Source organism: Megalops cyprinoides, chromosome 5, assembly GCF_013368585.1.
Source record: "Megalops cyprinoides isolate fMegCyp1 chromosome 5, fMegCyp1.pri, whole genome shotgun sequence".
Taxonomy (NCBI): Eukaryota; Metazoa; Chordata; class Actinopteri; order Elopiformes; family Megalopidae; genus Megalops; species Megalops cyprinoides.
The window spans coordinates 40,665,666-40,736,417 of record NC_050587.1 but is presented as its reverse complement, the minus strand read 5'-3'; the positions used below and the strand labels follow the sequence as shown (position 1 = coordinate 40,736,417).

General features: G+C 45.1%; 4 protein-coding genes across 11 annotated transcripts in view; 1 reads left to right on the top strand and 3 right to left on the bottom strand.

The window, feature by feature from the left end:
- Nucleotides 1–17,841: 17,841 nt before the first annotated feature.
- On the bottom strand, nt 17,842–22,972 carry LOC118778012 (matrix metalloproteinase-9-like). Of its 3 annotated transcripts, none has more exons than XR_005004980.1 (6): nt 21,380–22,972; nt 20,753–21,132; nt 20,276–20,290; nt 19,465–19,605; nt 19,101–19,163; nt 17,842–18,813 (listed from the first exon to the last, which is right to left on the bottom strand). XR_005004980.1 is itself a non-coding variant. In XM_036529313.1 (6 exons), the coding sequence occupies exons 1-6, from the start codon at nt 21,594–21,596 to the stop codon at nt 19,265–19,267; spliced, it is 642 nt and encodes a 213-aa protein (XP_036385206.1). In that variant the 5' UTR covers nt 21,597–22,972; the 3' UTR covers nt 19,220–19,264. The 3 variants fall into 3 exon arrangements, 2 of the variants coding, with proteins under 2 accessions (XP_036385206.1, XP_036385207.1); XM_036529313.1 differs by lacking the exons at nt 17,842–18,813; nt 19,101–19,163 and adding an exon at nt 19,220–19,299 and having other exon boundaries at nt 19,423–19,605; nt 20,753–20,920; nt 21,109–21,132; XM_036529314.1 differs by lacking the exons at nt 17,842–18,813; nt 19,101–19,163 and having other exon boundaries at nt 19,291–19,605; nt 20,753–20,920; nt 21,109–21,132; nt 21,380–21,472; nt 22,149–22,972.
- A 2,089-nt stretch (nt 22,973–25,061) lies between these two features.
- LOC118777737 (dematin-like) lies at nt 25,062–44,791 on the bottom strand. Of its 2 annotated transcripts, XM_036528867.1 has the most exons (17): nt 44,354–44,791; nt 35,598–35,654; nt 35,063–35,125; nt 34,391–34,468; nt 34,087–34,242; nt 33,816–33,860; nt 32,162–32,291; nt 31,756–31,800; nt 31,475–31,624; nt 29,706–29,818; nt 29,041–29,146; nt 28,582–28,646; nt 27,643–27,691; nt 27,518–27,525; nt 27,151–27,216; nt 26,774–26,854; nt 25,062–26,296 (listed from the first exon to the last, which is right to left on the bottom strand). In XM_036528867.1, the coding sequence occupies exons 3-17, from the start codon at nt 35,069–35,071 to the stop codon at nt 26,183–26,185; spliced, it is 1,215 nt and encodes a 404-aa protein (XP_036384760.1). In that variant the 5' UTR covers nt 35,072–35,125; nt 35,598–35,654; nt 44,354–44,791; the 3' UTR covers nt 25,062–26,182. The 2 variants fall into 2 exon arrangements, with proteins under 2 accessions (XP_036384760.1, XP_036384761.1); XM_036528868.1 differs by lacking the exon at nt 34,391–34,468.
- Nucleotides 44,792–48,742: 3,951 nt separating this feature from the next.
- Nucleotides 48,743–51,103, top strand: pbdc1 (polysaccharide biosynthesis domain containing 1). The gene is made up of 6 exons (XM_036529752.1): nt 48,743–48,799; nt 49,299–49,364; nt 49,587–49,646; nt 49,822–49,962; nt 50,098–50,209; nt 50,377–51,103. The coding sequence occupies exons 1-6, from the start codon at nt 48,752–48,754 to the stop codon at nt 50,481–50,483; spliced, it is 534 nt and encodes a 177-aa protein (XP_036385645.1). The 5' UTR covers nt 48,743–48,751; the 3' UTR covers nt 50,484–51,103.
- Nucleotides 51,104–53,568: 2,465 nt separating this feature from the next.
- LOC118777527 (exportin-7-like) overlaps nt 53,569–70,752 on the bottom strand; it is a 21,734-nt gene continuing 4,550 nt past the window's right edge. The window contains exons 3-28 of one of the 5 annotated variants that reach the window (XM_036528550.1): nt 70,143–70,236; nt 69,237–69,403; nt 68,862–68,954; nt 66,994–67,098; nt 66,667–66,832; nt 66,388–66,461; nt 65,613–65,732; nt 64,775–64,921; nt 62,580–62,752; nt 62,149–62,342; nt 61,659–61,764; nt 61,019–61,154; nt 60,170–60,243; nt 59,545–59,625; nt 59,059–59,122; nt 58,808–58,916; nt 58,561–58,667; nt 57,638–57,726; nt 57,194–57,301; nt 56,854–56,936; nt 55,995–56,209; nt 55,719–55,857; nt 55,206–55,366; nt 54,934–55,032; nt 54,516–54,643; nt 53,569–53,824 (exon numbers count right to left, since the gene is read on the bottom strand). In XM_036528550.1, the coding sequence (XP_036384443.1) occupies nt 53,731–53,824; nt 54,516–54,643; nt 54,934–55,032; nt 55,206–55,366; nt 55,719–55,857; nt 55,995–56,209; nt 56,854–56,936; nt 57,194–57,301; nt 57,638–57,726; nt 58,561–58,667; nt 58,808–58,916; nt 59,059–59,122; nt 59,545–59,625; nt 60,170–60,243; nt 61,019–61,154; nt 61,659–61,764; nt 62,149–62,342; nt 62,580–62,752; nt 64,775–64,921; nt 65,613–65,732; nt 66,388–66,461; nt 66,667–66,832; nt 66,994–67,098; nt 68,862–68,954; nt 69,237–69,403; nt 70,143–70,236 (3,126 nt within the window). In that variant the 3' untranslated portion in view covers nt 53,569–53,730. The remainder of the gene's footprint in view (nt 53,825–54,515; nt 54,644–54,933; nt 55,033–55,205; nt 55,367–55,718; nt 55,858–55,994; nt 56,210–56,853; nt 56,937–57,193; nt 57,302–57,637; nt 57,727–58,560; nt 58,668–58,807; nt 58,917–59,058; nt 59,123–59,544; nt 59,626–60,169; nt 60,244–61,018; nt 61,155–61,658; nt 61,765–62,148; nt 62,343–62,579; nt 62,753–64,774; nt 64,922–65,612; nt 65,733–66,387; nt 66,462–66,666; nt 66,833–66,993; nt 67,099–68,861; nt 68,955–69,236; nt 69,404–70,142; nt 70,237–70,752) is intronic. The other 4 variants (XM_036528552.1, XM_036528551.1, XM_036528553.1 and 1 more) reach the window with 4 other exon arrangements.

The following is a 70,752-nucleotide window of genomic DNA, read 5'->3' as shown; positions in this document are numbered from 1 at the left end:
GCCTAATTTAAGTATGTCATATATAAGTACTGTAAACTGTCAAAACACTTTTGAAATCTAAACTCAGGATAAGTGTTTGTTTTGACACATGCAGCACCTAAGAAGAAGGCTGATGAAAAGTGTATAACACTTGCCCAACTAAACAATTTCTCATGATTTATACATTTGACTGATCCATTCCCAGTGAGCTATCATATTACATGTGATGAAAATATTTACCTGAGATTTCATCTTTGGTACAATAACGTGCTTTATAATCCTTGTCGTAGTCACTGGTTAGAGCGCACCATGGTGCATCTGAGTCCACTTTAGTACATGAATCATACGCATTGCCTTTGTACTTGAAGGGGAACACACATTTATTTGCAGGGTTGGTAGTTCCTGCAGAAAGAAAACAAAGCAGTCAGTGTGTGTCCCACACTGTCTGTTGCATTGCTGACCAAAGACATTTGCTCTAACAAACTTTAACTTGAATTCTGAATGACCAAAACAGCAACTAAAAGAATGTGTTTAAGTTTCAAGATTTACAGACAACCTGATAAGACGAACTAATTTAAAGGAATCATTGATCATTGTCTGAATATCAGATGCCTTATTGAAGTATTTCATATATAAGTAATGTAAACTGACAAAACAGTTGACAACTGAACTCAGGATAGCTGTTTGGTTTGCCATATGCAGCACCCAAGTAGAATTCTGATGAAAAGAGTAAAACGTATGTCTAACCAAACACTTTCATTCAATATACAAATTTTACAGATCCACTCTCAGTGTAATATCATATTATGTGTGATGAACACTTTTACCTGAGATTTCATCTTTGGTACAGTAACGCCATTTATGATCACTGTCATAGTCACTGGTTAAAGCGCACCATGATGCACCTGAGTCCACTTTAGCACATGAATGATACACATTGCCGTTGTACTTGAAGGGGAACACACAGTTATTAGCAGGGTTGGTAGTTCCTGAAGAAAGAAAACAAATCAGTCAGTGTCTGTCCCACACTGTGTGTTGCATCGCTGACCAAAGACATTTGCTTTCACTCTCACTAAATTTGACTCAATTTCTGAGTGATCAGCCAACAACTAAGAAAGTAGTTTAAAGTTTTCAGATTCATAGACAACCTGATGAAACCAGCTACCTTAAGGGGATCATGGGTCATTTTTTGAATATCATGTGTGTACTTTTAGTCATTTATATTTACATATATATATATATATATATATATATATATATATATATATATATATAAAAAATATATGTATGCATTTGAAAACTAAACTCAGGATAAGTGTTTGGCTGGACATATGCAGCAGCTAAGTAGCAGGTTGATGAAATCAGTATGAGGTATGTCCAACAAAACACTTTCTGTGATTTCATGTACTTGACAGACCCATTCCCAGTATACTATCATATTATATGTGATGAACACATTTACCTGAGATTTCATCTTTGGTACAGTAACGCCATTTAGCATCTCTGCTATAGTCACTGGTTAAAGCGCACCATGGTGCATCTGAGTTCACTGTAATACATGAATCATACACGTTGCCATTGTACTTGAAGGGAAACACACATTTATTTGGCGTGATGGTAGTTCCTGCAGAAAGAAAAGAAATCAGTCAGTGCCTGCTCCACTGTATTTGTTCCATAGGTGGCCGAAGGAATTGGCCGTCACTCTCACTTATTGTAACATGAATTATGAATGATGAGACAGGAACTAAAACAACAGGATAAAGTTTTGAGATTTATAGACAACCTGATAAAAGACACTTCTTTAAAGAAAATATGGCTCATTTTCTGAATATCAGGTGCAGAATTTTACTACTTTATACATATGTACATAAAACGTCAATACACATTTGACAACTGAATTCAGGATAAGTGTTGGGTTGGACGTACGGAGCACCGAAGTAGAAGGTTAATGAAAGGAGTATAACATATGTCCAAGCAAACACTTTCTGTCAATTTACATATTTGACTGATCCATTCCCAGTGAGCTATCATATTACATGTGATGAAAATATTTACCTGAGATTTCATCCTTGGTACAATAACGTGCTTTGTAGTCCTTGTCATAGTCACTGGTTAGAGCGCACCATGGTCTATCTGAGTCCACTTTAGTACATGAATCATACACATTTCCTTTGTACTTGAAGGGGAACACACAGTTATTTGCAGCGCTGGTAGCTCCTGCAGAAAGAAAGCAAATCAAATATTGTCTGTCCCGCATTTTCAATTCCTTAGGTGACCACAGACAGGCGCTTTCACTTTCAATAAATTTAAATTGAAATGTGAATGATAAGGGAGGAACTAAAGAAGTAGGTTAAAGTTTTCAGATTCATACACAAACTGAGGACAGGAGCTACCTTAAAGAAAACATGGCTCATTTTCTGAACATCAAATACTTAATTTGAGTTTTTCATACATATGTCATGCGAACTGTCAACATACTTTTGAAAACTAAACTCAGGATAAGTGTTTGTTTGGATGTATGCAGCACCTAAGTAGAAGGGTGATGAAAAGTGTATAACACTTGCCCAACTAAACACTTTCTGCTGATTTATATATCTGACAGATGCATTCCCAGTGTACTATCATGTTATATGTCATGAACATATTTACCTGAGATTTCATCTTTGGTACAGTAACGCGCTTTGTAGTCCTTGTCATAGTCACTGGTTAGAGCGCACCATGGTGCATCTGAGTCCACTTTAGTACATGAATCATATGCATTGCCTTTGTACTTGAAGGGGAACACACAGTTATTTGCAGGGTTGGTAGTTCCTGCAGAAAGAAAACAAATCAATCAGTGTGTGTCCCACACTGTCTGTTGCATTGCTGACCAAAGATATTCACTTTCACTCTCAATATATTTAACTCAAATTTTGATTAAGACAAAAAATAAAAAAGTAGGTTAAAGTTTTCAGATTTATACATAAACTGAGGACAGGAACTACCTTAAAGAAATCATGGCTCATTTTCTGAATATCAAATACCTAATCTAAGTTTTTCATACATATGTCATGCGAACTGTCAAAATACTTTTGAAAACTAAACTCAGGATAAGTGTTTGTTTGGATGTATGCAGCACCTAAGTAGAATGCGGATGAAAAGGGTGTAACACTTGTGCAACTTGCCCCGCTTTCTGCTGATTTATATATCTGACAGATGCATTCCCAGTGTACTATAATGTTATATGTCATGAACATATTTACCTGAGATTTCATCTTTGGTACAGTAACGCGCTTTGTAGTCCTTGTCGTAGTCACTGGTTACAGCGCACCACGGTGCATCTGAGTCCACTTTGGTACATGAATCATACACATTGCCTTTGTACTTGAAGGGGAACACACAGTTATTTGCAGGAATGGTAGTTCCTGTAGAAAGAAATCAAACCAATCAGTGTGTGTCCCCCAAATTTTATTCCATAACCCAGAGGTTTTCAGCTTTTTCGGGGTTAAGGCACATCAAAGGTGAAACCAGAACATCAAGGCACACCAACTTAAAGTTGGTTATCGATTATGAAGAATGTCACACACAATATGATAGGCTATAATGTCATTAGCGAGATTTGACCCATATTGCACTACAGCAGACTGTCAAATAATTATCAAACAGATAGCTAAATCAGACAGGCAATCGTATAATTTATTAAAAATGCATTGAGGCGCATCGGAGTAAGATCTTGAACGACATTGTGCAGCATCATGAATAGCAACATACTAAAATAAAATAAAACAAAACAATACTCCATTAACCCTTTCGCACGTACGGTCACACTGATGTGATTTGCCGTTTAGCGCCTGTGCTGAAACCGGTAAGATTAGTACTGGATTGGAAAAATTCTAGCTAATTTTATATTTGAGGAAACAGCGATTTAACTCAAAAAAATATAGCAAATGCTAATTGAAAACTATGAGAAGCTTAATAACGCTAATGAAAACCACGTAGCGTAACACGCGGGCTACACAGTATGAACATAATTTACGTGCGAAATGGTTAATAGCACAATATAAAACATTTGGTCCAAAGTACCATTTTTTTCAGTGTGATTAAGCTCCACTGCTTTAACAATGTTAGCGCTATTGAAAACATAACGAACCATGTAACGAAACACGCGCATAAAAATAAGTTACGTGCGAAAGGGTTAATAGCACAATTTAAAACATCAGTCTGTCCACGGAGTAGAAATACACACACCTATATAAAAACGCATCGGGTTCTTCAAAATTCCACGACACACTTCACTTTGCCACATGGCACACCGGTTGAGAACCACTGCCATAACCAAACAAAGACTTTCGCTTTCACTCTCACTAAATTTAACTCGAATTTTGACTGATAAGACAAGAGCTAAAAAAGTAGCTTAAATTTTTCAGATTCATACACAACCGGATGACAAGAACTACCTTAAAGAAATCATGGGTCATTTTCTGAATATCAGATGCCTAATTTAAGTATTTCATATATAAGTACTGTAAACTGTCAAAACACTTTTGAAATCTAAACTCAGGATAAATGTTTGTTTTGACGCATGCAGCACCTAAGTAGAAGGGTGATGAAAAGTGTATAACACTTGCCCAACTAAACACTTTCTGTTGTTTTATATATCTGACAGTTCCACTCTCAGTGTAATATAATACTGCATGTGATGAACACTTTTACCTGAGATTTCATCTTTGGTACAGTAACGCGCTTTGTAGTCCTTGTCATAGTCACTGGTTAGAGCGCACCATGGTGCATCTGAGTCCACTTTAGTACATGAATCATACGCTTTGCCTTTGTACTTGAAGGGGAACACACATTTATTTGCAGGGTTGGTAGTTCCTGCAGAAAGAAAACAAATCAGTCAGTGTGTGTCCCACACTGTCTGTTGCATTGCTGACCAAAGACATTTGCTCTAACAAACTTTATCTTGAATTCTGAATGATCAAGACAGCAACTAAAAGAATGTGTTTAAGTTTTCAGATTTACAGACAACCTGATAAGATGAACTAATTTAAAGGAATAATTGGCCATTTTCTGAATATCAAATGCCTAATTTCAGTATTTCATAAATATGTATAGTGAACTGTCAATATACTTTTGAAAAATAAACTCAGGATAGCTGTTTGTTTGGACGTATGCGGTACCTAAGAAGACGGTTGATGAAAAGAGTAAAACGTATGTCTAACCAAACACTTTCATTCAATATATAAATTTGACAGATCCACTTCCAGTGTAATGTCATATTATGTGTGATGAACATATTTACCTGAGATTTCATCTTTGGTACAGTAACGCCATTTATGGTCACTGTCATAGTCACTGGTTAAAGCGCACCATGATGCACCTGAGCCTCCATTAGCACATGAATGATACACATTGCCGTTGTACTTGAAGGGGAACACACAGTTATTAGCAGGGTTGGTAGTTCCTGCAGAATGAAAACAAATCAGTCAGTGTCTGTCCCACACTGTCTGTTGCATCGCTGACCAAAGACATTTGCTTTCACTCTCACTAAATTTGACTCGATTTCTGAGTGATCAGCCAACAACTAAGAAAGTAGTTTAAAGTTTTCAGATTCATAAACAACCTGATGAAACCAGCTTCCTTAAGGGAATCATGGGTCATTATTTTAGTCATTTATATTTATATATATATATATATATATATATATAATATATGTATGCATTTGAAAACTAAACTCAGGATAAGTGTTTGGCTGGACATATGCAGCAGCTAAGTAGCAGGTTGATGAAATCAGTATGAGGTATGTCCAACAAAACACTTTCTGTGATTTCATGTACTTGACAGACCCATTCCCAGTATACTATCATATTACACGTGATGAACACATTTACCTGTGATTTCATCTTTGGTACAGTAACGCCATTTAGTATCTCTGCTATAGTCACTGGTTAAAGTGCACCATGGTGCATCTGAGTCCACTGTAGTACATGAATCATACACGTTGCCATTGTACTTTAAGGGGAACACACATTTATTTGGCGTGATGGTAGTTCCTGCAGAAAGAAAAGAAATCAGTCAGTGCCTGCTCCACTGTATTTGTTCCATAGGTGGCCGAAGGAATTGGCCGTCACTCTCACTTATTGTAACATGAATTATGAATGATGAGACAGGAACTAAAACAACAGGATAAAGTTTTGAGATTTATAGACAACCTGATAAAAGACACTTCTTTAAAGAAAATATGGCTCATTTTCTGAATATCAGGTGCAGAATTTTACTACTTTATACATATGTACATAAAACGTCAATACACATTTGACAACTGAATTCAGGATAAGTGTTGGGTTGGACGTACGGAGCACCGAAGTAGAAGGTTAATGAAAGGAGTATAACATATGTCCAAGCAAACACTTTCTGTCAATTTACATATTTGACTGATCCATTCCCAGTGAGCTATCATATTACATGTGATGAAAATATTTACCTGAGATTTCATCCTTGGTACAATAACGTGCTTTGTAGTCCTTGTCGTAGTCACTGGTTAGAGCGCACCATGGTCTATCTGAGTCCACTTTAGTACATGAATCATACACATTTTCTTTGTACTTGAAGGGGAACACACAGTTATTTGCAGCGCTGGTAGCTCCTGCAGAAAGAAAACAAATCAAATATTGTCTGTCCCGCATTTTCAATTCCTTAGGTGACCACAGACAGGCGCTTTCACTTTCAATAAATTTAAATTGAAATGTGAATGATAAGGGAGGAACTAAAGAAGTAGGTTAAAGTTTTCAGATTCATACACAAACTGAGGACAGGAGCTACCTTAAAGAAAACATGGCTCATTTTCTGAACATCAAATACCTAATCTAAGTTTTTCATACATATGTCATGCAAACTATCAAAATACTTTTGAAAACTAAACTCAGGATAAGTGTTTGTTTGGATGTATGCAGCACCTAAGTAGAATGCGGATGAAAAGGGTGTAACACTTGTGCAACTTGCCCCGCTTTCTGCTGATTTATATATCTGACAGATGCATTCCCAGTGTACTATCATGTTATATGTCATGAACATATTTACCTGAGATTTCATCTTTGGTACAGTAACGCGCTTTGTAGTCCTTGTCGTAGTCACTGGTTACAGCGCACCACGGTGCATCTGAGTCCACTTTAGTACATGAATCATACACATTGCCTTTGTACTTGAAGGGGAACACACAGTTATTTGCAGGAATGGTAGTTCCTGTAGAAAGAAATCAAACCAATCAGCGTGTGTCCCCCAAATTTTATTCCATAACCCAGAGGTTTTCAGCTTTTTTCGGGGTTAAGGCACATCAAAGGTGAAACCAGAACATCAAGGCACACCAACTTAAAGTTGGTTATCGATTATGAAGAATGTCACACACATTACTATAATGTCATTAGCGAGATTTGACCCATATTGCACTACAGCAGACTATCAAATAATTATCAAACAGATAGTTAAATCAGACAGGCAATCGTATAATTTATTAAAAATGCATTGAGGCGCATCGGAGTAAGATCTTGAACGACATTATGCGGCATCATGAATAGCAACATACTAAAATAAAATAAAAAACAAAACATTACTCCATTAACCCTTTCGCACGTACGGTCACACTGGTGTGATTTGCCGTTTAGCGCCTGTGCTGAAACCGGTAAGATTAGTACTGGATTGGAAAAATTCTAGCTAATTTTAAGTTTGAGGAAACAGCGATTTAACGCTAAAAAATATAGCAAATGCTAAATGAAAACTATGAGAAGCTTAATAACGCTAATGAAAACCACGTAGCGTAACACGCGGGCTACACAGTATGAACATAATTTACGTGCGAAATGGTTAATAGCACAATATAAAACATTTGGTCCAAAGTACCATTTTTTTCAGTGTGATTAAGCTCCACTGCTTTAACAATGTTAGCGCTATTGAAAACATAACGAACCATGTAACGAAACACGCGCATAAAAATAAGTTACGTGCGAAAGGGTTAATAGCACAATTTAAAACATCAGTCTGTCCACGGAGTAGAAATACACACACCTATATAAAAACGCATCGGGTTCCTCAAAATTCCACGACACACTTCACTTTGCCACATGGCACACCGGTTGAGAACCACTGCCATAACCAAACAAAGACTTTCGCTTTCACTCTCACTAAATTTAACTCGAATTTTGACTGATAAGACAAGAGCTAAAAAAGTAGCTTAAATTTTTCAGATTCATACACAACCGGATGACAAGAACTACCTTAAAGAAATCATGGGTCATTTTCTGAATATCAGATGCCTAATTTAAGTATTTCATATATAAGTACTGTAAACTGTCAAAACACTTTTGAAATCTAAACTCAGGATAAATGTTTGTTTTGACACATGCAGCACCTAAGAAGAAGGCTGATGAAAAGTGTATAACACTTGCCCAACTAAACAATTTCTCATGATTTATACATTTGACTGATCCATTCCCAGTGAGCTATCATATTACATGTGATGAAAATATTTACCTGAGATTTCATCTTTGGTACAATAACGTGCTTTATAATCCTTGTCGTAGTCACTGGTTAGAGCGCACCATGGTGCATCTGAGTCCACTTTAGTACATGAATCATACGCATTGCCTTTGTACTTGAAGGGGAACACACATTTATTTGCAGGGTTGGTAGTTCCTGCAGAAAGAAAACAAATCAATCAGTGTGTGTCCCACACTGTCTGTTGCATTGCTGACCAAAGACATTTGCTCTAACAAACTTTAACTTGAATTCTGAATGATCAAGACAGCAACTAAAAGAATGTGTTTAAGTTTCAAGATTTACAGACAACCTGATAAGACGAACTAATTTAAAGGAATCATTGATCATTGTCTGAATATCAGATGCCTTATTGAAGTATTTCATATATAAGTAATGTAAACTGACAAAACAGTTGACAACTGAACTCAGGATACGTGTTTGGTTTGCCATATGCAGCACCCAAGTAGAATTCTGATGAAAAGAGTAAAACGTATGTCTAACCAAACACTTTCATTCAATATACAAATTTTACAGATCCACTCCCAGTGTAATATCATATTATGTGTGATGAACATATTTACCTGAGATTTCATCTTTGGTACAGTAACGCCATTTACGGTCACTGTCATAGTCACTGGTTAAAGCGCACCATGATGCACCTGAGTCCACTTTAGCACATGAATCATACACATTGCCGTTGTACTTGAAGGGGAACACACAGTTATTAGCAGGGTTGGTACTTCCTGCAGAAAGAAAACAAATCAGTCAGTGTCTGTCCCACACTGTGTGTTGCATCGCTGACCAAAGACATTTGCTTTCACTCTCACTAAATTTGACTCAATTTCTGAGTGATCAGCCAACAACTAAGAAAGTAGTTTAAAGTTTTCAGATTCATAGACAACCTGATGAAACCAGCTACCTCAAGGGAATCATGGGTCATTTTTTGAATATCATGTGTGTACTTTTAGTCATTTATATTTACATATATATATATATATATATATATATAAAATATATGTATGCATTTGAAAACTAAACTCAGGATAAGTGTTTGGCTGGACATATGCAGCAGCTAAGTAGCAGGTTGATGAAATGAGTATGAGGTATGTCCAACAAAACACTTTCTGTGAGTTCATGTACTTGACAGACCCATTCCCAGTATACTATCATATTATATGTGATGAACACATTTACCTGAGATTTCATCTTTGGTACAGTAACGCCATTTAGCATCTCTGCTATAGTCACTGGTTAAAGCGCACCATGGTGCATCTGAGTCCACTGTAGTACATGAATCATACACGTTGCCACTGTACTTGAAGGGGAACACACATTTATTTGACGTGATGGTAGTTCCTGCAGAAAGAAAAGAAATCAGTCAGTGTCTGCTCCACTGTATTTGTTCCATAGGTGGCTGAAGTAATTGGCCGTCACTCTCACTTATTGTAACATGAATTATGAATGATGAGACAGGAACTAAAACAACAGGATAAAGTTTTGAGATTTATAGACAACCTGATAAAAGACACTTCTTTAAAGAAAATATAGCTCATTTTCTGAATATCAGGTGCAGAATTTTACTACTTTATACATATGTACATAAAACGTCAATACACATTTGACAACTGAATTCAGGATAAGTGTTGGGTTGGACGTACGGAGCACCGAAGTAGAAGGTTAATGAAAGGAGTATAACATATGTCCAAGCAAACACTTTCTGTCAATTTACATATTTGACTGATCCATTCCCAGTGAGCTATCATATTACATGTGATGAAAATATTTACCTGAGATTTCATCCTTGGTACAGTAACGCGCTTTGTAGTCCTTGTCATAGTCACTGGTTACAGCGCACCATGGTCTATCTGAGTCCACTTTAGTACATGAATCATACATATTTCCTTTGTACTTGAAGGGGAACACACAGTTATTTGCAGGGCTGGTAGCTCCTGCAGAAAGAAAGCAAATCAATTATTGTCTGTCCCGCATTTTCAATTCCTTAGGTGACCACAGACAGGCGCTTTCACTTTCAATAAATTTAAATTGAAATGTGAATGATAAGGGAGGAACTAAAGAAGTAGGTTAAAGTTTTCAGATTCATACACAAACTGAGGACAGGAACTACCTTAAAGAAATCATGGCTCATTTTCTGAACATCAAATACCTAATCTAAGTTTTTCATACATATGTCATGCAAACTATCAAAATACTTTTGAAAACTAAACTCAGGATAAGTGTTTGTTTGGATGTATGCAGCACCTAAGTAGAAGGGTGATGAAAAGTGTATAACACTTGCCCAACTAAACACTTTCTGCTGATTTATATATCTGACAGATGCATTCCCAGTGTACTATCATGTTATATGTCATGAACATATTTACCTGAGATTTCATCTTTGGTACAGTAACGCGCTTTGTAGTCCTTGTCGTAGTCACTGGTTAGAGCGCACCATGGTGCATCTGAGTCCACTTTGGTACATGAATCATACGCATTGCCTTTGTACTTGAAGGGGAACACACAGTTATTTGCAGGAATGGTAGTTCCTGTAGAAAGAAATCAAACCAATCAGTGTGTGTCCCCCAAATTTTATTCCATAACCCAGAGGTTTTCAGCTTTTTTCGGGGTTAAGGCACATCAAAGGTGAAACCAGAACATCAAGGCACACCAACTTAAAGTTGGTTATCAATTATGAAGAATGTCACACACATTATGATAGGCTATAATGTCATTAACGAGATTTGACCCATATTGCACTACAGCAGACTGTCAAATAATTATCAAACAGATAGTTAAATCAGACAGGCAATCGTATAATTTATTAAAAATGCATTGAGGCGCATCGGAGTAAGATCTTGAACGAAATTGTGCGGCATCATGAATAGCAACATACTAAAATAAAATAAAAAACAAAACATTACTCCATTAACCCTTTCGCACGTACGGTCACAGTGGTGTGATTAATGTCGCTTTCACACTTGGTCCATTTTGCTGGTCCAACCTCAAGTGCGATTATTCCCCCCTCCTCCTGCCCGCACTGGTCTCATTACCTTTTTTGGTTGCGAACCGTGGTCCGTGTACGTCATCAACACGTAAGGAACGTGCAGCTTTTATTGGCCAATGTCGCTAGGCAACGACGCAAAAAGGGGGGCAAAATGGAAAGCCACACAAGCTTTCTTATTCATCTTTTTGTTAATATGGTGTCAGCACCAAAATAACCGTGTTCGGCATTTTCACTATGCCATAAATGCGTCCCGCTGTTTGAGAGTGATACGAGCTGCTCGGATAAGGAGGTTTTTGTGGAGACGGGCAGCAATCCGAAATGAATTTGCAGCTTTGCTTGCAGAGCATACATTCATACCCTCAAGGTGAGCGAACAGTGTGGCTACCTGCAGTTATTTCCACAATAGTTTTTAGATGCGACGAGCAAATAACAAATTAGACGTCATCAATAGCGTTTACTTCCTGGTTTTAGATCGGATAGCTTTCACACCAAATGCGAACCGCACTGGAGTTCAAGTGAACCGTACCCCAGACCGCCGTTTTCTGGTATCATATTACATGTGATGAAAATACTTACCTGAGATTTCATCTTGAGTACAGTAACGCGCTTTGTAGTCCTTGTCATAGTCACTGGTTAGAGCGCACCATGGTTCATCTGAGTCCACTGTAGTACATGAATCATACACATTGCCTTTGTACTTGAAGGGGAACACACATTTATTTGCAGGGTTGGTAGTTCCTGCAGAAAGAAAACAAATCAATCAGTGTGTGTCCCACACTGTCTTTTGCTGACCACAGACCTTTGCTTTCAGTCTTTCAATCTTTTTTACACACACACACACACACACACACACACACACACACACACACACACACACACACACACATATATATATATATATATATATATATATATATATATATATATATATATATATATATATATATGTAAATATATATATATGTATGTATATACATGCAGCACTTAAGTAGAAGGGTGATGAAAAGAGTAAAAGGTATGTCCAACTACACACTTTCTGTGGATTCATACATTTGGCAAACCCATTCCCAGTGTACTGTATCATATTAGAAGTGATGAAGAAATTTACCTTTGATTTCTTCTATTCTACAGTAGCGACATTTACCATCTTTGTCATAGTCACTGGTTAAACCGCACCATGATGCATCTGAGTCTGCTTTGGTACATGAATTATACTCTTTGCCTTTGTACTTGAAGGGGAACACACAATTTTTTGTAGCGATGCCATTTTCTGCAGAAAGAAACAACATCAGTCCGTGTGCTTTCATTCCATAGCTGATCCAGTACATTACCTTTCAGTCTCAATAAATTTGATTGAAACAATCTGCCATATGTCTGCAATCACAGTGTACACTTTAGTCAGAGAGTGATTTATGAATAAGGGAGGTAATTTATTAATCATCATTAACCTTTTATACTTCTGCAAATATCAACCACTAACAGCTGAATTACATAAAACTACCTCTGCCTTTTTCAACTACTTGTTAAATAAACTTTAATAAGCATGTTACAGGAAACAGGTAAAGCAGGTAACTAACAGACAATACCAGAGTGACCACTTTGCCTGATCATAGTCAGTACATTATCAAGAATGTAGTAATCACAAACTCATTCTATGAAAATACCACTACTACCATCTAAATATGTGCCTTCCAGAACCAGGGGAGAATAGCCCTGCTGGCTCCACATGTGTATCCCGAATGAGGAGATGGATGCTGGTAGATTAGACGTACTCAGTAACTGCGTGTTGCTGGCAGGCAGGAGGAGCAGAAGGAGAGGGAGACACAGCAGCTGCATGTTGGATAAGCAGGTCTGGAGTTCTTCACCTACAATCACAACAAGCCTGTAGTGAGAGCAGACCCAGAGTTTCAGACACAACTGCCTGTGCCAGCACTGTTTCCTATTGACCTTAAACAGTGTCTGTCCCACAGGGACCAGAGGCACCATCATAATGCTGTTGGTAGGACTTCTCTTGATATCTCTCTGTCAGCTCTTTCTTATATTTTATATTCTTTGCCACAGGGAATATTATCTGATAGTACACATGGCTGTATGCCTGTGATTGTAACTTAGAGGATGAAACACCCATAACTGATACACTTAGCAGCAAAGTTAATACGTCTACTCAGCGAATGTTTCTGTTAGGATCAGGCTTAGCTCTCCACACTTTGTCCTCATAGCTGGGGTGAAACATGACAGTTTTTAAATGTTTGAGCAGGAAAAAAGTTCTGTGTTTATTTACATAGCAATACAGTTATACTTTCTTTTAAACATACACGATAGTAATGACAATAACAGCATGATGATTATGTAAGGATAAGCACACATTAAGGAAGCTGTCAAAGAAGTAAAGACAAGCTAAGCAGTTACTCGGCTATCAGACATTTCCATATTGCCATGCCTGTGTTTGGAACTGAGGAACTTAGGAGACTTCATTAAAACTCTCAGAGAAAAGAACCTCAGTTAGTTATTCTTCAAGAACAAAGTGAAAAGTTCTCTCACCAATGCACCACGCTGTCAGATGAAGCCGAGCTGCTCGTCTCGTAAGCAGAGAGAGGAGGAGGAGAATCACCCAAACGAGCCGCCGAGTTCAGCCCTGATGTGCTTCCCCTTCCCTCCACTTGAGGCTTTTAAGGGGGCGTCGGGGGCGTCACCAAACACACCTCGGATGGCTCTGGTCATCCACATTGATCGCGCCATTTTACGTGATCTTAATCTCACCCGTCGTCTACCAGCCAAAAAAGGGCAAATGCTCCAGAACTTTCTCAAGCCACTTCCTCAATGGCCCTTCCAGCTGGACGATGCAGGTGTTTGCAGCTCTGGGAAGAGAGTCTTTCCACTGCATTCATGCACAACAAGCTCCCATAACGCCCTCTCAGCACAGTGGAAAACATTTCTACAAAGACAGGTACAAAACAAAATTCACGCAACTGAGGTGGAGTGTTGAGTGCCAGGGAAGTGATCTGCAATTGTGTGCAACGGATAACGGACACCTTCTCTCTCTAAAGATACATTTCCACCATGATTTCTGCTGCTGGGCAAGGTGACCATGCAGCGAGGTGGCACTACTGGTCATGGGTGATTGCAACACTCCGATTTCACTTCCTTTTCTCGCATACACGTTTCTAACTAGTCTTTGATGAATTAGAAGTCAAATTCATTGAAGGTTTGAATTATGGACTGTTACTTCTATTGAAACACAACTGTCTTAAGTGATAAAATGAGCCAGAGAAAATTTATACCATTTCAATAACATCCTCAATAATAAGGTAATAAAACTCTATGTTTGGTGTAATGGTTTTAAATATGTATTAAATTAACGGATGTATAACATGTTTTGTGTTTCATAAATTAAATGACAAATGAAATCAACAACACCATCTCAATCTTCATGCAGTCACACATGAGACTGATGTGTTCATATGTGCACGACCAGCAGAGAGGAAGGAAGAATGTTTCGGATTGCCTGGGGAATCCACATGCAAACAGGCAAGAAGGAACAGTTCATGATCACAAGCTGTTGCACAGAAGATGGAGCCAGAGACAACAGGTGAGACACCTTTACTCTGCAGTATGGGGACAGCAGTTTCACCGGTGTTGAGGAGAACTTTGGCCCTTGGGATTCTTGAGTAGCCAACTAATGCCGTTCCAACTGCCATTCCACAAAAACAACAAACCTTAAACATGTAACAAATTTGAACAGGATGGAGATGTGGGTCACTGGATTGGATGTGCTGTGTACAGGGAGACCAGTTTGCAGCATTTTATTCAGGTTCCTCAGGACGGTATTAGACCTTTGCAAACGCTGTTTGTTTTTGCTGGGAGACCAGTATGCAGGGCTTGTTGGAGGGGCCGTTTGCAACACCTCGTATCTTTCAGAATTATTTCTTTGCCATTAGTTCCCAGAAGCCGGGGTTTGGAATGTTCCCACCATAACATCATTTTTAATTAAATAAATATGATTAAAATAAGTTTAAAGGAACTGACCACTGCTCTGGCTCTGGTGGCTGTGGAGCCTGGAAGAGCTGGCTCAAGAGAAGATCCTCAGTATTCACCCCAAGCTCACCATTGCTGCCTTGGAGTGGGGGGTCTGCCTCGTGCCACCTTTTGGGTTGGTCTGTTTTTTTATTTTGCAAATTCACACAGCACACATTCAGGTTGCGCAACTTTTAACAGCCGTTAACAGCCGTGACCAACGTGTTTTCTTTTTTTTTTTTTGTGCCACGTAGACACTTGTGGTAAAAACAGGCAAAATTTCACTCATGCCCTCAGGTGTTCATTGGCATTTTAGACCAATGAAGCTATAAATAAAATTCTCTCTACCTCCTGCAATAATCCTTAGAAGTAGAATGTCTGACTTCTGACCGAGCAATCAGACAGAAGACCTTAAATTATGATCACAGCGCTGCATTGTTTGAACTGACATTCCAAAAAGGGACAAACACTTTTACACGTTATGGACAGAAATATATGAAAGTAAGTAGGATAGCAAAATGAGTTTTTTTACTGACTAGGCATGAATCTGCTGGAATATATGGCCGAACAGAAGTAATAAGTTTAAATTTGTTTCTTTCGCAACATAAATGCACTCTAATTTTTCATGAGACACTGTGATTATGCATTTTAATACATGTTTTGCAACTGGGATGGTGTTTTTTCTTTGTAACGGACTCTGTTGTGGGCAGGTCTGGGTTGCGACCTGTTAGGCAGGTGATCATTATCTGCGTCGTAGCGTATTAGTGCTGTTCTTTGAGCATTGGACAGTTTTTATTACCTGCACTGTAAAGTATTAGTGCTTTATTTTTGAGCATTAATCTGTCATCATTATCTGTGTAATAGAGTATTAGTGCCTTTCCCTGTTTGTAAGGGTCTGATGAAGCTTTTTCCCTCTGGAAAGGTTCATTTTAACTGTGTAGGACCCCTTTACCAACAATGATCTCAGTGTTTGGAAGTAAAAATCTAGAGAAATAGCTTCACATTGTGGTTCTGTCACAGGTTAGCAGACCCGGACATCGAACTGCCCCGACCACCATTAGCCCACCACAACGCGAGACCAGGTAGGCAGCAAAAACCAAAGCTTTGTTACAAGTTGGGGTTAAAATCTTACATCAATGTAACTCATTAAAGACAGCACACCTTGCAGTCACCCCCTTTGCCTGCTCTTCCCACTGTAAGGACCGGCGAAAAAAAACTTGGCCCCTCCCTCCTGAAGGATAGCACCCCCCACAGGTAAGTGCACACAGTCCAACCTACAGCACACAGCGGTCCCCTCACACCCTCACAGTCTGGCAGAATGCAAACACTGCAAATTCCCTTCACAAGCTGTAGTTGGCGCCTCCCTCTGTCCAGGGTGAGTTGGTCCCAAATCAGGGCTGACCAGGTGGGGGGTCACAGGCTGCCACAGGGAGCGCTCACACACACACAACTCTTATTACAAAACAGGCGTTGCTGCTGATCACCTCTCCCTCAAGCAGCAATGCCAACAATAAAACAATCTTACAATCAAACTCGCAAAAAAGAATCCCCAAAACACTCTCGTGTCCCCAATAAAAGAGAGTCCCATGGCTGTCTGGATGCCAGGCTCCACGTAGCCGTGCTGCCGGGTGAAATTAAGCTGCCTCCCCAATCTCATCCCTCGCTGCCACTGCACTCCTGTGAACATGAAAAGGGAGCTGAGAAAACCAGCACAGCCACCGCTGGTCACACACACACACGCCTTGTGCAGGACTGAATGCAACACATTCCTTACGATAAGCAGGGCAGTCGCTCCTGCTAATTGTGCCAGTCGACCAGCCGGGCAGCAGCTTCTCCGCGGCAGTCTGCGGTCGACAATCTTCCTCCTCCCCGGCTCTCTGCTCCGGTGATGTTCCACGCTGCTGAAGTCCCACACAAACACAAAAACACGCGACCGAAAAAATGCAACAAAAGGAAGAAAAACCCAAAAAGAAATTTAGTACACGCCAAGACAGAGCGCTTCCCCACACACTCCTGCTGCTTTTCTCTAGGAAGCTGAGCAACTTACCACCCCAACCGCTGCCTTTTAAAAGGCTGAGAAGCTCCCCAACACGCCCAGCTCATAGGTGCCCGGCATAACTTGATTGTTATTCTAACATTCAATTATCGCTGCGCCACACCCACATGCAACTCCCCGGGCTGTCCAAACCACCACCCAACAGTTCCATGTGCATCCATCTGGATCATCTGAGCATGTATCATCTGAGAACAGGCATACTAAAAGCTGTTTTAGTCTTGCCTCAGAACAAGCAATGGCACTAACTTATGAAGCTTCCTATTCTTAGGTTCAGCTGGGAGTGAGACAATTTCCTATGAGTAGATCTCAGTTTATGTTTACGACATTTTTCACACTTCGTCCTCAGAAGTTGAGGAAATGCCAAAGTACTGCAATCCTTGAAGGCAGTGGCGTTGTTATGGGGCTGCAATTTGTAAACATGATCAGACATGTTTATGTATCAGATTTATGTGTGTAGGTGGGGTCATAATAGCACTGTACCTCACTTGTTATACACCATGACCTGTTTCTCATTTTGGTTTAGAATGGAGCTCGGAGAGATGGCGCTATATTGCCAGGACCTTGCCTTGATATTATTATGAAATTTTCACCATGTTCTGACATTATCATAAACATACTCCATGATAAAGACACTCAGTCAACACAGATATGCTCAAGTGTGTTTTATTCAACAGCAAGCAGTAGCGCATTACATTGTGAGAGAGACTTTGTTTCTTTAAGTGCTTTTTCTTCATGTTTGCATTTTTATATTTTGCCATTTTCCCTATTTCGGACTTGCCATGTGTATGCTAGACTAGTCTCACCCCAACATGGCAGCAAAAGCAATCATCCAGCAGAGGAGATCGTCCACAGCTGGCTTGTCTGGCCTGAGACACTGTAAGTCGCCAGGTTCGCTAGAGTGAAGTGCGGCTTGGCTGACATCATCCGAGTGACCTGCAGTGAGACGAGGAAGCCCCCTCTGACCGGCCCGCCCCTGTCCCTGGCTGAACAAAGCTGATTCGCTGCGCTGCTGTGGGCTCCTGTTCCTCATTGGCTGTTGACACGGCTGGGATTGAACACAGGACTTTATGGCTCAGCATGTGTAACAAGCAAGCGATGACACACGGCGTTGTGATAGTGATCATATCAGTGTAATCACAGGGAAAATGGTCCTCTTATCTGAAGCAAGGAAGCATCACTGAAGCAACGAAGCAGCAAATTATCCACCTTTCACTTCTGTGAATCATGGCGATACAGCCGGCATTTTCATAATCTGTAAAACAGGACACAGACATTCAGAAAGATGTCAACCTGAACACCTGAAATGTTCTACAATATACCATTACTTTCCACATATCTGTGTCCGGATTAACCTGAGTGTTGTGAACTGAGGAGAGAAACAGTAGAAATCAGAATGGGATATATGTAATAAAAAGAAGATATTTGCCATTCATACAATTATGATTAAAAAAAGGATTTAAAAAGTGAAGGTGTGAGGCTGTGAGACGTGTAGATGTGGCATTTTGTGATGTGGAGCTGGTGAGAAGAGACAGGTTTTACCTTGGCAGCTGTGTCTCTGTCACTTCTGCAGTTAAGGACCATGAATGCGGTAAACTCTCACACCTGAAATAAAGAGAGATGCATGTGAGAGCTACTAATAAAACTCCCTGCTAGCCTCCCATTGTCTTTTAAAACTATCAGTATCTGCATATCAAGACATACACCTATCCTACTGGGCTGAAGGGGGACAGCGTATTACCTGAGGGTGTATTATGTTCCCTGAGTGGGGCAGTATATTTCCTGAGGGGGTATTATGCTACCTGAGTGGGGCAGTATATTACCTGAGGGGGTATTATGCTACCTGAGTGGGGCAGTATATTACCTGAGGGGGACAGCGTATTACCTGAGGGGGACAGCGTATTACCTGAGGTAGGACAGTAAGCCCACTCTTTATCTGTGTCATAGTCGCTGGTAGTGGCGCACCAGGGAGCTCCGGGGAAAAATCCTGCGGTGGTGCACTGTGAATACGACTTTCCATTGTATGTAAAAGGAAAGACACACGCGTCTGCCGAAAAAACAGAGGGCGCTGTGACCAGGTTCAAACACAACTGGCAAAACACACAACATCAGAAGCGCTTTAAGGACAGACCGAAAGAAAAACATACAAGAATATTTCCAGTAGCTATGGGAATAATTGCAGGGTCCGAAATTAACACCCACCATCCCGCAAATACGCACAGATTTTCTGTTTGGTAGGCAGCATATCACAACGGGATGTAAATTCGTCTTTATTCCACAGATAACTTGCTAGTTTTGATCTGAGAAGCAATACAGTACTCTTCGCCATCCCTGTCACATCGCGTATTATGATAGGTGCCTCTACGATCGGTTTAAACATGTGGAGACACAAGGTACCCTGTGTGGACAGACGGCGATAAATGGAGACCATCCTCCGTGCAGCGACTGCTCTCCGAATGGCTATTCAAGCAGGTTTGTTTTCATCTTTAGAGACTCCGTGTAGCGTTCGCGTTACTTAGATAATGTGTGGCTTGCTACCTAACTAGCTAGGTATAAAAACAAAAACCATCGCTGGCTTACTGTTTTAGCTCATATTACAGATGTTGCCACCACACAGATCTTGCTTGTTTTCTGAATGGTTATATTTTCCATAGATATCCGTGAATAAAACAAATTTTCTGTGTTTAAATAATGAAGCAATGAAATGGATAACTCACCCCCCTCAGTGGAATCTAAACAAATTATTAAAATAAAATAAAAGTAATTAATTTCAGCACATCACAAGGATATTAATACATTAAGAATATATTCTTCTACATGACATTTGCAAAAGGTAATTTCCTTTCACTTAGGCTAAATTTGACAGATTCTGAATGATCAGAAAGGACATTGCAAAAAATCAGGTTAATGTTCAGTTCATTTAAATGGACACAAACTGGTAAGATGAACTACTTTAAAAGCGTCATCTTCTGAAAATCAAATGCGTGACTTAATCTTATAATATTTTCATCTGAACAGTCTGAATTTTTTTAATACATGTAAAGTGTCAGAAAGTGTTTCATTGGACATATGGAGCACCTAAAAAGAAGGCAGATGAAAAGAGTATTAACTATGTGCAACCAAAAACTTTCCCCGTGTTTATATTTTGACAGACCCGTTCCCAGTATAGCGTCATATGTGTGGAACGTATCTACCTGTGGTGCGATCGCCGATACAGAAGCCCCAGAGACCGTCCTTGTCGTAGTCACTGGTTACAGAGCACCATGGTCTGTATTTGGAAGAGTCTGCTGTCATGCATGACTCATATTCCTCCCCTTTGTACTTGAAGGGGAACACACAGTAATTTGTGGCGATGTCATATTCTGCAGAAAGAAAATAGTCAGTGTGCATCTCCCACAGTTTTTATTCTATAGCTGACCCAGCAGATGAAACTGTGAGCTAACCACCCTGCATAAAGAATGAGAAATGAGTCAGAGACCAAACTAGACTGCATTTGTCTGCATGTTTCTATTGACAGTAACTCTGTGAGTTAGTAAAGTGATGTACTCACGATCAGCATCAGTAGTCCAGGTACCTGCAGTGAGGAACAATAAAATCAGTGAGAAAGTATCTCAGGGTGTTCAGTGACACTATTCATTTTAATCAGAGACTGATCTATGAATAAGGGAGAACCTTTAATAATCATTACAAACCCCTTTATGGTTCCATAGTCAAAACATTATCCATCATCAATGTGCCTTCCAGAACCAGGGGAGAATAGCCCTGCTGGCTCCACATGTGTATCCTGAATGAGGAGATGGATGCTGTTAGATTAGACGTACTCAGTAACTGCGTGTTGCTGGCAGGCAGGAGGAGCAGAAGGAGAGGGAGACACAGCAGCTGCATGTTGGATAAGCAGGTCTGGAGTTCTTCACCTACAATCACAACAAGCCTGTAGTGAGAGCAGACCCAGAGTTTCAGACACAACTGCCTGTGCCAGCACTGTTTCCTATTGACCTTAAACAGTGTCTGTCCAACAGGGACCAGAGGCACCATCATAATGCTGGTGGTAGGACTTCTCTTGATATCTCTCTGTCAGCTCTTTCTTATATTTTATATTCTTTGCCACAGGGAATATTATCTGATAGTACACATGGCTGTATGCCTGTGATTGTAACTTAGAGGATGAAACACCCATAACTGATACACTTAGCAGCAAAGTTAATACGTCTACTCAGCGAATGTTTCTGTTAGGATCAGGTTTAGCTCTCCACACTTTGTCCTCATAGCTGGGGTGAAACATGACAGTTTTTAAAAGTTTGAGCAGGAAAAAAGTTCTGTGTTTATTTACATAGCAATACAGTTATACTTTCTTTTAAACATACAAGATAGTAATGACAATAACAGCATGATGATTATGTAAGGATAAGTACACATTAAGGAAGCAGTCAAAGAAGTAAAGACAAGCTAAGCAGTACCTCGGCTATCAGACATTTCCATATTGCCATGCCTGTGTTTGGAACTGAGGAACTTAGGATACTTCATTAAAACTCTCAGAGAAAAGAACCTCAGTTAGTTATTCTTCAAGAACAAAGTGAAAAGTTCTCTCACCAATGCACCACGCTGTCAGATGAAGCCGAGCTGCTCGTCTCGTAAGCAGAGAGAGGAGGAGGAGCATCACCCAAACGAGCCGCCGAGTTCAGCCCTGATGTGCCTCCCCTTCCCTCCACATGAGGTTTTTAAGGGGGGGTCGGGGGCGTCACCAAACACACCTCGGATGGCTCTGGTCATCCTCATTGATCGCGCCATTTTACGTGATCTTAATCTCACCCGTCGTCTACCAGCCAAAAAAGGGCAAATGCTCCAGAACTTTCTCAAGCCACTTCCTCAATGGCCCTTCCAGCTGGACGATGCAGGTGTTTGCAGCTCTGGGAAGAGAGTCTTTCCACTGCATTCATGCACAACAAGCTCCCATAACGCCCTCTCAGCACAGTGGAACACATTTCTACAAAGACAGGTACAAAACCAAATTCACGCAACTGAAGTGGAGTGTTGAGTGCCAGGGAAGTGATCTGCAATTGTGTGCAACGGATAACGGACACCTTCTCTCTCTAAAGATATATTTCCACCATGATTTCTGCTTTTGGCCAAGGTGACCATGCAGTAGGATGGTCATGGGTGATTGCAACACTCCGATTTCACTTCCTTTTTTAAAGTTAACTAATATTACAAATGTTGTGGCTGGTGAAAAATCCAACTAGAGGGTAATTTCCTTTACTGATGGACCAAAAAGTTAATTTCGGATGCTGTAACTGTTCTTCTTGCTTTTTTCTGAATGCTTATATTTTCCATAGATATCGATGAATAAAACAAATTTTCTGTGTTTAAATAATGAAGCAATGAAATGGATAACTCACCTCCCTTGGTGGAACCTAAACAAGTTATAAAATAAAATTTTAAAAAATAATAATGTCAGCACATCACCGGGAAATAAATATATTAAATTCTTCTGCGTGACACTTGCAAAAGGAAGCCACAACAAACTGAACTTTGTACAATGATGTAGCTATTTTGCAGTAGAATAGGAAAGATCAGCTCTTGGGATTTAGATCTATATGTGGGTATCTGCCTTCACTCAGAGCTGCTTGCCTTCTCAGCTGGACTTCATAATCCATCTGATGCTTCCTTTTTTATGACCTGAATACCTCACCTAGTGATTACCTTACAGTTATTACCTTAGAGTTATACCAGAGAGGCATAGGTCAACTCACCAACTGTTTGGATCTCCTCTCGGCCAAAAACTGTCCTCCCGGTTCTAACAGATACAAGCAGTGATAGGTTGTTTGATATTTAGTTTATTCTACTAAAAATGATGGCATGAGGGTGACAGACCAGATATTTGTGAAAGTGACGTGAGGGAAAAGGGAATAGAAAAGGGATAGGAGCACAAAATCCCACCCTCAGCCAGGGCTGCAAATTAAGAGGCCGAGGCCAACTCCTGGCTTCAAGTCAGAAATTTCCTCGCTCCCTATGAAACTGAAAACAAACTGCACTCTCATACGCTGTGACCGATTCGGTGCCGTTTGTAACCACAGGCACAAATAGGAGGCAGGAAAGTGTTTCTCAGCACTGAAATGAGGACAGAACCACTTCCTTCTTTTTCATTTATTGATTTACTGTTGAGATTATGGAAACAGCAGAGGAGCGGCAGGGCAGATTTGGGCTGCAGTCTTTCACAGAGACGGGGAGGGGGAGTGTACAGGACTGCTGCCACACTGTTTCAGGGAAGACAAATTTAAGACAAACGGTACAGGTGGCCAAATATCCCCCACTTCCTACTGATAAAATAACATACAGTACAAATAAGGACCACGCCCCTGTTACCACATTCAGAATGAAGCATTGTCTCTACCAGCCCTGTTTATGACTTATTTGTGGTAAATGAACAGGCAGGTGCTTATTAAACAAAACAATAAATGAAAACAATGAATAACAATTAGGGGGCCAAACTAACACCAATATCAGTGCATATTAACAAGAGAAAAATAGGTGGTTATATTTATTCACGGCACCAATGTCCAGGTCACATATTACAATGTCATGTAGGAGTTCCAAGTAGTCATGGTTCTTCATGCACTCATACACACTTATATATACACACACACACACACACACACACAGACAATCACACCAGGAGAGATACCTTTACTCTCCATTGTGGATATTAGTAAAGGCAGTTGAGGGGTGCTGGGAAGTGCTTTGGCCCCTTTCAGATGCTGGAGTAGCCAGCCTCGATAGAGTCCCTCCAACCGCCATTCCACTCTGCAGTACCCACAATTCACTGCTTCATCTTTTTTACATGAGTGTCCATATTACATCTTTAAGGCTCTGGGAATGGGCACAAAGGCAAGGAAAACAAGTCAAACCAGAGACAATGATAACACCAGAAAGCAGCACAAAAATGAGGAGAACCGCAAAGCCAGAGTAAGGCTGTGTCTTAGAGCAGTTTACCTGGATCAACAAATGGTTATGATTCACATTAATATATCCTGGTAATTAAAAAGATACATTATATTCCCTGGGTTATCAGAATGAGACTGGTGGTTGGGTTTAATGTTAAAATCATCTTTGTGAATAATGAAACAGAAAGATGCACAAAGGTTCGAAAGGCAGACCCAGTAAAAGGAAAGAAGAATCAGATGTGTCTGGATGAGTCCTATTTGATCGTCACACAAAACGATCACAACCAGGTCCAGATGATTGCCTGTTTAAAGGTATGCTTGCATCCCATCCTGTAGCCAGCTCAGCAGCTGCCAGTAAGAGAGTGAGCAGCTGGTTGGATCTAGCCAGACAATCAGAAGAGAGGCTTGAGGAAAAGAAGCCACACCCAGGAATTTCGAGTTGTGGCTTGCTCTGTCCTCCAATTAAAAACTCGTTTATGAGGGAGGAGGAGTCACTAGGTGTGATTGACAGGTGTATGCTGAAGGTGTGGAGGGAGCAGATAAAGCTTTCATCACTGGTCTCTACACCAATCAAAAACACAGGCCTTTATTTCCTCTGTTGCCCCTTTCCAGTAGGCAACAAGTTTACCATGTACAAGCATTATTGGTATAAATAAATAACAAGCGCTGTTCACCACCACCCACCTTCCTTCCAAAATCCTGAGAATCAGAATGACTGAAACTTTCTTCAAGGAAAATACTTCAAATTAGGATCACAGAGCTGATCAGAAGAGTGGCATTCACAAAAACAGAAGAATCAAACTCAAGTGATAGGAAATACAGATTATATACTGCTCTGTTTAAGCTGAAAGAAATGGTGACGGTGTTACCTACAAAAGGCAGAACTCAGAATGCCCATGGGACACTATATCAGAAAAATCAATTATTGGTGTTTCGCTACTTGTAATCGGTAATGGATCACATCAAGTGCCATTTCAAATGAAAATGAAAAGTCCTCACCCCCTTGAACCAAAAGTAATTTCATTTGCTTTTGAAAAGAAAGTTTTCATTTCTTTTGAAAGAAACGTATGAAACTGTTTTTCCAACTGGATGTGAGTCTGCGTGATTATATGGCTGAACTGCTGTAACAGCTCGGTGCCTTTTTAAATTCGTTTTTTTTCCACAACATGAATACGCTCACGAGACACTGTGACTACGCATTTTAGATTAGAGATTCAGTAACTGGGACCTTTTTTTTTTTCATAACTGACTCATTGTGGGCAGCACAAGGCAAGCCTGTGCAGTGAGGAAAGGCTCTGAGCTCAAGAATTCTGCTGCATCTCTGAGCCAACCCAGAAACAGATGCCCTGCTGTCCAGGAGGATGGGACAGTAGATGTAAAAGCAATATCTGACATACAGCCCTTTGTAAACTTCATATGCTTTGCGGACGCAGTTATAGAGAGAGGCAGGAACAGAAGGCAGTGGCCTACATGTGTGATTAGTTAGAAAGCCGGCGTTAGAAAACTCGGCGGTGGGACTTGTGTTAAAGATGTGTTACAGCATGGTCGTGCCATGCAGGGATTTCCCATCCTGCTCCCAGATTAAGCATTTCAACAGTTTTATTTGCCTGGTAAAGGAACAGATTTTTTTCCTGGTTTCTCAGGGAACACAAAGGCATTCGGGAGAAACGCCTCTCCTCTCATTTAAAAGAGCGAAACCTTCTTCTTCAACTCGTTCCGTTTCCAGAGCGACAGGCGGTCAAACTCTGCGATGGTCATTCCGAACAGGTGGTGGAACTCCTCTGGGGACAGGTGTCTCTGTAGGGAGAAAGGAACTGAGAGCGTCAATTGCTCAGATCAAAAACCCACCTGTAAAACACCATAAGGTAGACGCCCCATAGGCCCCCACCTGTAAAACACCATAAGGCAGACCTCCCATAGGCCCGCCTCCTACGTAAGACGCAAGACTGGCGTCCAATCACTAAGAGCTTCAGGTTTGCCTCTTTTTCATCCTCCACCAAATGTCCACTGTGACAGTTACATCTGTCTTGTGCTTTTAAAGCGTTAAAAGGTCAGCTAAAAGCTTGAGCTGGCCTGAAATCAGAGGGAAACAGATTATCCTGCAAAAGAGATCTTCTCTTCCTGTATTGATCTGATGCAGCTCTGCCAACAACATGGCTCCCTGTTATGAGAGCAGGGATACTGGATAGCGCCACTACAACATCACAGCAACATTTAGAGAGCGTTGGGTGTGCGCTGGAGAGTTGAGCACAGGCCACAGTCTGGGCCTCCTACCTCCAGCCTGGTCCTGTCCACCCCGGGAGGGAGTTTACTGCGCCCTCTATGGGTGACGATGAGCATCTCGTAGGGGTAGATCTGTCGAGAGAACAAAAGATGGCCTCTTAAAAATACCCAGAATCTTCCTTGGCAGGTAACAAAGCCTCGTCCTGACACAGTGAGCCGAACTGACAGGTGCAACCACACACCTGGAGGCCAGGTCACTGCAGGAACCAAAGTCTCAAATCCACCACAGGGCCTTACCCATAATCCTTCACTTTTAACACTGAAAGCAGAAAACTCACCTGGATTTGAACCCCTCACCTTCCTGGGAGTAAAGAAGCTTTTGAGGGTGTGTCAGGTATGTTTAAGATATTAACCCCCTCCCCCCTTACCTTCTGCTCCAAGATGCTGGGGAGGGAATTTCCCCGGTCCATGCGGCCCCTCTGGGTCTCTCCATTCTACAGAAATAAGGTGAACAGTGTAAGTGCTGTCATATTACTGTGCTGCTTCTGCACCATCGCCATGTCATCACATTACTGCAGCGTTACAGTAACGTTTCCTCCCAAACCCCCAGGTGCATACATCATGATGCCTGTCATTCAACACATGCATAACTGCACAAAAATATACAAGAATATTCAACATGCATATGTATAAAACGAAATGGTCAAACATTTGGTTCAGGGTTTTAAAATGCCATATACTGTATTATGAGCATGTCTGTGTGTATACACGTGCAATCAAAATAAGCAATCTTACCTGTACACCTGAAAAAGAACAGGACAATGAGCATGAATAGCATATCACAGGTTACCATGAGGCATTGCATCACTCTGAATATGGTTAAAGCAGACAGTGAGAAAACAGCGTTTTCACAGACTTACCTGGCCTTTCCCTGTCATTCCCAGAGGAGGGAAACTCTGCCGACTGCAGCTGCAGACAGAGAGCACAGACAAGATGTAAACCTGTAGCTCTGACCAATCACAGCTGAGACCAGCTTTTAAACCTGCAGCTCTGACCAATCTCACCTGAGACCAGCTTTTAAACCTGCAGCTCTGACCAATCACAGCTGAAACCAGGTTTTAAACCTGCACCTCTGACCAATCACAGCTGAGACCAACTTATAAACCTGTAGCTCTGACCAATCACAGCTGAAACCAGGTTTTAAACCTGCACCTCTGACCAATCACAGCTGAGACCAACTTTTAAACCTGTAGCTCTGACCAATCTCACCTGAGACCAGCTTTTAAACCTACAGCTCTGACCAATCTCACCTGAGACCAGCTTTTAAACCTGCAGCTCTGACCAATCACAGCTGAGACCAGCTTTTAAACCAGTTTCTAACATTCAATCTACTCACTGCTTATTTTACTTGTAGTGTCTCAATGTGTTATGGATACTGTGATCTAGTGGCTGCGTGATATATGGTAGTGTGTGTACTTGATTTCCCTTAGTTTTCTAGGCTGTCCAGGTGATAATCCTGTTGCTCATTTAACTTGAATGGATACACTTCTGTGCTCTCGTGTTGGATGTTAATGAATGTAATGAAATGTATTGACCATTATGTAAATAATGTATTCTTTTACTATATTAAAATGTATTTTGAGTCAGATGAAAATGCCCCTTTGAGCACCGGACAGTTTTCATTATCTGTCCAGAAGAGTACTGGTGCTTTTTGTTTGCCAGTGTCCATAGATGGTTTCCCCCTGGAACATTGTGGGTCTGCTGTATTGGACATCTTTAGCAGCTGTGATCTCAGAATGTGTCCAGAGCAATAGCAGCTTCACAGTGCCCCCTACTGGTGTGCTTCTCTGCACACGCACCCGGGTTAGGCCGCTTCTGCTGCAGGCCGGGAGGGTGTTGGCTTTGGAGGTGTTGGAATTTGAACCTGTGGGGAAAAACGACAGAACCATTTGTACACCTCAGTTTGGACTCAATGGTTATACCTCACATTGTCCACATGTATCATGGGTATGCCTTTCTTCTTGTCCCAAACATTTCCTTCTTAGTGTTCTCCCAATCAAACAAAAGGGGATCTCCTATGATTCACCTCATGTGTTTCTACTATCAATCTAGCTATATATTCATATATACTGTATGAATACTGTATGTGTATATGTATACACACACACACACACACACTCACTCACTCACTCACTCACTCACTCACTCACTCACTCACTCACTCACACACTCACTCACACACTCACACACTCACACACTCACACACTCACACACTCACACACACAAACACACACTCACACTCACACAGGCTCACTAACCCAGGTGCATGGGTGTTCTGTCAGGCAGTGAGCGGGTCTTTCTGCGGAAGGGCACCGATTTCTCCATTTCCTCCTTCAGAATTAACTTCCCCAGGTTAGACTGGATCTGAAAGAGAAGCAGCTCCATCACCACAGATATTCTACTCTGACCAGATACTCAGCCACACTGTTACTATCACCTGTCTGTGAGGTCGCAGGTGGAAACAGGGTTCCGCTGCTGATGTTCTGTTTTAGAATGTTCATAACGAGCTAGGATACTCCAACACTTATGGCTTCAACAAGGCAGAATATGCAGAATATCCACCAGGCTGATCTGGGCCACACATTAAAAATGAGACTTTACAATTTAGTGTAAACAGGTCAATTCAAAGTTAAAATTTATATTAAATTAAATTATTCAAATTTATACAAAAACAACCCATAGATAGCTCTGCCTCTGTGAGTGTTCCCCAGGTGCAGAGGTCAGGAGTCAGACATGTAACCCAAACACTGCTGGTTCAGTTCCCAGGTGGGCCATTGCTCTTATACATAATTACAGATAGCGTAGTTACATACATGTGGCATAGTTAGCAGATGTGTGAACTGACAGGCAAAGTCACAGGTGTGTGATCTGACAGGTACAGTCTCAGGTGTGTGATCTATGCAGTAGCCGATGCTGTTCTCACTTTGTCTAGCTCCTGCTGCTGCAGACGCCTGGTGTCTTCTGTCAGATCCCCTTCATCATCTTCCTCTTCCTCTGTCCCCCCATGTCTTGTCTTCCTCTTCCTCCACTCGATCTCTAACAGCACAGAGCACACCGATTACAGGAGGAGAAAACCTGATCTCTGACAGCACAGAGCACACCGGTTACAGGAGGAGAAAACCTGATCTCTGACAGCACAGAGCACACCGGTTACAGGAGGAGAAAACCTGATCTCTGACAGTACAGAGCACACCGGTTACAGGAGGAGAAAACCTGATCTCTGACAGCACAGATCACACCGATTACAGGAGGAGAAAAACCAATCACAGCAGAAGGCCGACTAGAGCAGAGAAAAGACTGATTACAGCAAGGGAAAGATTGATTAGAAGATAAGGAAGGCAGATTAGAAGACAAGAAAGCTGAATTAGAGGAGAAGAAAGGGGATTTAGAGGAAAAAGACCATTTAGAGAATGACAAAGACCGATTAGAGGACAAGGAGGACTGACTAGAGCAGGATAAAGGTGAATTAAAGGAGGAAAAAAAACTGACGAGAGGAGTGGAAAGACAAAATAAAGAATGAGAAAGCCTGACTGGAGGAAAAGAAAGACTGATTAAAGGAGGAGACACTGATTGGAGGATGAGAAAGACTGATTAAAGGAGGAGACACTGATTGGAGGATGAGAAAGACTGATTAAGGGAGGAGACACTGATTGGAGGATGAGAAAGACTGATTAAAGGAGGAGACACTGATTGGAGGATGAGAAAGACCGATTAAAGGAGGAGACACTGATTGGAGGATGAGAAAGACTGATTAAGGGAGGAGACACTGATTGGAGGATGAGAAAGACTGATTAAAGGAGGAGACACTGATTGGAGGATGAGAAAGACCGATTAAAGGAGGAGACACTGATTGGAGGATGAGAAAGACTGATTAAGGGAGGAGACACTGATTGGAGAATGAGAAAGACCGATTAAAGGAGGAGACACTGATTGGAGGAAAAGAAAGACCGATTAAAGGAGGAGACACTGATTGGAGGAAAAGAAAGACTGATTAAAGGAGGAGACACTGATTGGAGGATGAGAAAGACCGATTAAAGGAGGAGACACTGATTGGAGGATGAGAAAGACTGATTAAGGGAGGAGACACTGATTGGAGGAAAAGAAAGACTGATTAAAGGAGGAGACACTGATTGGAGGATGAGAAAGACAGATTAAAGGAGGAGACACTGATTGGAGGATGAGAAAGACTGATTAAGGGAGGAGACACTGATTGGAGGATGAGAAAGACCGATTAAAGGAGGAGACAGACTGATTGGACGATTAGAAAGACTGATTAGAGCAGTGTCCCCTCAGCCTTTCTCTAGCGTCTGCAGTGATCTGGACTGAGACCTCATCACCTCTACCAGCGGCAGAGGTGGAAAACCCGGCTTCAGAAAGTAAGTCCTACCATGTATTTGTTCTAGCCATTCACTAAACAAGGTGATTTCACTAATTAAATTCAGCTGGTGTAGTGCATGGGTGGAACAAATACGTGGTAGGACTTTTACTGTCTGAAGCCGGGGTTTTCCACCTCTGACCAGCGGCAGGCTGCACCAGGAAGTTTCAGGTTTGAATCGCCTGAATCAACTCGTGAATATCCCGGAGAATAACTGATTCTGCATGTAAAAGGTACTATGAGGAAATCATCCCAGATAAACACGTCCATCATACAAACACGGCACCTGTGACCTGGAGAGGGAGGCGGGAGCGTACCCATGGCAGCCAGTGAGGGGGGGCAGGGCCAGTACTCCGTCTCGATTTTGGAAGGCTGGCTGGGGTCTGGAGGCTGGGCAGCAGGGAATTTGGAGGATGCGATGATGAGGTCACCTCGGTGCTTGACATGCGGGGCGGCCATGGAGACATCTGCCAGGAGAGAGAGAGCACCCCAGAGTCAGAAACTTTCCTGCACCCCATTGCAGGCCTGGATCTAACCATCACATTCACCGCATGCAACCGTCTAATCAAACAGCAGAGGAAATTAACAGAAACATTACCATGCTTGTAAATTGGCGGCTTCTTATAGATGTTGGTGCCATTGTCTGAAGAGAACCACAGGGAACATTTATAAAAATTAACCCAGAATAACATCAGACATAAATACAGACTGTACCATAAACTGCGGGGGAAGGACTGGACATAATGAGATTAAATACGGACTGTACCATTTACTGTGGGGGGAAGACTGGACGTAATGAAATTAAATATGGACTGTACCATTAACTGCAGGGATAGGACTGGGCGTAATGAAATTAAATATGGACTGTACCATTAACTGCAGGGAGAGGACTGGGCGTAATGAAATTAAATATGGACTGTACCACTAACTGAAGCTCACTGACACCCATGTGAGTGATGGGCAATGATGTTGCTGATGAGTTGTGTTCAGAGAGGGGCGGGTACCTGGCCGGTGAAAGTGCTGTATGGGGCCCTTGGAGGCGCTGACTTTGCGGATCTGGGCTGTGGAGCCCAGCGTGGAGTCCCCCCCAAGGGACCTCTGCTCCAGCAACTCCCTCTGCTCTCCCCCTGAGGCCTGCAGAGAGATGGAGAGATGGAGAGAGAGAGAGAGAGAGAGAGAGAGAGAAGGAGGGAGAGAGAAGGAGGGAGAGAGGGAGAGGGAGAGAGAAGGAGGGAGAGAGGGAGAGAGAGAGGGAGGGAGAGGAGAGGAGACAGAGAGCAGAGAGAGAGGGGGAGAGTGAGAGAGAGAGAGAGAGAGAGGGAGAGAGTGTGGGAGAGAGAGTGAGAGGGAGAGAGAAGGAGGGAGAGAGGGAGAGAGAGAGAGAGGGAGAGAGAAGGAAGGAGAGAGGGAGAGAGAGAGAGAGGTAGAGAGAGAGGGAGGGAGAGAGGGAGAGAGGGAGAGAGAGAGGGAGGGAGAGGAGAGGAGACAGGGAGCAGAGAGAGAGAGGGAGAGGGAGAGAGAGAGAGAGGGAGAGAGGGAGGGAGAGGGAGAGGAGAGAGAGAGCAGAGAGAGAGAGGGAGAGAGAGAGGAGAGAGAGAGGAGAGAGAGAGGGAGAGAGGGAGGGAGAGGGAGAGGAGAGAGAGGGAGAAGGGGAGACAGTGGGTCAACAGCATCAGCAGTTTTATCCTGGAAACACACACACACACACAAACACACACACACACACACATGTGTTCTTTTACATACTAACAAAAGATCAACACTGTATAAAACTTCACTCATGACATGGTTTGGCAGGAAGATCACATACACAGATACATGGTGTAGTGCTGCTGTCAGATTAGTCCTTTCTGACCCTTCCTACTTCCTCTGTGTTAACCCTGTACTTCCTGTTATACTGAAGAAACAAGCCCTCAAGCGTTTCAACCAATCAGCATCTTAATAATTAATGCAGGAGATAAAAGCCAAGACCCGGTGAGAGAACAGGAAGAGTTGCCTTTCCAAACGGCAGCTGCTTCTGTGACTCAGACCCACCCTCAGACTTCAGCTTTCAGCGGAGACACGCGAGTACCTGTCTGACTTACAGCCAATCAATACTGTCTCTGAGGCAAGGCGTTATTATAAGCAAGCAGGATCTCATCATAAAGCAAGACCCATAATTACTCCTCAATTGCATGAAAGCAGAGAAGAGGGCCATTATCAGGGCAAGCTCTCCGACCCGTTATCTAATGTAACCTCACAAACATACCGATCCAAGCCCTGTACAGATTCTCTTTGCTGGTCAGAAATTCAGCTCCATGTGCTTAACATTGAGTCTCTTTTAAAAGTGTACTAATTTGCTGGGTCATAGTGAGTCTTTATGGAGGGGTGTGGTCAGAACACACGTAGGCAGCATTCTAACACGGTCGGAGCCGACTGGAGACTACCCCACACAGAAGGACGGGAGATGGACTGACCTCAGGAGAGGAATATTTGCTAGGTTAATGGAGTATCTGTAGTGAACAACTCATGGTCTCAGCATCATGGTTTCATGTGTGTTGTTGTTGGATAAATTCACATTAAGATGATAAAATCCAAGCTGGGGCTCAGATCAGGAGGGAGCAGTCTCTGTCTGGGGGTCAGAGGGCAGTCAGCGGCAGGGGGATTAATTAGTCTTACCCCTGGGGAGGGTGGAGGCGAGATAGAGTGCGGCGAAACGGACCTCTGGAAAAGAGAAAAAGAAAGAGAGGGAAGAGAGGGAGGGAGGGAAAGAGGAAGAGAGAGAGAGAGGGTCATTCTGTCATTCCAGTGTTTCAGAGTCATCAATAATTAATGCTAGCGAGAAATATAATTATTTGTAGAGTATTAATGGCACTGTGGGGAATGTCAGCAGTAAAGGTCTCACGGCCACTCTGATGCTTTTTTTTAGCTGAGATGGAACTGCTCTGACCTCGCGACTCCTGGAGAGCTCAGACCGGTCCAGAGAGGAGATGCTGAAGTGCGGCTCATAGATCATCCAATCAGGTCGCTCCACCTCCAGAATGGCTTTGTCTTTGGGAATGGCAGCAAGATCCTTGTACCCAATCACCTGGTTGTCCATTTTGGCCTGGGGGGGAGAGGAGAGGAGAGGAAAGGAGAGCCAGTAAGAAACAGCCCCATTAGGTCCATCTTCATTTGACTTGAGCAGTTTAGAGATATCCCTCTAACTGCCTGTCACAAGCTCACAAGCCACCACTAGGAGGCGCTAGACTTACCACGATTGTGACGGCTGGTGACCCAGGGGCACTAGGACCCCGAGAGGATGACAAGCTGCCTGGGGCAGTGCCTGCCTCCTGTCACATAAAGGCGACACACAATAACACAGCAGGACAGTAGTGACACACACAGCTACACGCACACACCGCCCTGGAAGCGTGGCAGTGCCAATGATGATAAAACTGAAGAGAAAATTCTCCTAATTCGTGATAAAATCTCATTAGTAGGACTTTACAAGTCTTAATTAGGAGATAAAATCTCCTATGTGAGAAAAATTAGTTCACATTTCTTTTTTCCATCACTAATACCCCCCAACAACTCATAAACCAGATTGGCAAAATCAAACAACACTACATCACAATACGTATAACAGACAAACCACTATCCAGTCAGAAGGGCAGCTCACAAAATCTGCTAAGGACACAGTACACACACAGCACACATATCGATATCGACTCATATGAGAATTACACATTCAGAGCATTTTCTCTTTAAATGAACACGAGTAACTGCCACTATTAATGTGCAGCATAGACAGATGAGACACCTTTGAAGGCTGCAGCATCACGCCACACAGCGGGAATCTCAAACACAGACCAGTTTCAGACTGACTGGCCATTAGAGTGTGCATCCAGCTGGCCCAGAGCATTGCACTAGCCAGTGGAGTTTACCTTTTGCATATCTACAGGGGATGGTGGAGAGGTTTTCTTGATATGTGTATCAGCCAGAAGGTTCTGTCCACAGAGAGGGAAAAGAGAGGGAAAAGAAGTAAGCTACAGAAGGAGGTGAAAAACTCAGCTTTGACTAACCGATCAGATGAGAGAAGGAAAAGGCAGCCCTAGAGTAACAGGAATTACTAATTCCATAAAACATTCTGGTATCATAAATCAGCTGAAGCACCTGTCATTCTTCTGACAGATTCACATATGAAGTAGGTTTACTGTAAGCTTCTCCTGCCTGACTGCTGAAGCTAAGTGCACCTGCAGTTGGGCAGAACTCATGAGACCTCCTTGAAGAATCAGGGTGTGAGCCACTAGAGGGCAGTCTTGCCTCTACACCAAGCACTGGTGTGGGTAGAACTCTGTATAATCACCTCCCACCCAACAAATATGCAACAGGCAATTGGTCTGAGAGGTTTTTTTGCACTCCATCGCAGAGGAGTTCTGTGGGCAACAGGATGTAAGGTGTGTTTTGTAGGCCCCTCACCTCAGACGATCTGACATTCCATGTCACTCAGACTGGGATCCCTGAACACAGACTGACCTGGAAGAGAAGAAGTGAAACAGAATGAGTTTTACTCAGCTTACCCAACCCAGAGAGGCTGCAGAGATCAGTCAGGTTAATACAAGTACAGTGTAACCTGGACACATGCAATCCAGATATTTACATAGTACAACAGAAATAAAAAATGCAAATATACTTGTATTTCATTCTTGTTAGTTCTGATACAGGCTATGCATTTCTAATGTCTATGTTCATATTTGCTGGTGAATAGGATGAGCTCATTATAGGCTGTACGAGGCAATACCTGAACTCTCCATACCGTTTGTATCAAGATTAGCACTACTGTGTTTGAGCTCTGATTGACAGGCAGTGATCACGAGTGTTCCATAAGCCCAGCGGTTTCAGACCTGCAGGCGTCTTCAATCCCAGGCATTTAACATGTGTCCACATGCATCAACCCTCACGTGTGACCGTGAAACAGAGACCTGATCAGGTCATGCTGATCGTCAGTCAGGCTGAATAATCAATACTCTCGGAGCAGCTTTTCCTGACTCACTTCCTGCTCTTTCGCCCATTTAACTCATGAGACAGAAACAAGGGCCTGAATATTTCATTACTTAAGTACATTCACTCAGGCAGCACGCACACTCTGAGCTGTAGAGTAAAAACCAGGCCGTCAGCTCTACGGAGAGAGGGCCTAATCAATTCTCCTCCTGATGGGAAACAGGACACACTCTCCCTGCTGCCCATGGTTTTCCGTGGGAGCCCTTACTGATTAACATACCGATATATGATTCCAAAAGGACCCAATTGGATACACTGATGTATTATACTGGACTAGGAGGCACTGATATGAACCGACATCATCACTACCGAGCATGTTCATTTAAACTCAGTTTAAATCAGTGCCCGTGCTGTGGCTGCCCCCACTCACCCCAGCGCATGACCCGTCCCGATGCCGTCACACCGCAACCATGAAAACCTGTAACGCTGCAAACTCCCAATGTGGACAGAACCGCTATTTTCTCGAGGTTGGCGGGAGAATGGCTGCTTTACACAGGATTATTACCTTTACTGTAATTGCATCTGCATTAAAACAGCATTACTTCTTATTGCAGATTCTGTCGGATTCAGACTTTCCTGCTATTCCCAAACACCATTCTGTTCAGACCAATTTACAGTGCATATCTCAATATACTCTATGCTAAAATGCATATTTAATCATTTTCAATTGTAGACTTTTGATTCAAAAATAAAATGTTAAATGTCAACTTGATGTCAGAGTTTAATTCCGATTCAGTAATTTGTCCATATTATTAACCTAACTGGCCTAATTATTTAATAGGTTAACCTAAAATGTACATTCTGTAATTAAGAGGTGGAGAAAAACAGCTCAAACACATGCACGGCTCTCGGGCACTGACTCCGCCACCGCGGTGCTGCACGTTTGAGCTGGTATAGCTGTGGTTTCCACAGCCGCTTGGGTTCGCTCGGATTCGCTTGGGCGTGATAGTGTGCCGCCCCCCGAAAAGAAGCCCAAATGCGCCCCCGCCTTATTGACCGTGCCCCGCCACCTGAGCTCCATCTTTACAGCGCGATTCATCACCGGTTTCACGGTGAACAACGTGAACGCCGAGCTGCGGGGGCAGCCATCAGCGGCAGACATCTCCTCTGCACTCCTTTGTGGATAATCACGCTTCAATTCGAGCGCTCCTCCTGGCGGAGCCCTGAATCATGCTATCCTCGGTCAGAGCCGAGCTGGTTGTTAGGAGCGTCAGCTCTAGGGAAACGGTGCACTGAGCGGATTGATTTTGTGTTTAACGGACACAGCGAGTGAGTTCACTCGGCCTAAGACAGCCGAAGTGCTTCCTGTTTAGATAACGACTGTCAAAGCTGCCACTCTTGCAGTCACAGAGGAGGTCAACAACCACACTATTTTTCTATAAACAGGCAGACACACACAGATACACAATTTTTCTCTCTCCAAAAACCTAAACACATTCGCTCACACACACTAGAATATAAACCAGTACTGTACACATCTCTTACCCAGGACACACAGCTTGCAGCCACAAAGCACAGCTCGTAGGTATTAGCTTTGTACTGTCAAAAGAAAAAAACAAATTACACACACACACACACACACACACACCCAGCACAGACTTAAAAAAGAGCAACCAACCATATTCACTGAGAAGGAAGGGAATTTAGTTTGGAAAAATGAAAAAAGAACAACAACGAAGAGGTGGAACAATACACATCAGGTTTCCATGGAAACAGGCTGAGTGAGATAACTAGGATATCCTTAAATCAAGATTCCCTTCCTCTGCCTGTTCCCCTCTCCCTGTCTCTCTCCCTCTCTCTCCTTCTCTCTCTCTCTCGCTCCTTCCCTCCCTCTCTCTCTCTCCCTCCCTCTCTCTCTCTCTCTCCCTCTCTCCCTCTCTCTCAGTGTCAGTTTCTCGCTCTCTCCCCTGCTTCCTAACACCCCACCCCTCCACGCCACTTATCTCTGCACAACATGACAGGCCAACGCCCAATCAGCTCTCTGCTTCCATCCCCAGGGTAACGCTCTCCTCCCTCTGGTTGCTCGGAGGTCGTTGGTGAGTTCATCGCCGTGACAACGCCTCATGCCTCTCCTGAGCCCCAGGGAGCACACATTTTTCTCAAACTCTGGGGTTCCTGCTGGCTGCCTGATGTAAACTTCAGCAGGTCCTGAGGTAACATTGCCTGTCTCCTCTCTCTCTGCGCTCTGATTGTCCTCTCCAGGCCACCACCCACCAGCTGGGTGACCTCATCAGTGCTGAATTCACAGATCGCTCCCCATCTTGTCCTTCTCTCCCTCCCCACACAGTCCCGTCTCAACCCCCAGTTAGGAGAACCCCACACCCCCACACCCCCACCCCCACCACCTCACACTGCTGCAGCCTGCCAAACACTCACCATGGAGACAGAGTCACAGCAAACCGCAACACAACCCCAGTCTGCCTCACACGACAAACCCCAACACAACCACAGTCTGCCCCACACGGTAAACCCCACAAATCCCAACACAACCTCAGTCTGCCCCACACAGTAAACCCCAACTCAACCTCAGTCTGCCCCACACAGTAAACCCCAACTCAACCTCAGTCTGCCCCACACAGTAAACCCCAACTCAACCTCAGTCTGCCCCACACAGTAAACCCCAACTCAACCGCAGTCAGACTGCAGTGCTGACAATAAGAGCAGCCCTGTGGCGTGAGGAGAGCGAGGCGATCTTCTCTCCGGGTTCATTCACCCGCTTTTCTCCCTCCCTGTCTGTACAGGGGGGGGCTCAGCTCTGCTGCTGGGAGGATATCTGTGCAACAGCTCCCTGCCAAAGCGCAGGAAGTTTCAGAATCAGGAAGGGCCAGAAATACAAGCACAGGACCAACCACAATGCAGCCCCCCAGTGAATGACCCGTCTGGCACTTCAAACACACGACAAAACGACAGGCACCCAGACCAGTGCCAGGACCCCTGACCTTCAGCAACGCTCCATCCATAAACATTTCCACACACTGCCAAGCTGTGCTGTGTGTGTGTCTCCATGCGGAATCTGTGTGTGTGTGTGTGTGTGTGTGTGTGTGTGTGTGTGAGAGAGAGAGAATGGGATTTTGCACCCTCTTACCTTCTGGAAAGTCATGAACAACACTGCCACAGCAATCCAAATGAATTTTTATCATGAAAAACTGGAATTAACACATTGAGAAATGCCTATATGTGCAGGAATATCTACAAAGGTATTATTCATCACGGATGGTGGATGGTAAATATGCACATTCTGTAGATATCTGCATTTCCTATCAATAATGTTTTTCACTTTATTGATTCTGCAGGATTTCGGGGGCACACACCTGAGATTGCAGTGCCCATTCCTCTGCTTTCATAACCCTGTGTATCTGCCAATATTACATAAGCTGTGTTGTTTTTCCCAATATCCCCAACAGAAGGGTGAGCTAATAGGAGGATGACATCATCACTGGGCCTGAGTTTGATTAAGAACGCCTCTGTCCTACGTAGCTCTGAAATGTCTTGCTTAATTCCCTCCAGAAGGACTTAAGAGCACCAGGGCCAATGTCACTGTGAAGCAAGCAGAGAAAAAGCTAAACTGGGTCAGCCTGCCTTGACACGTATTTAACGAAAACGACACCAAGGCGTGGAACAGCGAATTAGTGGCCAACTCCCGAGCCATTCTGCATTCTCCAAACATTTACTAAATACACATTTACTCAGCTCTTAAAACCATCAGGAACAAAGTACAGCCACAATGCTGGGTAAGAAGCAGGAGTCAGTTGGGAGTGCTTCTCTGTGACGCACTGCTTAATGTGCAGAGGATCCAGCACATCTCAGTTTCGGACTGCCTGCATTCCAGGACCGATATGTGTGCATCCAGCTCCTCTCGCTCCAACAATTATTGTTGTCTGTAATGTAAAATCCACAATAAAGTCTCCTCTGTCTGTTTCCCCTCCTCTTCAATAACTTGGAAGGCTTATGGCATACATTATGCTGTTACTGATGCCAGGCCTGCTCGTATTTTTAGCTTTAGATAATGTTATTATGCGGTGGGCTGATCACAGCTAGCTGATCTGAAATCAGGTCTACATGTAGCGAAAAGCTCATGTCATGCATGGCGGAACTGTCAAACTGTGAACCTGTGTCATTAAATGAGTGCAAACAACATGAAGGCTAATGATGAGGGGCAGAGACTGCAGCGCTACTAATGCTAGCTTAGCGTCAGTACTAGTAGCTAGAAAAAAACATGCATTACATTACATTATTGGCATTTAGCAGACACTCTTACCCAGAGCAACTTACATGGGTAACATGTAAAAAATTTTTAATAATATTAAAATATTTTTACAGCATTTTACTGAGGTAATTTTGTGTTACGTACCTTAACCAAGAGTAAAACAGCAGTAACCCAGTAGGGAATCAAGCTGGCAACCTTTCGGTTACAGTCCTGCTCCTTACCACTATGCTACACAAAGGGCACCAGCGGGAGGTGGTGGATGGACAGCACTATGAAGGCAGGGGAGGTGTCATGAGCTCACAGCGGAGATGAGATGGGAAGTAGCTACAGGCCTAGTGAAGTGCCCAGCACCAGGTCCACAGAAATTTCGACGGCAGCTCAAACCAAGGCCAAGCAACCCTAATATGCCTGATAAACACAAAAACCCACACATTGAGAAAAACACAGAGTAAGGACACGCAGGAGGACACAGCTGCAGTGTAAGCACACATTTCCCATTGATAAACACCTCAGTATAATCTGTAATACCGGTAGGCCTCTGCTGAATCTACATTGAGAAGAGCTGCACATTGACATGTGCACCTGTAATGTGGACCTGTAAACCCTACAGTTAAGTGTGTGGGAATTTGCATGTGATGTGTATTGATGAGTATTTTAAAATCATTTTAAATTAGTGCCATAATGATTATATTATGCAAATTATTTGAAATGCAGGCCTGTGAGTCCCACAGCTGAGTATGTGGGCATTTCCATACAGCAGCGTCTTGTTTCAGCACTGTGTTTGGGACACTGCTGGGACCAATGAACCCCCCCGGTCACCCCCACACACACAGACACACACACCCCCTCTGGCACCCCCCGATTTACAAATGAAGCACTGGTGTGACATCAACAACGTTTCTGTTTTAATATTAAAAGAAGAGGAGCCACTGATAGCTGCAAAAGGGAGAGTTTTTTTTCAGCAAAGTGACAGATAATGAAATTAGCGTGAGACAAACAACAGGGTAATGTAATCTGAACGTCATCCGCTGGGTAGTGATCCGTCACTGTCTGGGATCCGGCTTTGGGCCTGGATTGAGCCAGCGATAGGGAGTCATTAGCGGAGCTTAATTAAGCTTTAACCCCTTTCACTGCAGCCCACAGACACGACCTCTTCCTCAAGGCCTGCAATCAAACTAACATGAAACGGAGACAGAGGAAAAAAGACCTGAAAAAGCATGAAATCGCATGGACTTTAAAAATGAGGAATTTATACAGGGAATAAAAGAGAATTGTTAGTATTTTCCAGGAACCCCCAAAGGAAGGCCGATTGCTAAAACCCTTTTTGGGTTTTTTGGTTTGGTTCCCTGAAGCTTAGTGTCTTTCTTCAGTTGCTGGACGGGAACTTTTCACACAATAGCAGGAAGTATAGACTTTCCTCACGGTATCTCTACACTTGCCACCGAACCAAAATACCAACGAAAATCAGACTGGAGTGCAGCAAAGCTCAGCAACCTTCAACTGAATGGCCTCAGCACACGTTTACCTCTATAAGCAGGCAAAGTGTTAAATGCAAATCGCCCAGGCTATGAGCACCTACAGACTTCATGTTAAAGCATGTTGTGCTGCAATAAAACATTCCTGCCATTACTCTCCCCACGATGGTGCTTCATTGAGTCAGCATCTCTGTGTCTGCCTGGCTGTCTGTAATGTATATCTCAGAAATGAGGTGTTATGACAGCGACCAATGCGCTGCATATAAAACAACAGAGGGTGAAGGGTTTACAAAAACAGTTCCATTTAAATCTCAACAAAACCGAGGCCTTCAGGCAGAGCAGAGCTGCTCAGCTGTGACCCACGCACTCTCCCCACATGCCTCTGTCTGACACACCCTCATTCAGGAGGGTAGGACTCATCAGCCATCGGCTGGCTACCAGAATCCATTACACATCTCCTCCATTTCAAAGGAAGATGATGGAACACAGATCTGTTATTTGGAAAGATTATACATGGAAATGAACGATTTGATGATCCTCAAACATATGCAAACATTTAACACACAAAGTTCACAATATATTTACTAGTTAACCACAGAAAAAGAACAGTTTTGAAGCCATCAGTTTTGGGAGCAGATGAACAGGTGAATGCTCTATTGCACACGTTCTGTTTCAGTTTTTAACTAGAGAAGATGATGTCCATGTATGTCTTGAACACTACGGGTCTTCATCGTATTCAGTTTTATAGTATGGAAACTAGTATACCTTGTGGCATCCAAAGGATCTGAAGGCTGTACACGATAGTGTCACAAACTGGCCACTAGAGGGAGTCTGAGCAGAGACGCACCGCATCAAGGCAGCGAGGGTCTGCAATCTTCAGCATTTATTTTAACGGGTTTTTATGGGATTGTCTGTATATCATGACATTCAGCTTTCAGATGTTCGTCAACCCCTGTAAGTGATGATGGAAATGTGCTCATATTCTGACCCAGAAATGAACCGCTGAATGGAACCAGCCAGGAAGCACTCCCTGTGGGAAGCAGGTTTCCTGTCACTTTTCACAGGAAAACTGAGCTCCACACACCAGCCAACACACATACACATAGTTTCCTTCACCAACAAAGTGCTTTCTCTCCTATCACGCAACACAGCATTGAGTTCAACGTTACCTGCTTGATTACGTTGCTGTATGCAAGCAAGCAAGCAAACAAGTAAATAATTTTTTTATATTTATATTTGGAACGCTATTGTGCCGTTACAGCCTAACGTTCTAGCCATATAAACTACTGTACAACATCCAATGCGACTCTGAAAAGAATATCCGCAATATCCGGCCCAGAAACTTGCCTAAATCGCGGGAGAAGCGCTTGGCTTTGCAGTTTAACAGGACCCTCGTTAATGATAAAAGCGTCGAGATACTTCATCCACAAAAAAAAAAAATCTCGGTAACTTTTCCCGGGAGGATTATGCAAGAGCACAATGCCTGTGCAAATACTGACTATAATGTAATCGTGTGCTCTACGTGGGTGAGAGGCCTCCCACGCCACGCTGATCCCTGAACAAACGCGTCCCACACAGGAACACTGTGGGGGTAGAATTTGAAACATGACCAAATGTAGTCATTTTAACCCACGGTGGTTTCGCATGCATGTTGCTGAGGAATTTAAGGACCACGTGAGTGACTGATATTCGAAGGCTTTTACTCGCTATCTGAAGGCTCCTCCATATCACACCCTAGTTATTAGGCCCAACTGCACGCGCAGTGCAATTTAATTTTTTAATTAGTATCGGATACAGCACAATGCGCTTGCGGAGGCGCGGCTCGTATCAAACAGCTCAAACGAAGCGGCATTGAACACACCCTCTGTGGGGTGTTTTTCCACGAGTGACTCTTCAGTGAGGGAGAACAATACTGTTCACAGCCTGTAGCGCTTTCTACAGTATCTTCTACCTCACTCTCGCATCTCGTACAACCTTTAAAATATCCACATGACCGAGAGTTGAACACATAAATGATGCCTTTTTAAGTTTAAATACATTAACGCCGATGTCGCAGGATATCAGTTTCAACCGCACGGGACGAAACGGTATTTGCAGGGGGGCAGCACCCCACTGCCCGTGTCTGAAGGCGATACACAGCTCCGATAAGCACAGGACCGTCCCGTTTCTCCTCCATCGCCTGTTTTTTAACACTACATCACCATTTCTTAATCCAGCACGCAATAAGAAAGTGCGCGTGTTCGTCCCCCGTTTCTGCGTGCAGAAATACAGCACGCACCTTTCCGTGTATGTGTAGGTGTTTCCATGCAGCTTCAGCCAGTTCAAGGCTGTGTCGGGAGCACGGCATTATCCAATTACCATGGTGACCGAAAAATAATTGCTCGAAGATGTTACAGTTTGAGATGGAGACGAGGCAGCGTCTAGTACACATGCGTGCACTCAGTAGCAAAACACCAAAAACAACAAGACAATACAACACGTAAGACTCCTACCTTTTCACGCTTGAAAATATTGTCCTCTTTGCAAAGAAAAAAACGCTCGTCTTCTCCCTCAACAACATAACATGCTGGTTCCTTTGTTTTAAAAACCCTGAGCGGTACATTAAATTTGGGGCGCAGAACAGGTCGTTCCCCTCGTTTCGGCGGGTCGGTCCACGGGCTCAGATGCGACGCGCAGACGGGAACAGGGCTGTTCTCCTCTGATAGATCCAATCTGCGCGTCTTCTGCCGCCTGCGCAGCTGGCGCGACCCATTCTCAATAACTGGGTGGGGGTATTCTGAAAGCCCGATGACAATGCATTATATCACAGGAGCCCTTCACAACTGTAACTACCCAACAAAAATACGGAAAGGTCTCACTTCGCTCGGCGCATTAGTTGATTACTTTCGTATTGTGTACATTTGCGTGTTCTGTAAAACATATGCCTGCTGCTTGCCTGTGTTTTCTGCATTTACAGTCGAAGCGTTATATTCGTTGATCAATGCTAGCATCAAACAGACAGAAACACACAGGGATCCCTATCTTTTAGATGCAACAGGAAATCTTGAATAGATGTAATACAGCAGCCTGCGCTATAATTACAAGTGTCAATGACAAAAACCCGGGACTCGTCCCATTTCCATCCAGGTTTATCTTTCCAAATGATTGATGTAGCCTACAGTAGAATGGAACCTGCAAAGATCACGTGTCACCGTCATTGAATGCACTTTTGTGTTTTGCCATTTTTCTCCGTTATGCAAACATTAGTGTGGAGGAGAGTAGCCTCGCTGGGGCCCACAGCGGGCTGTACGTGCCACCATAAATTGTAAGGTGTTAAATTGCGCAGGACTGCCCGTTTAAATCTGCCTGTTCTGGTTCATTAAAGTTAAAGCATTTAAATGTGATGAACACAGATTTTGCGTGTGCTTCCATGGCTCCATGCAGCAAATAAATGCAATTGTGCAGTAATATTAAAATAGAAATAGTCAACAATAAATCTATCTTATAACGCACACTGTGAAGTTTTCCGTTTGCCCAGAGATGCCAATGTACTATGGAGGTATGTAGACAATCTGCCCTGCTGATGTTATGCATGAGGACACCTCTGTCCGGTAAAGGTTCCGCTCCATCGCCACTCTCTCACACACCAGGCCTGCTCGGAGAACACCAGGAGTCTGATCGCCACTGTCTCAGACACGCCCCTGTGCAGGATCAGGGAAAAGAACAACCACAAGAAAATCTAACTGTTGTGATTGGACAGAGCAGTCATCCTATCACAGGTAATCAATACTCTCAGACTGATTATGGCATAGCATTTCAAACAGAAACATAGCAACTTACAACCAGAGTGGCTTACATCGGTTACAGTTTTTACTATGTTATTCACTGGATATTTTACTCAGGCAGTTGTGGGTTAAGTACCTTGCCCAAGAGTACAGCAGCAATGCCCCAGTGGGGACAACCTTTCGGCTACAAGCCCAGCCCTGCTCCTTAACCACTATACTACACTGCCAGCTCTGTATAGACTGAGAAGTGAGTATCCGATACTGTGCATCTCTCTGCTGGGCAGCCTGGTATGTGACCCCAGATTTTAGAGCTTGTGTGTTCAGTGTGCTCTCCCACGCCATCTCAAAAGTCTCTGAGAGAGAAGAATAATAGCAGAAAAAAATGAATAAAACATGTTTCAGCACTGAGCATGCATTGGCGAAGTGTCAGTGTGGTGCGGATGAAAGCTGTGACGTCAGCAGGCTGAAGGGTGGGGTTCACACTGCACGTGTGGCAGGCTGCTGGGTTTCTCAGGCGTCACTCATCGCTGAGGTCTAATCCCACTGGCACACAGGGGCCCGGGGGGTTTCCAAACTGACAAAACAGATGATATTGTTGTTAGGTAATGTCTCAGGCCAGAGCTCGCAGGGTCCTCCTCCCGTCTGAAGGAGCCCTTCCCGCCTTTTATCCCCCCCTGGCTGGGGCCCCTCCCCACAGGTGTGGCTATCAGGTGACCTCATAAATGTAAATCTTCAAAGTTTCGCTCTGATTGAACTGAGGAAGCTGGGTGATGTCACACAGGGCCTCGGGGGCCCCACAGTGTCATGGCTGTGTTCTTCCCACACCCCAGGAGTGTCCCGAGAAAAAACCCGAAGCCAAAAAAACAAGCCAGCTGGCAGCCGGCTTCCTCAGTGCAATCACCGAATTAAAATGCAGCTCACAGGAGAGGATAGATTGATATTGGTAGGGAAAAAGGGTTTGTCCAGTTAAAAAAGGGCCGGTTCTTCCCTGCGTCTGTAAGACTGTCAAAGAGAGGATAATTTAGCTGGCCTGTCTGGGGGAATAAAATCTGGCAACCCGTCTGGAGACTGCCACGCCTGCTCCTCTGTGGGGTTGCACAGAGGGAGTGGAAAACTCTGCTGCAGCTGCTTACTCTGTAGTCACTGATGCTGTAGCACTTCAACCTGGTAACTCTAACGCCACTTTCACCCAGAAGCCCAGCTTCTACCCCGGGTGAATCCCTACTTGGACCCACCATGGCCTGTTTATACCAGCCTGTGAACCCAGGAATTTCGTGGGTTTCCCTTTATTTACACAAACAAGACCACAACAATCCCCTCATAACATACAACACACGGTACACATGAAAAGGTACAGCACATGGCTGGAATCCTCCACGTTTCACTGCGGTTCATGCGCAGAGGAATGCATAGTCTCACTCTCTGCACCATTCACTGATCTGCCAGTGACAGGCTCAATCAATCAATCAAAATTCTATTCAGACCCATGTAATGGGATACAGAGCACTGTGTTAAGTGTGACAAAACAAAGTTATTTGTAACTAACCCTGGATGTTACCTTACTGTTCTTTAGATTTAGGTCTGCTTGGTGTAGCTCTGCACCAGGAGCAAGATGATCCCTCTTCCCACAAACAACACCTGTCCCCTGCCATTTGGCTGATGGCAGGCAGGTGCTAATGGGGACGCAGGTGTGCTCTGATCAGCAGGCACTCCGCACTCAGACTGAGAACATGTTATTTCACCTCACCTGAACCCAAAACAACAAGATAACAAGATTTCCTTTGTTTTTTTTCCAGTGGGAAAACCCAGCATAATCCCAACCTTACAGTCTGTTGGAAACAATCTTGAGATAGCACACACGTCCAACCACAGACACTGCACAGCTGCCAGCTGTTTCCACTGGGCTGTCACAGGCCCTGTGCAGCTGAGGCAAGCATTTGAAGACACTTTCCAGCTATGCTGCAATACACAGATTGATCACATCTAATCTACTTATATTTGGTCTGTTTGATGTGGCTTTGGGACAACCAGATATTGTCTGTGGAGATTGCACAGGTCTGTTACCTGTGGAACTACCTCAAAGACAGCTGCCCTACAGCTAAGGTGGATGAGTGGAAATGCCACGTTTCTATTCTAAAATGAATTGTTTCCTGTTCTTACCATAGGAGGGCAGTAACAATTCATCACTCTGGAGAGCCAATTCTGACAGTGAGAAAAGACTCCATGTGTAAAATCACCTGCAACCTGAGTGACGTCAGCGTGAATCTTCATAGTTTTACATCCCTGCTGTAGATCAGGCATGAATAACGGAATCAGTGAGAAGCAAATGCAAGATCCACTATGTGACTTAGGTAATATCCCAACTGGTCAGAACGCCATCAAAGGTTTTGAGACAGTGGAGGATTTTCTGATTAAATGCATCTAACGTGCCCCTTTTTAGTGGAGAGGTGGAGACTTTGGAAGTGTGGCTTAGTGGTTAAAATGCTGGGGGCATAACCAGGAGGTTACATGCTCAATCCCCAGGTTGAGCACTGTTCTTGTAAACGTAAAGGCACTTAGTCTGACCTGCTTCAATAAATATCCAGGTTGCAAGCAGCAGAGATTAAACTAAAGACAGCCGCTTCGCATACGTGGTAATGGCCTGGGCGCCGGCGGGGCAGCGGCGAGCGGAAAAGCGCTGAGCAGTCTCACATGTGCAGCTCAGATTACGCGTATCTTTCGGACGCGGAGCCCCGCCCTGTTTTCTTATCCTTGTATTCAGGTGAAAGTGACGTCAAAAAAGCAAAACAAGCAAGTACACTCTCTTGTGCTGCGGTCAGCGAACTGCTTTGAAGATCTTTAAAAAAACTGCAGCGCATGAGTTATATTGCTATAGTAGTCTTATACAGTATATTGCTTATTATATTATGAGGTAATTGCTCTAACCCTATTGAGTACACAGATCCGAAAAATCCTAAACAGCGCTGGAGAGAATATGCTCTGCTGAACGCATGTAGCACGCTGTAGCCAGAAGATGGTCGCAAATGCTGACCTGGGACCAGTTTGCTCTCCAGCGCTAACTGTATCCATGATAAACTAAACGCCTGCGCTGGCGCTGGAAGGCGTTGCAGACACGAATTACGTCACATGTCGAAGTTTACAGCAATGGCTACGGGAAATGGACTCGCTTCTCTGGTGAGGAACCTTTATTTAAAATTAAACGTCTATTATTATTAAACCATTTTGTATATACTGATAAAATGTTACGCTTCGGATCATGAAGTAGCCACCTGGCTGACTATGTGAATCTATTCGCCGAAGCATTCGTAGACCAGACAGCGTGGTCCGTGTGCTGGCGAGACACGCGTTGGTCCCGACGAACACCGACACACCAGTACAGCCAACTCGTGATAACATTTATTTAACAGTAATGGCTTAGGTGATCTTGTTAGTGTACATCCGTAGCTTCGCATGGCTTATTTGCAGTGTACTGTATCGCTAACTACAGGTTACAGGACAGACTGAGACTAGCATTGGTACGTAGAGGAACCGACAGGCTATCCAGTTCATTTTATCCATCTGCTTTCCGCGTCAGTGATAGGTATCATCCAAATAGCAAACGGATTTATTGAATTTCAGCTGTGAGACCTTGGATGCCCTTCATTAAGAAATGTATATAACTTAAAAATTTCAGGGTGTTGAAGGAGCCAATGCCGCGGCGCATGCGCTCTCTCTCCCGGCGGAAGCCTACGGAAATGACGTAAGTAGCGGTTCTTGTATGAAATTGATCAGTTTGCTGGTCCCACGCGTGAATCGGCGATCGCGGATCGAAGAATGCATTAAGTAATGTTAGTGAACTGAAGCTCATCCAGTCGCCAATGACCCCTGTCATATTCTTTTACATACTTGCATGCTGGAATTGGTTTTAATCCTTGCGTGTTTGGTCTTAACCTCAGTGATGTAAATGTTCTCTCTCTCTCAGCCTCAACTGGAAGTGATGTGGGCAATGAAAGCATACCAGCACGCTGAAATTTACTTCAACGTGAGTCACTCAGAAACCACGGCTCAGTGATGATGCCTGCATCTCATTTCTTTAAGTCTCTTACTGATAGTGCATTCGGTTTCATGCACACCTGAGTGTGGACATTTGGTACACTTGCTCCCTGGGTGACCCTTGCTTTGGCAACATTAACCTGCTTTTATCGTTATGCCTGTAGCTCATCTCCTCAGTGGACCCCAAATTTCTCAAGCTCACAAAAGTTGACGACAAGATCTACTCCACGTTCAGGGAAGAGTTCGGAGACCTGAACATTCAGGTTTTGGACCCAGAAGAGCTCAAATCTGATAAGGCCAAAGAGGTGAGGTTTTCTGGACAGAATACTGGCAGGGTGGCTGCCATTCAACTGAATTTAAACGTTACTTGCAACTCCTGACACCCTATTAATACATATTATACTCTGAATGATAAAGACTCATGGCATTTGTGTGTTTAGAAATGGAGGCCATTTTGCAACAAGTTTGAGGGGATCGTGGAGGACTTTAACTACGGCACACTTCTGCGACTGGACTGCCAGAAGGATTACACCGAGGAGAATACGATATTTGGTAAGTTGCAAATTAAACATAAACTTGGAACAGACCTGTGGATAAACACAATCCAGGGATGCAAATTTTCCAAACTGTAGTCAGAATGGAGGAGGAGTTGAAATGCAGAGAAAGCCACTGAATAGGTCATTCCCAACAGGTGATAGTTAAAAGTCAATCTCTTTCAGCTACCAGAATCCAGTTTTTCGCCATCGAGATTGCGAGGAACAGGGAAGGCTACAACAGCGTCGTCTACAACTCCAAGAAACAGAGCAGAGAGGAGCAGAGCAGCTAATGCAGACGAGGGGAGAAGAGTCTTCTCCACAACCCTGCCGACGGCGTTACCCTCCCCGCAACCCTGCCGACGGCGTTACCCTCCCCGCGACCCTGCCGACGGCGTTACCCTCCCCGCGACCCTGCCGACGGCGTTACCCTCCCCGCAACCCTGCCGACGGCGTTACCCTCCCCTGACATGACCTGTCTGACCCAACAGCACCCTCTGCTGGTTCTGTTGCAACACGCACCATTTGAACTTTTGAACTCTATGGACATCACCAGTGAGAAACTGAAACTGCTTAAACTGCGAGGGAATAAACATTTGGGCTGCACATATAGAATCGCAGATAAAACTATCAGCATCTGTTTCAGAAACCCCAAAACAGATTTCACACGCTTGGGGGAAAACTAAAGCCCTGAAAATCATTCTGCAGAAGTGTGTATGCCAAAAGATTCCCGACAATGGCCGGTCTTTGGTTTTGTTGACGTTGTTATGGTTACATATTTAAAAAAGGAAGCGGTTATGCTTGTGTGTTCTTGGACTGAATTTCTTTATGCTCAATATAAATCAATACAAGTCTACATTAAAATCACAACAGTTCTCTGGACTGGTTTTTTCTGCAGTTCTGGGGGACTAGAGTTCACAGGTATGCTGTGGCCTCCTTTTGCTCAGGTTCTTGGTTAACATACCTTAGATTTACAAAACCAAACCCAGGGAATGTGTTTGGTTGGCTAGATAAATTAACTTCTCTCCATTTAAGTTCCATATATTGCCTTAAACTATACTTCTCTGCAGTTACATAATGATAATCCCAGCCCAGCGCTGGGTCACCTGCAGCACGCCATTTCCACTCGACAGGAGTGCTGCAGCACCAGTGCAGTCCTGCAGGGGGAGCCAGAGAGCCAGGGAGCCTGGCCAGCCAGCGCTGACCCCTCCCGGGGCACAGGGCTCCAGCCCAGGCCTCCCTGACGGGACCTTTAGCGGCTGACCCACTCCGCAGCTCAGTCATTTTTAATGACTTGCGCACTTCTTAATTACTGACATAGGAATCATTAGATAACTTTGATAAATTAAACCTTGCGCTGTTCTGACAGCCAACTTCAGCTTCCTGTGAATCCACAGGTGACAGCAGCTCCTGCTGGTGGGAAAGGAATCCTGCACACGCCCCGTTTTAGTACAAACCAATGACGTTTATTTTGCAGTCACAATGCTTTACACTAAATGTAGCAGACATCCAGACTGTGCAGCCAGCTACCTTATCACTCAGTGGACCCAACACACGGTTTCCAAAAGAATACATTCACATCAGGGAGCCATGGGAAGAAAAAAAAAAAAAAAAAAAACAACTTACGAAGATCGCCGATTGTTGAACATGGTTAGAGGTGAGCTAGTTCTTCACAAACCATTAGCAGCAACACTTGTCGAGTAGCACAAGTTGCTAATATAATCCATTCTGTATCTTATTACATGATTCTTCTTGTAGACCTACCATAGTTTGATTTACGCATGGTTTTCTTCAGGTATTAAAAATAAACACGGTCTCTTCGGACATTCTGATGGGAGAGCAGTGGGGGGGGGGTGGGACTGGGGACAGGACGGGCGGAGGGCATTTGGGACAGATGTCTCTCTGTGTCCGAGGAGAGGCTTTTATTCCCCCATCAGTGCATGACTGTATTCCGGAGGCTTCCGTACCAAACTGCCAGAATAGCAAAGTGACCCGCGTAGAAAAGCCTGCTGGGTAAAGCAAAGCTGCCAGAGCCCCTCCCCTTTGCCCCACGTCTGACACCCCCCTCCCCTACGCCCTTCGCCCCCTAACCCTGCACTCTCCCTCTCTGTGCCACAGGGTCACCTAACCACACGCTGCCTGAGTCCTTAACATCCGGCCGCTAATCCAAGATGCTTAAAACAGGAAAAAAAAAGTTCTTTCTTAAACGATAAGTCCAGCAGCCACTGGGAACAACAAAAAAAAAAAACTGAGAAACAAATTAAATGCTTTATGTGATTAAATTCCTAGTGTCACTCAAAAGTTAAGGACGGTCCACTCTGTGGTTAGATTGCACCTGCCCCTGTGTCAGCAGGAGGGTTCTGCTGACCTGGAATAACCCTGATGGAGGGTGAGAGAGCGGAATGGAACAGTGGTCCAGGGCTGAAGCCTCCTTCAGCACGAGGCCAGTCTGCTCTCCGAATGTGTACAAAGGAGAAGAGGTGGGGGGGCCAGGCGGTACGAACCCCAAAATGGGCTGAGCTGTCATAGGCTACAATGGACCCACCCGTTTCAACCAATAATGCTGTTTTGCTGTGGACAGTAAAGTCTCCTGATTGGTTCAAGTCAGTGATTGACAGCGTGCAGCAGCTCCATTCATTATGGGGTTCATGAAGCCTCGCTCGCTACGTCATCACTTCAAAGAGCAGGCCGGAGCTCGAGCGACTGGCGGGAGAACCCCGCCCACCACCCAGCTGGGTTAGCTGAGGGAGTGAGGGCCCACAGGCTCGGACTCGGACACCTCTCCTCACGTCTGCAAGACAGCAGGACATCCTATTTACAGGTCGCTACGCACTGCGCTCATCTGGAAGGTTAGAGGAAAATGTACAACAGGTTAGAGCGTCAAGACTCTGGAGACTCTCTGTCTATCAGCAGCCCCACCCAGCTGCACGCTGGAGGCTGGCCGTGACTCCACACCCCGACGTCCTGACCTCTCCACGCAAACCATCCCACACTGCAGCACGGCTCCACTACAGCACTGTAAAAATTTCAATCACGCTTTGTTTTTTTTTTCCTTTTTTAAATTGAATTATTATAAACATTGTTCAAAATGTTATGAAAAAATGTACACTTCTTGTTTTTCCTGTGTAATATTTTGTACAAGGCAGGCAGAAGCAGAGTACTACAGTTGCCAGCCCCCCCACCCCCCAACAACACCCCAGCAAAGGGGGGGTACACCTCTCAGTAAGCCCCACGCTCCTGCCACCCCCCCCTCCCCACCCCCCCACATCAGTCCATCTCTCTTTCCTTGGACTTTGAGCCCAAATCTGCGTTTGGTCAGAGCCGCGACCTCTGGAAACTGGCTTAGGATTCATTCATCTATATATAAATTATTTATATATATATGTATAGATCTATAAATTTAACTGGGGCGGGGAGGGGGTTAAGTGTAGGAGGTGGGTGGGGAGCGGGGCGAGTGTGGGGGTTCTGCGTGGCGGTGGTCCCTGGCTAACGGGACGAGGGAGGGCGGGGCCGCAGGAGGGGGCGTGGCCGGGAGGAATGTCAGCTCATCATGTCGTTGCTGTTGACGCCGTAGGTGGAGTTCTTCATGGAGTCGTTCACCTCCCTCCGGAACACCGACAGGTTCTGAGTAAACCTACACAGGCAGAGCAGAGAGGACCCCTTCAGAACCGAGACAGGAGAAAAGAGGGACCCCTCGCAGGGCACCAAGTAATCATTCATCTACCAGGACACGCGCAGGTGGGCATACAGTATCTGCAGGCAACAGAGTTCGGGGAGAGAATCTAACCTCCAGCCATTACCTGCTCCATGCACCTGTCTGGGTTTTTATACGCAGATGTACGCACCTGTCTGTGTTTTTATACGCAGATGTACGCACCTGTCTGGGTTTTTATACACAGATGTACGCACTTGTCTGGGTTCTTATAAGCAGATGTACGCACCTGTCTGGGTTTCTATACGCAGATGTACGCACTTGTCTGGGTTCTTATAAGCAGATGTACGCACCTGTCTGGGTTTTTATACGCAGATGTACGCACCTGTCTGGGTTTTTATATGCAGATGTATGCACTTGTCTGGGTTCTTATAAGCAGATGTACGCACATGTCTGTGTTTTTATAAGCAGATGTATGCACATGTCTATGTTTTTATACACAGATGTACGCACCTGTCTGGGTTTTTATACGCAGATGTACGCGCCTGTCTGGGTTTTTATACGCAGAAGTACACACCTGTCTGGGTTTTTATACGCAGATGTACGCACCGGTCTGGGTTTTTATGAGCAGATGTATGCACCTGTCTGGGTTTTTATAAGCAGATGTACGCACCTGTCTCGGTTTTTTGTGAGCAGATTGCGTTCAATGCCCTCCATCAGGTTTTCGAAGCATAAGTGCATGGCCTGCTGCTTCTCTGGAGGCTGGCTGTTCACGATGCTGTTCCTCAGATCAGCGAAATACTACAGCAGAAAACACAACAAACAGCTCAGGCAAGCAGCAAAGCCACCGGCTGCAGGACACAGTGAGAGACAGAGTCCTGCAGGCGTCACTGACAGTCACACACCACCGTTTCCAGTTCAGTCATTTCCTAGTTAGAACCCTGAGCTTATATTTATTATATCTTGACAGAGAAAACTCATGTCCTAAACCTTTCGCTCTCTGAATAAACGATGTCGCTTTGCAGGCTGTATCAGAGACCAATGACTGTGTGAGCTTCAGACACCTTGTCACTGCAAGGTGTAGCTGTTACCTTCTCGTTCAGCAAGACCAAGCCCAGCAGTGGGCGGGACATAGACCACTGATTCCGGCAGTCTTCAAAAATGATAATATTCAGGACAGTCGACAGCATCTGGAATAAAAACATATATAAACATATAAAAACATGTAAAAAGCTTAAAAATCCAGCTAATATGAATCATGAAAAATATGTATCCACACACAACCAATAGACAGATGACTATCATATATAAATATACATACACATTACTACACAGACACGTGTAAGTAAACATGCTGAGTTACCTGCTGGATCATCTCTGGGTGCTGCTGCATGATGTGCAAGAAGCGGTCACTCTCCTGGCCCATAGGGGGCGCTCTCTTCTTGGTGCTGCGGGACAGCTGCTTAAACAGATACGTCACGATGTGGTCTAGGCTGGAACAGCAGCCTGTGCACACCATGGTGTCTGAAACAGAAAGAGAGAGAGGAGTCAGCCTGTGCCAGGCCAATGAATAACCAGAACAGAGAGAGAGGGGAGGAGTCAGCCTGTGCAGGCCAATGAATAACCAGAACAGAGAGAGAGAGGAGTCAGCCTGTGCAGGCCAATGAATAACCAGAACAGAGAGAGAGGGGAGGAGTCAGCCTGTGCAGGCCAATGAATAACCAGAACAGAGAGAGAAGGGAGGAGTTAGCCTGCAGAAGCCAATGAATAACCAGAACAGAGAGAGAGAGGAGTAAGCCTGTGCAGGCCAATGAACAGCCCGCACAGAGAGTGGAGAGGAGTCCCACAGGGCGCTTATGGTGGGCTGTGTACTTGCCGAGTGCAGTGAGCCCCTCTGAGATGGAGGACAGGATGTACATGATGACGTGCGGCTCCAGGCTGGCGATGAAGGTCATGTGATCCTGCGTCAGCACCTCCAGCAGGGAGTAATACGACTGGCTGAGCTTGGGGTAGTCCTGCAGGAGACGAAACACGTTAGGCTAACGCCGGAAGAACGTTATCATTCGCTTGGAGCAGCACAGAGCAGGCCTTGAATCCCCCACCTCTGCCCCGCCCTAACCCGCAGCCCCGCCCCCCAGCGCCGCCCGCTCACCAGCAGGTCACTGTGGGGCACGGACAGCAGCAGCTTAATGAAGGTCTGCAGGGCGTTGTCCAGCGCGTCGTCGCCGTACAGCCGGAACACGCCAAAGTTGACGTAGTTGCCGCTCAGCACGGCCTTGAGCATGGAGAAGCAAATGGACACGCCCTTCAGCTTCAGGGCGTACACCTGGTCCTTAGGCACCTCCCCCAGGGTCAGGATACGGTTACCTGCACAACCGCAACACGACCAACCACCAAACGGGGAGAGAGAGAGAGGGGGAGTGAGAGAGAGAGGGAGAGAGAGAGAGAGAGAGAGGGAGTAAGAGAGAGAGAGAGAGAGAGGGAGGGAGATGGGGAGAGAGGGAGAGAGGGAGAGAGAGAGAGAGAGAGAGAGAGAGAGAGAGAGAGAGAGAGAGAGAGACAGAGGGAGAGAGAGAGAGAGAGAGAGAGAGAGAGAGAGAGAGAGGGTTATACCAGACATGCTACATTGCCACCAGATATTCGGCTCCTGCCTTCCCTGTATCTGAGAGGTTCCACACCCTTTCAAGACGAGCCAAGACGAGTTCATAACGAGTCAGCAAATCAGAACACCTTTCAATGTGACGCACACAAAGCTGAATATCTGCTCAAATATAGAATATCTGTGGTTACACTTGCATCTCACTAGAAACCACAGCAATGCTTGTGTTTTTCATTTTCGGTAGGCGGAACATTGTGAGGTTAAAGGTCATTCCGTTCAGGTTCATCTAGACTGAAGGGACCATGTATTTTAAACTGGGACATGAGAACATCGCAGTGATACTGCCTGCCTGCCACAGCAGCAGCCGGTCAGGTGCGGTCAGGTGCGGTCCTGCACGGTCAGCCTTCTTTACCGTATGTGGTGATCATCTTGCTGGTCTCCCTGAACAGCAGGATTCCATTGGGCGACGACACATCGAACTGCAGCCTCTGTGACCTGCCGACATCAGAAACACAAACCATCAGAGAGAGAGGATCAGTGTGATTCAGTCCCAGACAGAGAGGATCAGTGTGATTCAGTCCCAGGGAGTGTGTGGTTTGTTTATGTATGTATGTATTTACTTACATTTTAAGACGTTTAGTAGTGTAGCCTGTGTATGTATGTTTGGATTTGGCAGTGCTACACACCTGTGTGACCATGTTAATAAAGCTTAGTTTAATTTGAATGTGAGAGCGAGAGAGGGTGAGTCGTACCTGTTATGGACGAGCTCGGCCATCAGTTTGAGCACAGGTGTGGTGCAGGCAGGTACGTGGTACCACAGCTCGATGGCTCTCTGCAGGATGGGCATGTAGGATGGGTAACTGGGCGGGGTGGGGGTGAAGGAAACGTGACGTCATCAAAACCGCCTGTCCTCTAAAAACAAACACCTTCTAACACTGGATTGCAACCCAGGGGAAGTGTTCACTTGGACATACAAAGGATTCGTTTTTTTAGGAGCCACATTTCCACCCAAATCCTTTCCCTGGTGGATTCTTTTCAAATGCCTGACTTTTCTTTCAAGACAGTGATTCAATTTCTTAATTTATCAGAACATTATAATTATCAAGATGTAAACTAGCGACAGAGAGCGTAGAGCTATGTAACGCACGGACGAGGCCATGTCTGTGTTCAGCTTCTCCTCAGAGAATTAAGGATACATCCAGTCGAACAGCATCATGAAACTAGTCTTAGCGTTGAAGGCGAAGGCAATCCCTCTCAAATCTCTCACCAAACCGACCAACGTCCGCTGCAGAAACACAGACCAAACAACCATTAAGAAACAAACATGTTATCCTCTCCTGAGAACCAGCCCCTGATTCAACCTGACCACACTAAGCTCTGGTCCATAACTGCCAGTAAGCATTACAGTGGTTACACACGAACAGGTCAACAGACACCAAAAGCAAAGTAAAAAATGCTGTGAAAGAATAATTAAAAAAAAAAAACATCTCACTCGGTAATCAAAGTAAAGCAATAAAGTGAATGTGCATTCTGTTTAAGTGGTTATCTTCATAACAATACAATTAAAATATATAGTACATACATAAGCTACACACAAGATGCTAAAAGATACTTCAGATTATTCTAAGGGAAAGTGTTTAGTTGGACAGCTAAAGGCATTTCCCAGCCTGCCTTCCCAGGTGCTACTCGCTTGGTGTGTCTGGCGAATGGCCACCTAATCGCTTTCCCTGAGGTTCCCTTGGATACTTAGTAATGTTTTCCAGAACAAAATTCAAATTCAAATGAGACACAGTAAACTGATGTGTGGCAGATAAGTTGTGTAAAACAAAAGAATGGCATTAATGTGCATATTCTGCAGTATGACCCAGTGATGCATTATGTAAGAGCAGCACAGCTGGGTGTCGGACCTGACGGACACGGAAATGGAATGGACGCTTTGCGGCGATTCTGAGGGCTGTGCACCGAAACCATGGCGAACCCAGAGAAAGCTGTTTCTGTAGGTGTTAGATGGTAAGTGACATGTGAAGCGCAGACAGTCTGTCAGGCAGCTGCTGCAGGAGACTGCAGGGTGTGTGTGGTCTGTCTGTGTTTGTGGTGTCGTTTGCAGGGAAACTCTTACTTTGGCTTCTTGCTCGTTGAAGGTGTTGGTGCTGAACATCTGAGCCACGGCCTCAAATGCTGCCGTTAGGGGCAGCATGAACTGCTCGAACTGGTCCTCATCCTCACCTGCACGGGAACGCACACACACACACACACACACACACACAGAAATACTCACTTTACAAAGCGTGACTCTACACCAACATTCACTCAACAGTTCAAAAGCAAAAAATTGCTGAGATCAGGGATATGAGGGCTGATCTTACCTAGGTCCACCATCAGGAGGCGCCCTAGTGCTGTGTAGAAGGTGGTCCGACACCGCATGTCACTCAGGTTGGACTGATTGTTCACGCCGAGGAAGGAAAAGTGCTCGCTCTGAGGGAGAGCAAAGAGGGGTGAGTGAGCAGCAGCAGAACAGCGGCTTTCTGCAGAGCGTTCTCACAGCTCCGCACTGCACCAACGCACCAACGCATCAGAACACCGACAGAAAGCCAGCCAGCAGCCGCCTCATACTTACTGTGTGGTTGTTCAGCATGAACTGAACAGCACTGAGTTTCACCAGCTTCCTCACACTGCTGTACGTACACACGGAGTCAAGGAGAAACACACACCGCTAACTAAAACAACGCACCGTTGACTAAAACACACTGCTGACTAAAACAATGCACTGTTGACTAAAACAACACACTGCTGACTAAAACAATGCACCGCTGACTAAAACAACGCACCGTTGACCAAAACACACCACTTACTAAAAGAACACACTGCTGACTAACATGGCTGACTAAAACCATGCTAACCATGCTAAGACAAGACATCCTTAATCACCTCTAAAGTGAGTGAAATGAGGGAATTAAAAATATTCATAAATCAAGCAATGAACACTTCAGATGGTCTTCCACAGCAGGTGTTTATACTGAAGTCTGTCCCTAGGTCCTCTCCTGCGTGTATGTCACGCTATCCCAGAGAGCACTGCTTTTCGCCGGAGGGCACAGAAGGATATCCGATGGAGAGGTCGTTCAGGAGCTGGAGGGTCCGTGAGGTGATGGGTTCGCATTGGCCCCAGTACTTCAGATTGGTGATTCTGAGAACACAAGCAAAAGCCCTCGTCATCATGACAGTGTTACATTCAGTGCTGCCCTAAAGAGAACTCCCACCCGTTCTGCGACCCCTCTAACACCTCTCGGTTCTCACTGGGTCGTGAGTTCAGCAGTGTTCTGACGGGGACTGAAACCCGCAACCCCTCGGGGCGATGCCACACCGCTGCCCAAACCCAAGCTGAAAATTCCCACTGGCGTGGAATCAGAGTACGATCATACTGACAAGGCAAGAGGCGGAGCAGGGATAGGCTTCTGCTGGGACTGGCTGCGCTGCAGCGTCCCCCCTTATTAACGCATTTCCTCCATCTAGCGGTAAAACAGAGGTACTGTCACAGCTCTGAGGGAGCCGCTCAGAGTCAACCAGTGTGGGGACACTGCTGTATATAGGGCTGTCCAGCCACAGCAAAACAGTGACATTATAAATCAATCTGCATTTAGATGCTTAGCTGGAGCCGTGATCAACATGTTCAGCGCCTCCTGTGTTGCGGCCTGTTGGGGACTCAGTGAAATGCATTCTGGGATACGCACATTTTGCCGATGAACACGCTGAGCACCATGGTCTCGTCGTTCAGGCCCAGGACCTCGGAGAGCCGCCGGTAAAGCTGCAGGAGAACGAGACAGAGTCACATGACCGAAACGGCGGCGTTTTTCACACCTTATGTTCCCCAGAATCACCTGATAAACGCACCACACAAACTACAACAGCAATCTTTAGAGTCGCTATGGAAACCAAAGAACCGGCTTCCTGCTGAAAGGGAAACAGTTTTTTTTAAAACTTCTGAATTCTAGCCGATGGGGTTCTGCAGTGTCCTCCTTGGAATCCGCTAATGTTAAGGCAGGAAGTCAGAGATCCATGCATATGATCACAGGAGGCGTGCTCTAACCCAATCAGAAAGCGCGGGACCAGAACGCCCGCCCAAAGACAGAGAGACACACAGCTCTGAGCTCCTCACACAGAGCCGCGAGACAGCAGCAGGGAGACTGTTCAATCACAGGATACGGAGACGGTAGCATAGCAACCACAGCATCCCACCTTCCCCATAAACCTCCTGAACTGAAGCTGGAGAGAAGACTCGTCCCTCTGTGTTACATTCACCAGCTCAGATTAAAGCAGTCGCTGAAAAAGCTTTGCTAAACTCTTAGAAACCTCATAAAAACCTGCAATGTTCATTTTATAGTACCAAAAAATTTCCATAAGCAATCTAGTCTATAATAATAAGTTATGTTGCAATTGGTATAACTCATACTCCAGTCTGATGTACCGAGGCTTGGAGAAATGATGGGTGCAGCTACCATGTGCTGTCAATCACCGACTTCTTCGAACCAATTGATGAATGCAAACGCTCAACCACTCGCTCTGTGACGACCTCCAGTTACCTTTGAGGATTTCTGCACCTGGTCTCCGATATAGATTTTGCGAAACTGCTCGAAGAAGCTGAGCATGGCCAGCTCCAGCTTCTCATTGCCGGCCTGCGCCAGGCGAGAGTCTGTCAGATTCATCAGCTGCAGCACCCTGGGAGAGAAACAGACACCACAGCTCAGTGTGGGACAGCTCCCCCTGCTGGAGCACAGCCACAGTGCCACCGCTGTTCCCGTGGCAACAGAGATGCCCCATTAAAAAGGCACACGGGGTTAGGCTCTCTTGGGGAAACCCGGGGTAAATTCACAGTTGGATGTGAGAATTATTTACACACTACACTCATGAGTCCCTCAGCTTACAGCAGGTGTGCTGGGTCCAACTCAACACTTTCCCTGGCGTGAGTCTTCAAATTTTCAATCAACCAACCAACCTCTACTTTGTTTAATGGCCTCTACAAACAGACTGAAGAAACTTACTTCTTCTCTCAGACTTAAAATTAGAGTACTGATCTGAGATCAGGCAGTGTTCAGAGCCAGGGAGAAGCAGGCAGTGCAGTTAATGCAAAACTATCGGTCTGGGATCAGGTGTTGTTCAAAGTCAAGGAGAGACAGGCAGTGCAGTTAGTGTTAGAGTACTGGTCCGAGATCAGGTACTTGCCGACACACAAGCTCTCCGTCCATGGCATCCTGCTCGTCTGTGCTGGCGAAAGACACCCGGCCCCCGATCACCGCCCCAATGATATACACCAGCCACGTCAACCGCCCTGCGAGGGCGAGAGAGGGCCGAGTCACTTCCACCCAGAGAGCAGACCGTACCCTCAGAACACGTTTCTCCACACATCACCAGGCTCTGACGAGCACCACACTCAACCTTATAGCTCCTGCTCTGACACATGCCAAAAAACACATCTTCTTTTCTTGCTCAAATCCCTACAGCATCTTGATGACAGTGTGGTCTTATTGCCACAAAAGACCATTATTACTGCTAATCACATAAATCATGTTATTATTAGTCATTATTACTATTGTTATCATCACTGCTATCATCACTATCATTATAACTACCGTTAATGTTGTTTTTGTTATTATTATTTACAATTTTGGTTTTCATCATCGTCGGCGAGGCCCGGCTGGCTGGCGGCCCCTACCTTCCTGCACGGCGATGTCCATGGCACTGGAGTTGGTGGACTGCAGCAGCTCCTGGTAGGACTGGGCCGACTGGTCGAACAGCTGCACCAGCAGCGCGCAGGTCTTCTCGTACTCACACCGCCCGATGGTGGACAGCTGGTCCAACTGCTGCTGCACCAATCCCGTGTCATCCAGAGGGTCCTCAAGCCCATCCCTGCCAATCACAGCAAGAGCGTCTCAATCAGCCAATTACAGGTAAAATCCATTACCCCAGGATGGCCTACGCTGACCCCATCCCCTATGTCAGGGCAAGGCAGACTCTACCCCCTAAATCACTGATGTCAGACTCCACTCCTACCTGAAGATGATGTCACAGACTTCGCCCCTACCTGAGGATGATGTCACAGACTTTGCCCCGACCTGAGGATGATGTCACAGACCCCGCCCCTACCTGAGGATGATGTGGACGGACTCCAGGCGTGAGGTGATGTAGGCCTTGGTGACCTCGGGGGTGTAGGTCTCCAGCAGGTGGGGCTCTGTGGCTTTGACGTAGGGCACCGACGCCGCCAGACGCTGCCAGAGGCTCAGCAGGTAGTGCACGCTGTTCGGGGCGAACTCCCAGTGCTGCGAGAGAGAGAGGAGGGAAGCGCGTCCAGCAGCCAATCAGAATACAAGACAGCAGAGACACACATCCTCCAGCCAATCAGAATACAAGACAGCAGAGGCACACATCCTCCAGCCAATCAGGATACAAGAGGGAGGCGGGACACAAATCCAACAGCCAATGAGAACAGAGAGCACAGATACACATCCAGCAGCCGATCTGGGAGAGAGCACGGACACGGGACACGGACACGGGACACGGACACGGGACACGGACACGGGACACACACACAGCTGCCAATGCCAATCAGAATAAATCAGGCTGATCCATTAGAACGAGACCTGGTGCTAATATGCAGTAACACATTTCTGCCAGGCTGCTGAGTGTCGTATCTCAGTTTCATATTGGATACTGTACATCATCAGCAGCTGAGGATCTGCGCTTCTCACTGGGTCTAAATCTGAGAAGGATGATGGCAGCTTTATCTCTTAGCAACGCGGTACCATGGGGACAAAATAAGAATAGGTGTGGCTGCTTCTCAAAGTCAAGGAAGGATCCTTAAGGGCTGCATTTCAAGGATGCTACGTCATTGAATCCCGCCGAAGGACTGTTCCGATGTCGAGGATCCTTCGAATTCTACCAAGGATTGAGTCCTTCGTTCAGAGAATTTTCAAGGATGCATAGCGTGTATCCTCAGCGTTTTTTAAGCACCCACAATCCTATGCGAACGTACAAGAGTCTTTTAAAAACATGGTGCGGAATTGAAGGCGGGGCCTTTTCAATGACGCACACCTGCACACTCGTTAGACTGTTCCATTATCTGTTCTCCGAATGCTAGGAAAGAGCCTTGCCTAGCCTCTGAAGGACCCGGCGTGGAAGGACCTGTCCTACCAAGAAAGCATCCCTGTCTTTGAGAAACAGCTATTATGTTTGTAAAAGTGATTGGCAGTTGACTAGTTCCCCCAGCTTAAATGAGGTCAGGATCAGCAGGATCAGAAAGCTGTGCGCTTTCTCTCTCAAGTGGGTGTTCAACAGGAACTAGCAAAGTGTTTACTAAATATACTAAACGTGAGCCACACCTCTCCCGCACACTGCCATTATTCCACCCTGTGAGTCCCGTCAGCTCGTTAAAAGCTATTTTTATACTGACAGTAAAATGCTGAAGAAACTGACACTAAAATGTTCAACACCTTTCTTTCATCATGACAAATGAAGCCAGAGAAATTTGAAAAGAGCCTAGAAGTGGAGAGAAGAATAAAAATAGAATCATCAGAAGAAGAGAGCTCGGAGACTCTCTCACGCTGCACGCTGGCTTCTGCTCCGACTCTCCTGGCTTAACTGCCCAATCGGATAATTAGCAGGAGACACTTCCGCCCTCGTATATTCCTCTAAACTACTCTGCAATATGAAATATTACTCGTGTGAACACCACATCCTTTCACCTGTCTGCGGGGCCTATGTGGCATCACGCCAACCATCGGCTGGTGCCCAGTCCCAAGAGACGACGTAAATACGAAATATAATTATAAAAATATCATTTTTTTTCTGAAGGCTTCATAGGAATGTTTTAAATGCCACAGAGGAGGTGAGGTTTGTTGCAGCTGTGAGGATCTCATTGACCTGGCAGCTTGTTAAGCCTGAGGTGGTCAGAGCTGCAGCTGCTAAAATATACCTGCCGGTGGCATTTCAAAAAGGCCAGCTCCTCTTCCACTGCTCACAACAGCAGCAATATTACGCTGGTCTGAGAAATGCATCAGCTGCAGACATGACTGTATAACGTTCCCTATAAGGCACAATAATATAATACATAATCTGATATAATCTACAAAAAAGCAGACAGATTCACACTATGGGATAAACTGTAAGAAATGCAACTGTGAATAATTACCAACAAGCAATGAACTGGTATTTCAAGCCACACACACAACACACATCTCACAGGACACACCTCAACGGATTCAAGTTCAATTCAGCACCATGTGACACGTGTCTTCCCTCATATTGGCCCATTATAACAGCTCAGCCCCACCCACCCCACTCACCTGTAGGCTGGTCACAGTGAAGTTCGCTATCAACCTTATAACTTCTGGGTAATTCTCCACTTTCACCAGTTCGCCCAGCTGGTAGTTGCTCTTTAGCCTGGCCAGCAGTCGGCAGAACTCGTGGTAGTTGTTTGGATCTGATAAGCTCTGGGGAAAAAAAAAACAGAGAAACTCCCCTCAAACACAGGGCAATTTAAGCCACCAAACCTCCGCAGCGAGCGGTCTGGATGAACTGCCAGCTCTCCCCACTCTCCCAAGAGCACCATCGCCTCCAGGCCAGGCCACCGTTCAAAGCCTCATTCAGCATCAGTAATGACATCACTCTGTAGGTTTATCAGCACTACACTGGATGCCTGGGAGCTTACGGCTGTGTCGCCCCCGCTCTGTCTAACGGAAGACGCAGGGAGAAACATCGCACACGATGCCTGCACCACAGCAACCACATCACACAGACCTGACCGACCTCAGAGCGTTTAACGACAGCGCTGCTGACACACACCGGGGGAAAACTTTAAAGCAGCAGCACTTTCAGAACTAACTCACAGCTTCTCCTTTCCAAACTGACACAGAGAGAAACAGGTTCTCAGGCCAGTGAACTGAAACTCACTGCAGTCAGCGCTAATCAGAGCCCCGGCTGGGCCGGCATAGCCTGTCAGCTGCAGATGTTTATGTCGGTTAAAAATTATCTTCTGCTGGAATTTAAAGGTGTGCCGATTCTATACGTGGCTGTGTACCGTGTGTATGTGTGTGTGTGTGTGTGTGTGTGTGTGTGTGTGATGCGTTGTGTTGGTTGCCACAGAGACCTCGGGTGTGCGGCGCTGAGGAAGGTGAGCGTTACCTGTGGGTTCTCCAGTATCCTCTTCACCCCGTCCACCAGGTGTGAGAGGAACTTGGCCCTCTCCGCGTTGTTGAAGAGCGATCTTCGGACAGACGCGATTTGCACTAAACATGACAAGACCTGGGAAGAGACACGCCAAAACTGCCATTAAACCCCCCTGCAATGAGGCCGCAGAGCCAAACCCAGGAAGGAGGCATCCAACGTCACAATACCTGCTGCAATGCATTCTGGGCTATGTGCACAGTGCCTGTCTCTGACTGCCATGCAAGGACACATCTAAGAAAACAGTAAAGAAAGGAACCTGCACAACAAATGCAGTTTTTACACTGGTTTTCAGCCAGACATCACTGCCTCCCAATCGAGACCCGACTCCGACTCCACAGTGTTCTGAGCTTCACTTCTAAAACGCATCAGACCACTAATGACCCTGACAGATCAAGTAGATATGACAACACAGCACCAGCTTTCCTTTCCTTCCTCCCGATGTACAGACGGTGCATGTTGAGGAAAGATTCCTCGACAACCTCGTTAGCCATGTTAGCCTTGCTAGGCTATACCCCTGGGCTTCCCACACACTGCAGCTCCCCAGAGCAGGTTCACTCTGAAAGGGACGAGTTTCTCCAGTGTGAAATGCCCCGCAGCTGCAGACAGGGCAGCGCCGTGCTGCTATGCTAAAGTGCTGAGCGACGCACTTCTTGGTGTCACTACAGCTGAGAGTAACCCGGGTGACCTCTGACCCCGGATGACCCCTGACCCCGGCACACCCCCCACTCACCAGGGGAGACAGGGACGGAGGGATGGAATGATACAAGTCAAAAAACAGCTGCAGGGTGGAAGAGTCCAAGAACGCTGCAAAACAAAGGAAGCACCATGTTAGATAAATTAGAGCAACACTCAGCAGTCAACAGACACAACACAACTTCCTCTCTCTTAGACTAACACTCTCTCTTCCTCAGACTGACTCTAACTCCCTCTCCCAGACTAACTGACCCCCCCCCCCCCCCCCCCCGCCCGTGTTTCTCCCTCTCCCAGCCTGACACCCCCACCCACTCACCGGATCTCCAGCTGGTGGGGATCTGTACGGTGCACAGGTCGTCGGAGGACTCGTCGGTGGAGGTGCCGATGAAGTCGAAGTTGAGACAGTTGTGCGCCAGTTTGAGGAGCTGCATGAGCAGGCCGTGCTGACTCTCATCGTTCAGATTCAGGTTCTTCCCCGAGGCCTGCGGGGACACACACATGCGCACACACACACACACACACACACACACACACACACACACAGTTCTTAGTGTTACACACACTACAGACACAGACTGTCACACACACACACCACCATTTTGCAGGTGGTACTAAGGGCTGGTTCAGCACGGCTCTCCCTCACCTGTTTCAGCAGGTTGCAGGACAGGGTGAAGATGTCGAAGAGGGAGGAGTCTCTGAACGATGATGCGATCTTCCTGTGTTTGGTCAGGGGGTGTGTGGCGTCTGCCTGCAGGCAGCACAGGAGTGTTAGAGGAAACACCGACGCAGACACAGCACTAACACCTCCCTGCACTTAAACATTCCTCGAACAGCTCACAGCTGTGCCGTTTTACAGTACAGAGGTACAAAGTAACATCACTCTCCTTGATAAATGCGCTAATACTTTTACAAGAACTGCCGGGAAGGGTAAAGAGTTCCAACTGATTTCTGATTTCAGGTCTCTGTGCCGATATGCTTAGATTAATTAACGTGACTAAACATAAAGGACACAGCTACACCCAGTACAGCTATTAGCCCCACGGGCTCGTCTGTTTGGTGTGAAATGATTGGCTCAGCGGTTAATACGCTGTCATGTCACTCTGCCAAGCAGCTGCCACACAGAAGCTCCACGACTGCAGTTACGCTGTTAAAAGGCCCTTCTTCCATTTCCATTTCCATTGTGAGCTGCAGACATTATGCTGTGATGTATTAACGTATTACACATGTAACTCATATCAACAGAGCTGCTGGGAACCTAAGCCTTTTAAAATATATAATTTCATGAATTTCAATGAAATTTTTTAAACCCTAAATAATCTTGGAACAGCAGAGGAATCCACCAAAAATCATGAATAATTATTTATGTCGAAATAGGAATTATGAGCCAGCCTGGTCCCAGCTCTACAGTGGGAAAGGCTGAATGTGAACCAATCACATACCACTGTAGAGAGTAGAAGACACAACCCACAACACATTTTTTTGATGGGGTTTCCTGGCTACCAAATGCTCAGGTTGATCCAACCCGCACCCCTGTCCAGCTATAATGTTAAAGCCATGTCTGTAGTCCTAGCCACCAAGTTACTAAGTTACACAGATTCTGAGACTTCCCAGATGTGCCACAGGATTTCAGAAGAGCATTTTCTATCCTTTCCCTAAGAGTACTGTTCTTCTACGCAAAGCCACACATCAGATGAGCTGCTACCAGAGAGCATAAACACACATTAACCATGTTAAAGTGCCCCCCCCCCGTTTAGGCTGAGAAACGTTACAAACACCCCATGTGTTGCCCCCTCCCCGGCACGGAGGGCCTCTGTCCAGAACAAGCTTTTAGGACAGGCATCATTCAGGGCAAATTTTTTTTTGCTGTTGACCAATCAGAAGCCTTAATACGGTCAGTCATGCCGTTCAGTTTATTTTTATTTTTCACTTCGCACCCTGACTCCCTTTGTAGCACCCAGACTCAGGATTTTTAACGCTTCTGAGGTATTTTGATTCGTTTGTTACGCTTGTCCTAAAATCGCCATATGGACAGAAGGCTGAACCTTCCCATGGACGCATTTCTTCAAGTAAATGAGCAAATGCTGCGGTTCCGCCTTCCAGGTAATTAAATACAAAAGAAAATGCCATATAGTACAAGACACTTATTTCAAGGCGGTACTCTTTATACAGGAAGGCAGAACCACTCCAACAGGCTCCTCTCAGACTGAGGGGAGCATCTGCGAATATCAAAGCTTTACTGTCACTATTTTACACACAGGTGAAACAAGCCCGGCAGCCTCTTCTCGTCATCTCTTTTATTATTTTATCATTTTAAAAAGACACGACAGCTGGGGGAACACAATGGGGTGGAGGTAATGGATTCTGCATTCCTGAAACGCTTCTCTGAACGCTCTGTTCTGCTCTCTGGCCAGCAGATGGGGGAAACTAAAGGAGGAAGAAAGAGCCTTACCCGCAAGCAAAGCAGCGCGAGCGCTCACACAGCAGAGGATGATGGGAAAAAACATCACTTACGTCAGACAGGAGCGCCGAGGAACTTACTTGGTTAATCTCATTGGTTAGCTGGGAAAGAATAGTAACTCCTATGATGCAGTGCTCAACACTGTCCTGTAACGACACACAGACAGACGGACACACAGACAGACAGACGGACCCTGTGGTTAGTGCGAGAGCCTCAGAAGACCTCTGTGAGTACAGACACACAGATGCTCCACTGGGCCAGGAACCACACTGACCTCTGCACGCTTCCTGGACGCAAGACCTGACCACCACAGGTCGCCATATTTGGGGGCTCAGCCGAGCTCCTCCTGGCTGCTACCCGACCCCCACCGAACCCCACGCACATCAGAAGGAGGAAGAGGAGGAGGAGGAGGAGGGGAGAGGGGGTACCTGCAGGAAGCGGGTGACGTCGGCGATGACGTTGCGGAACACATAGTCCTCCTTCTGGCAGTCGAACCAGCCCAGCTTGGTGATGCGTGCGTGCAGCTGGATCAGAGCCTGCGTGACGAAGGCCGCCAGCTTCGGCCGCGTCGCCAGGTAATTCAGCACATAGTTCCCTGGGGAGAGAGGCGGGGTTAGTGAGAGCGCCAAAACCGCCGGCCAATCAAACCGAGACGGCTCCCATTCACATCAGACCTTTCCCAAGACATTTTAATAACACTTTAAGGATATATTTTTGATCTTTAATACATTTTGAGCAATACAAATTCTGTACTCTTCTTTTCATGGAACAGTAGGAAATTTTACAGGATGAAAGCATTTTCAAGCACCATGGGACGACATTTAATCAAAACTGAAAAACAAACACAGAATCAAGCCATTCCCACGGATACACTCACGCGCCAACCAGCACCATTTCACCAATGCCGATTTCTCGATCAGACAGGTTTACCACTTCAGTCCCAAAACAAACAAAAAGCTATCTGCACAAGCAGGACGGCCTGTTGGTCAGTTTACTCTAAGCACATCCTCTCTGATGCGTTTGCCGAAAACCTCACAGGTGCAGAACCTTTATCAGCGTCAGTCAGTCTGAAGCACTGCAGTGTCTGGTGCGGCAGTGTCGTCTTCTCCTGGGTCACCACACACAGACAATCCCGAACGCAGGGATGACATGAGCGTTTAATGAGCGTTTAACATGAGCAATCAGAGAACAGAAACCCTGCTGCTTACAGGAATCTCACAGCACATTTCGTCATATAGAGCTGCCATCCACACAGCCAGCCGCGCAGACAGCATGCTGTCTGTCTGCTGCAGGCTACGTCTGCTGCCCCCCCCCAGGAGAACCCTGCGACTCACGGATGTCAATGCGCTGCTCCAGTGGGAGAGGGTTGCTGGTGCGTGACACCAGTTTGGAAAGACATGTGGCGGCCAGCAGCTGGGAATAAGAGGACTGAAACATAGAGAAACAGCGTCAGGATCCAGTCGCAGCCACACGCAAAACATACAGATTCCATCCAATCAAAGGGAGAGATCTGCACCTACGCAAGTATGCCATTAAGTGTGGACCTGTGCTCCCACACAACCGGGAAGCACGTTTCCAAGCAGACAGGAAATTAATTCCCAAAGACAGGAAGCACGTTCCCACAGACAGGAAGCACGTTCCCACACAGACAGGAAGCACATTCCCACAGACAGGAAGCACATTCCCACAGACAGGAAGCACACCCCCACAGACAGGAAGCACACTCCCACACAGACAGGAAGCACACTCCCACACAGACAGGAAGCACACTCCCACAGACAGGAACAGACAGGAAGCACACTCCCACAGACAGGAAGCACACTCCCACACAGACAGGAAGCACGTTCCCACACAGACAGGAAGCACATTCCCACAGACAGGAAGCACATTCCCACAGACAGGAAGCACATTCCCACAGACAGGAAGCACACTCCCACAGACAGG

Excerpts from the sequence above, each read along its gene's own strand:
- LOC118778012 (XM_036529313.1), bottom strand. The coding sequence starts at position 21,596 with ATGATGGTGCCTCTGGTCCCTGTTGGACAGACACTGTTTAAGGTCAAT. Across the intron at positions 21,133-21,379 it reads CAGCAACACGCAGTTACTGA|GTACCTGGACTACTGATGCT; the intron begins GTACGTCTAATC and ends TCCTCACTGCAG. Across the intron at positions 19,300-19,422 it reads TAATACGCTGTCCCCCTCAG|GTAATACGCTGTCCCCCTTC; the intron begins GTAATATACTGC and ends ATACACCCTCAG.
- LOC118777737 (XM_036528867.1), bottom strand. Across the intron at positions 31,625-31,755 it reads GCCGCCAATTTACAAGCATG|ATGTCTCCATGGCCGCCCCG; the intron begins GTAATGTTTCTG and ends CTCTCCTGGCAG. Across the intron at positions 29,819-31,474 it reads CCCCTCACTGGCTGCCATGG|AGATCGAGTGGAGGAAGAGG; the intron begins GTACGCTCCCGC and ends CTGTGCTGTTAG.
- pbdc1 (XM_036529752.1), top strand. The coding sequence starts at position 48,752 with ATGTCGAAGTTTACAGCAATGGCTACGGGAAATGGACTCGCTTCTCTG. Across the intron at positions 49,647-49,821 it reads ACGCTGAAATTTACTTCAAC|CTCATCTCCTCAGTGGACCC; the intron begins GTGAGTCACTCA and ends TTATGCCTGTAG. Across the intron at positions 50,210-50,376 it reads CGAGGAGAATACGATATTTG|CTACCAGAATCCAGTTTTTC; the intron begins GTAAGTTGCAAA and ends AATCTCTTTCAG.